We start from the raw sequence: 72,089 nt of genomic DNA, 5'->3' as shown, positions 1-72,089 counted from the left end.
CCAGCTACAAATTCAAAAGATATAGCCATTCGTTCAAAAAGTGCTTATCTCACCGAGTTGAAGCGTTTTTTATTAGGATAGGAAATAACTTATGAATTTCATCAAGCTGGTTTCTGCTGTTGAAATGTGTTTTTTAGGACATGATTCTCGCCAATATATGTCAAATTCAGTGTAATCCCATCACAATTTATAAAGATATAGCCATTCGTTCAAAAAGTGCTTAATTCACCGAGTTGAAGCGTTTTTGATTAGGAGTGGAAATAACCAATGAATTTCATCAAGCTGGTTTCTGCTGTTGCAATATGTTGTTTAGTACATGATTCTGCACAATATATGTCAAATTAAGTGCAAGCCAGCTACTAGTTCAAAAGATATAGCCATTCGTTCAAAAAGTGCTTATCTCACCGAGTTGAAGCGTTTTTGATTAGGAGTGGAAATAACTAATGAATTTCATGAAACTGGTTTCTGCTGTTGAAATATGTTGTTTAGGACATGATTCTGCACAATATATGTCAAATTCAGTGTAATCCCATCACAGTTTATAAAGATATAGCTATTCGTTAAAAAAATTGCTTATCTCATGAAGTTGAAGCGTTTTTGATTAGGAGTGGAAATAACTCATGAATTGCATCAAGCTGGTTTCTGCTGTTGCAATATGTTATATAGGACATGATTCTGCACAATAAATGTCAAATTCAGTGTAATCCCATCACAGAGTATAAAGATATAGTCCATTCGTTCAAAAAGTGCTTATCTCACCGAGTTTAAGCGTTTTTGATTAGGAGTGGAAATAACTAATGAATTTCATCAAGCTGGTTTCTGCTGTTGAAATATGTTGTTTAGGACATGATTCTGCACAATATATGTCAAATTCAGTGTAATCCCATCACAGTATATAAAGATATAGCCATTCGTTCAAAAAGTGCTTAACTCACCGAGTTGAAGCGTTTTTGATTAGGAGTGGAAATAACTCATGAATTTCAAGAAGCTGGTTTCTGCTGTTGCAATATGTTGTTTAGGACATTATTCTGCACAATTTATTTCAAATTCAGTTTAAACCAGCTACAAGGTCAAAAGATATAGCCATTCGTTCAAAAAGTGCTTATCTCACCGAGTTGAAGCGTTTTTGATTAGGAGTGGAAATAACTGATGAATTTCATCCGGCTGGTTACTGCATTATGTTGTTTAGGACATGATTTTGCACAATATATGTCAAATTCAGTGTAATCCAGCTACAAGTTAAAAAGATATAGCCATTCGTTAAAAAAGTGCTTATCTCACCGAGTTGAAGCGTTTTTGATTAGGAGTGGAAATAACTGATGACTTTCATCAAGCTGATTTCTGCTGTTCAATATGTTGTTTTGGGATATTATTCTGCACAATATATGTAAATTCAGTGTAATCCCATCACAGATTATAAAGATATAGCCATTCGTTCAAAAAGTGCTTATCTCACCGAGTTGAAGCGTTTTTGATTAGGAGTGGAAATAAATGATGAATTTAATTAGGCTGGTTTCTGCAATATATTATTTAGGACATGATTTTGCACAATATATGTCAAATTCAGTGTAATCCAGCTACGAGTTCAAAAGATATAGCCATTCGTTCAAAAAGTGCTCATCTCACCGAGTTGAAGCGTTTTTGATTAGGAGTGGAAATAACTCATGAATTTCATCAAGCTGGTTTCTACTGTTGCAATATGTTGTTTAGGACATGATTTTGCACAATATATGTCAAATTCAGTGTAATCCCATTACAGTTTATAAAGATATAGCCATTCGTTCAAAAAGTGCTTATCTCTCCGAGTTGAAGCGTTTTTGTTTAGGTGTGGAAATAACTCATGAATTTCATCACGCTGGTTTCTGCTATTGCAATATGTTGTTTAGGACATGATTCTGCATAATATATGTCAAATTCGGTGTAATCCAGCTACAAATTCAAAAGATATAGCCATTCGTTCAAAAAGTGCTTATCTCACCGAGTTGAAGCGTTTTTTATTAGGATAGGAAATAACTCATGAATTTCATCAAGCTGGTTTCTGCTGTTGAAATGTGTTTTTTAGGACATGATTCTCGCCAATATATGTCAAATTCAGTGTAATCCCATCACAATTTATAAAGATATAGCCATTCGTTCAAAAAGTGCTTAACTCACCGAGTTGAAGCGTTTTTGATTAGGAGTGGAAATAACCAATGAATTTCATCAAGCTGGTTTCTGCTGTTGCAATATGTTGTTTGGTACATGATTCTGCACAATATATGTCAAATTAAGTGTAAGCCAGCTACTAGTTCAAAAGATATAGCCATTCGTTCAAAAAGTGCTTATCTCACCGAGTTGAAGCGTTTTTGAATAGGAGTGGAAATAACTGATGAATTTCATCAGGCTGGTTTCTGCAATATGTTATTTAGGACATGATTTTGCACAATATATGTCAAATTCAGTGTAATCCCATCACAGTTTATAAAGATATAGCCATTCGTTCAAAAAGGGCTTATCTCAACAAGTTGAAGCATTTTTGATTAGGAGTGGAAATAAATAATGAATTTCATCAAGCTGGTATCTGCTGTTGCAATACGTGGTTTGGGATATGATTCTGCACAATATATTTCAAATTCAGTGTAATCCCATCACAGTTTATGAAGATATAGTCCATTCGTTCAAAAAGTGCTTATCTCAACAAGTTGAAGCGTTTTTGATTAGGAGTGGAAATAAATAATGAATTTCATCAAGCTGGTTTCTGCTGTTGCAATATGTTTCTTTGGGATATTATTCTGCACAAAATATGTCAAATTCAGTGTAATCCCATCACAGATAATAAAGATATAGCCATTCGTTCAAAAAGTGCTTATCGCACCGAGTTGAAGCGTTTTTGATTAGGAGTGGAAATAACTGATGAATTTCATCAGGCTGGTTTCTGCATTATGTTATTTAGGACATGATTTTGCACAATATATGTCAAATTCAGTGTAATCCAGCTACAAGTTAAAAAGATATAGTCATTCGTTCAAAAAGTGCTTATCTCACCGAGTTGAAGCGTTTTTGATTAGGAGTGGAAATAACTGATGACTTTCATCAAGCTGATTTCTGCTGTTGCAATATGTTGTTTTGGGATATTATTCTGCACAATATATATCAAATTCAGTGTAATCCCATAAGAGATTATAAAGATATAGCCATTCGTTCAAAAAGTGCTTATCTCACCAAGATGAAGCGTTTTTGATCAGGATTGGAAATAACTCATGAATTTCATCAAGCTGGTTTCTGCTGTTGAAATATGTTTTTTAGGACATGATTCTGCACAATAAATGTCAAATTCAGTGTAATCCCATCACAGTTCATAAAGATATAGCCATTCGTTACAAAAGTGCCTATCTCATCAAGTTGAAGCGTTTTTGATTAGGAGTGGAAATAACTCATGAATTTCATCAAGCTGGTTTCTGCTGTTGCAATATGTTGTTTAGTACATGATTCTGCACAATATATGTCAAATTCAGTGTAATCCAGCTACAAGTTAAAAAGATATAGCCATTCGTTCAAAAAGTGCTTATCTCACCGAGTTGAAGCGTTTTTGATTAGGAGTGGAAATAACTGATGAATTTCATCAAGCTGGTTTCTGCAATATGTTATTTAGGACATGATTTTGCACTATATATGTCAAAGTCAGTGTAATCCCATCACAGTTTATAAAGATATAGCCATTCGTTCAAAAATTCCTTATCTCACCGAGTTGAAGCGTTTTTGATTAGGAGTGGAAATAACTAATGAATTTTATCAAGCTGGTTTCTGCTGTTGATATATGTTGTTTAGTACATGATTCTGCACAATTTATGTCAAATTCAGTGTAATCCAGCTACAAGGTCAAAAGATATAGCCATTCGTTCAAAAAGTGCTTATCTCACCGAGATGAAGCGTTTTTGATTAGGATTGGAAATAACTGGTGAATTTCATCAGGCTGGTTTCTGCATTATGTTATTTAGGACATGATTTTGCAAAATATATGTCAAATTCAGTGTAATCCAGCCACAAGTTAAAAAGATATAGCTTTTCGTTCAAAAAGTGCTTATCTCACCGAGTTGAAGCGTTTTTTATTAGGAGTGGAAATAACTGATGACTATCATCAAGCTTATTTCTGCTGTTGCAATATGTTGTTTTGGGATATTATTCTGCACAATATATGTCAAATTCGGTGTAATCCCATCACAGATTATAAAGATATAGCCATTCTTTCAAAAAGTGCTTATCTCACCGAGTTGAAGCGTTTTTGATTAGGAGTGGAAATAACTAATGAATTTCATCAAGCTGGTTTCTGCTGTTGAAATATGTTGTTTAGTACATGATTCTGCACAATTTATCTCAAATTCAGTGTAATCCAGCTACAAGGTCAAAAGATATAGCCATTCGTTCAAAAAGTGCTTATCTCACCGAGTTGAAGCGTTTTTGATTAGGAGTGGAAATAACTGATGAATTTCATCAGGCTGGTTTCTGCATTATGTTGTTTAGGACATGATTTTGCACAATATATGTCAAATTCAGTGTAATCCAGCTACAAGTTAAAAAGATATATCCATTCGTTCAAAAAGTGCTCATCTCACCGAGTTGAAGCGTTTTTGATTAGGAGTGGAAATCACTGATGAATTTCATCAAGCTGGTTTCTACTGTTGCAATACGTTGTTTAGTACATGATTCTGCACAATATATGTCAAATCCAGTGTAATCCAGCGACAAGTTCAAAAGATGTAGCCTTTCGGTCAAAAAGTGCTTATCTCACAAAATTGAAGCGTTTTTGATCAGGATAGGAAATAACTCATGAATTTCATCATCCTGGTTTCTGCTGTTGAAATATGTTTTTTAGGACATGATTCTGCACAATATATGTCAAATTCAGTGTAATTCCATCACAATTTATAAAGATATAGCCATTCGTTCAAAAAGTGCTTAACTCACCGAGTTGAAGCGTTTTTGATTAGGAGTGGAAATAACTAATGAATTTCATCAAGCTGGTTTCTGCTGTTGCAATATGTTTTTTAGGACATGATTCTGCATAATATATGTCAAATTCAGTGTAATCCAGCTACAAATTCAAAAGATATAGCCATTCCTTCAAAAAGTGCTTATCTCACCGAGTTGAAGCGTTTTTTATTAGGATAGGAAATAACTCATGAATTTCATCAAGCTGGTTTCTGCTGTTGAAATATGTTTTTTAGGACATGATTCTGCACAATATATGTCAAATTCAGTGTAATTCCATCACAATTTATAAAGATATAGCCATTCGTTCAAAAAGTGCTTATCTCACCGAGTTGAAGCGTTTTTGATTAGGAGTGGAAATAACTGATGAATTTCATCCGGCTGGTTACTGCATTATGTTGTTTAGGACATGATTTTGCACAATATATGTCAAATTCAGTGTAATCCAGCTACAAGTTAAAAAGATATAGCCATTCGTTAAAAAAGTGCTTATCTCACCGAGTTGAAGCGTTTTTGATTAGGAGTGGAAATAACTGATGACTTTCATCAAGCTGATTTCTGCTGTTCAATATGTTGTTTTGGGATATTATTCTGCACAATATATGTAAATTCAGTGTAATCCCATCACAGATTATAAAGATATAGCCATTCGTTCAAAAAGTGCTTATCTCACCGAGTTGAAGCGTTTTTGATTAGGAGTGGAAATAAATGATGAATTTAATTAGGCTGGTTTCTGCAATATATTATTTAGGACATGATTTTGCACAATATATGTCAAATTCAGTGTAATACAGCTACAAGTTCAAAAGATATAGCCATTCGTTCAAAAAGTGCTCATCTCACCGAGTTGAAGCGTTTTTGATTAGGAGTGGAAATAACTCATGAATTTCATCAAGCTGGTTTCTACTGTTGCAATATGTTGTTTAGGACATGATTTTGCACAATATATGTCAAATTCAGTGTAATCCCATTACAGTTTATAAAGATATAGCCATTCGTTCAAAAAGTGCTTATCTCTCCGAGTTGAAGCGTTTTTGTTTAGGTGTGGAAATAACTCATGAATTTCATCACGCTGGTTTCTGCTATTGCAATATGTTGTTTAGGACATGATTCTGCATAATATATGTCAAATTCGGTGTAATCCAGCTACAAATTCAAAAGATATAGCCATTCGTTCAAAAAGTGCTTATCTCACCGAGTTGAAGCGTTTTTTATTAGGATAGGAAATAACTCATGAACTTCATCAAGCTGGTTTCTGCTGTTGAAATGTGTTTTTTAGGACATGATTCTCGCCAATATATGTCAAATTCAGTGTAATCCCATCACAATTTATAAAGATATAGCCATTCGTTCAAAAAGTGCTTAACTCACCGAGTTGAAGCGTTTTTGATTAGGAGTGGAAATAACCAATGAATTTCATCAAGCTGGTTTCTGCTGTTGCAATATGTTGTTTGGTACATGATTCTGCACAATATATGTCAAATTAAGTGTAAGCCAGCTACTAGTTCAAAAGATATAGCCATTCGTTCAAAAAGTGCTTATCTCACCGAGTTGAAGCGTTTTTGAATAGGAGTGGAAATAACTGATGAATTTCATCAAGCTGGTTTCTGCTGTTGCAATATGTTGTTTAGGACATGATTCTGCACAGTACATTTCAAATTCAGTGTAATCCAGCTACAAATTCAAAAGATATAGCCATTCGTTCAAAAAGTGCTTATCTCACCAAGTTGAAGCGTTTTAGATTAGGATTGGAAATAACTCGTGATTTTCATCAAGCTGGATTCTGCTGTTTAAATATGTTGTTTAGGACATGATTCTGCACAATTTATTTCAAATTCAGTGTAATCCAGCTACAAGGTCAAAAGATATAGCCATTCGTTCAAAAAGTGCTTATCTCACCGAGTTGAAGCGTTTTTGATTAGGAGTGGAAATAACTGATAAATTTCATCAGGCTGGTTTCTGCATTATGTTATTTAGGACATGATTTTGCACAATATATGTCAAATTCAGTGTAATCCAGCTACAAGTTAAAAAGATATAGCCATTCGTTCAAAAAGTGCTTATCTGACCGAGTTGAAGCGTTTTTTATTAGGATAGGAAATAACTCATGAATTTCATCAAGCTGGTTTCTGCTGTTGAAATATGTTTTTTAGGACATGATTCTCGCCAATATATGTCAAATTCAGTGTAATCCCATCACAATTTATAAAGATATAGCCATTCGTTCAAAAAGTGCTGTACTCACCGAGTTGAAGCGTTTTTGATTAGGAGTGGAAATAACCAATGAATTTCATCAAGCTGGTTTCTGCTGTTGCAATATGTTGTTTAGGACATTATTCTGCACAATACATTTCAAATTCAGTGTAATCCAGCTACAAATTCAAAAGATATAGCCATTCGTTCAAAAAGTCCTTATCTCACCGAGTTGAAGCGTTTTTGATAAGGATTAGATATAACTCGTGATTTTCATCAAGCTGGTTTCTGCTGTTGAAATATGTTGTTTAGTACATAATTCTGCACAATTTATGTCAAATTCAGTTTAATCCAGCTACAAGGTCAAAAGATATAGCCATTCGTTCAAAAAGTGCTTATCTCACCGAGTTGAAGCGTTTTTGATTAGGAGTGGAAATAACTGATGAATTTCATCCGGCTGGTTACTGCATTATGTTGTTTAGGACATGATTTTGCACAATATATGTCAAATTCAGTGTAATCCAGCTACAAGTTAAAAAGATATAGCCATTCGTTCAAAAAGTGCTCATCTCACCGAGTTGAAGCGTTTTTGATTAGGAGTGGAAATAACTGATGACTTTCATCAAGCTGATTTCTGCTGTTGCAATATGTTGTTTTGGGATATTATTCTGCACAATATATGTAAATTCAGTGTAATCCCATCACAGATTATAAAGATATAGCCATTCGTTCAAAAAGTGCTTATCTCACCGAGTTGAATCGTTTTTGATTAGGAGTGGAAATAACTCATGAATTGCATCAAGCTGGTTTCTGCTGTTGAAATATGTTGTTTAGTACATGATTCTGCACAATTCATGTCAAATTCAGTGTAATCCAGCTACAAGGTCAAAAGATATAGCCATTCGTTCAAAAAGTGCTTATCTCACCGAGTTGAATCGTTTTTGATTAGGAGTGGAAATAACTAATGAATTTCATCAAGCTGGTTTCTACTGTTGCAATATGTTGTTTAGGACATGATTCTGCACAATATATGTCAAATTCAGTGTAATCCCATTACAGTTTATAAAGATATAGCCATTCGTTCAAAAAGTGCTTATCTCTCCGAGATGAAGCGTTTTTGTTTAGGTGTGGAAATAACTCATGAATTTCATCACGCTGGTTTCTGCTGTTGCAATTTTTTTTTTAGGACATGATTCTGCATAATATATGTCAAATTCGGTGTAATCCAGCTACAAATTCAAAAGATATAGCCATTCGTTCAAAAAGTGCTTATCTCACCGAGTTGAAGCGTTTTTTATTAGGATAGGAAATAACTTATGAATTTCATCAAGCTGGTTTCTGCTGTTGAAATGTGTTTTTTAGGACATGATTCTCGCCAATATATGTCAAATTCAGTGTAATCCCATCACAATTTATAAAGATATAGCCATTCGTTCAAAAAGTGCTTAATTCACCGAGTTGAAGCGTTTTTGATTAGGAGTGGAAATAACCAATGAATTTCATCAAGCTGGTTTCTGCTGTTGCAATATGTTATTTAGTACATGATTCTGCACAATATATGTCAAATTAAGTGCAAGCCAGCTACTAGTTCAAAAGATATAGCCATTCGTTCAAAAAGTGCTTATCTCACCGAGTTGAAGCGTTTTTGATTAGGAGTGGAAATAACTAATGAATTTCATGAAACTGGTTTCTGCTGTTGAAATATGTTGTTTAGGACATGATTCTGCACAATATATGTCAAATTCAGTGTAATCCCATCACAGTTTATAAAGATATAGCTATTCGTTAAAAAAATTGCTTATCTCATGAAGTTGAAGCGTTTTTGATTAGGAGTGGAAATAACTCATGAATTGCATCAAGCTGGTTTCTGCTGTTGCAATATGTTATATAGGACATGATTCTGCACAATAAATGTCAAATTCAGTGTAATCCCATCACAGAGTATAAAGATATAGTCCATTCGTTCAAAAAGTGCTTATCTCACCGAGTTTAAGCGTTTTTGATTAGGAGTGGAAATAACTAATGAATTTCATCAAGCTGGTTTCTGCTGTTGAAATATGTTGTTTAGGACATGATTCTGCACAATATATGTCAAATTCAGTGTAATCCCATCACAGTATATAAAGATATAGCCATTCGTTCAAAAAGTGCTTAACTCACCGAGTTGAAGCGTTTTTGATTAGGAGTGGAAATAACTCATGAATTTCATCAAGCTGGTTTCTGCTGTTGCAATATGTTGTTTAGGACATTATTCTGCACAATTTATTTCAAATTCAGTTTAAACCAGCTACAAGGTCAAAAGATATAGCCATTCGTTCAAAAAGTGCTTATCTCACCGAGTTGAAGCGTTTTTGATTAGGAGTGGAAATAACTGATGAATTTCATCCGGCTGGTTACTGCATTATGTTGTTTAGGACATGATTTTGCACAATATATGTCAAATTCAGTGTAATCCAGCTACAAGTTAAAAAGATATAGCCATTCGTTAAAAAAGTGCTTATCTCACCGAGTTGAAGCGTTTTTGATTAGGAGTGGAAATAACTGATGACTTTCATCAAGCTGATTTCTGCTGTTCAATATGTTGTTTTGGGATATTATTCTGCACAATATATGTAAATTCAGTGTAATCCCATCACAGATTATAAAGATATAGCCATTCGTTCAAAAAGTGCTTATCTCACCGAGTTGAAGCGTTTTTGATTAGGAGTGGAAATAAATGATGAATTTAATTAGGCTGGTTTCTGCAATATATTATTTAGGACATGATTTTGCACAATATATGTCAAATTCAGTGTAATCCAGCTACGAGTTCAAAAGATATAGCCATTCGTTCAAAAAGTGCTCATCTCACCGAGTTGAAGCGTTTTTGATTAGGAGTGGAAATAACTCATGAATTTCATCAAGCTGGTTTCTACTGTTGCAATATGTTGTTTAGGACATGATTTTGCACAATATATGTCAAATTCAGTGTAATCCCATTACAGTTTATAAAGATATAGCCATTCGTTCAAAAAGTGCTTATCTCTCCGAGTTGAAGCGTTTTTGTTTAGGTGTGGAAATAACTCATGAATTTCATCACGCTGGTTTCTGCTATTGCAATATGTTGTTTAGGACATGATTCTGCATAATATATGTCAAATTCGGTGTAATCCAGCTACAAATTCAAAAGATATAGCCATTCGTTCAAAAAGTGCTTATCTCACCGAGTTGAAGCGTTTTTTATTAGGATAGGAAATAACTCATGAATTTCATCAAGCTGGTTTCTGCTGTTGAAATGTGTTTTTTAGGACATGATTCTCGCCAATATATGTCAAATTCAGTGTAATCCCATCACAATTTATAAAGATATAGCCATTCGTTCAAAAAGTGCTTAACTCACCGAGTTGAAGCGTTTTTGATTAGGAGTGGAAATAACCAATGAATTTCATCAAGCTGGTTTCTGCTGTTGCAATATGTTGTTTGGTACATGATTCTGCACAATATATGTCAAATTAAGTGTAAGCCAGCTACTAGTTCAAAAGATATAGCCATTCGTTCAAAAAGTGCTTATCTCACCGAGTTGAAGCGTTTTTGAATAGGAGTGGAAATAACTGATGAATTTCATCAGGCTGGTTTCTGCAATATGTTATTTAGGACATGATTTTGCACAATATATGTCAAATTCAGTGTAATCCCATCACAGTTTATAAAGATATAGCCATTCGTTCAAAAAGGGCTTATCTCAACAAGTTGAAGCATTTTTGATTAGGAGTGGAAATAAATAATGAATTTCATCAAGCTGGTATCTGCTGTTGCAATACGTGGTTTGGGATATGATTCTGCACAATATATTTCAAATTCAGTGTAATCCCATCACAGTTTATGAAGATATAGTCCATTCGTTCAAAAAGTGCTTATCTCAACAAGTTGAAGCGTTTTTGATTAGGAGTGGAAATAAATAATGAATTTCATCAAGCTGGTTTCTGCTGTTGCAATATGTTTCTTTGGGATATTATTCTGCACAAAATATGTCAAATTCAGTGTAATCCCATCACAGATAATAAAGATATAGCCATTCGTTCAAAAAGTGCTTATCGCACCGAGTTGAAGCGTTTTTGATTAGGAGTGGAAATAACTGATGAATTTCATCAGGCTGGTTTCTGCATTATGTTATTTAGGACATGATTTTGCACAATATATGTCAAATTCAGTGTAATCCAGCTACAAGTTAAAAAGATATAGTCATTCGTTCAAAAAGTGCTTATCTCACCGAGTTGAAGCGTTTTTGATTAGGAGTGGAAATAACTGATGACTTTCATCAAGCTGATTTCTGCTGTTGCAATATGTTGTTTTGGGATATTATTCTGCACAATATATATCAAATTCAGTGTAATCCCATAAGAGATTATAAAGATATAGCCATTCGTTCAAAAAGTGCTTATCTCACCAAGATGAAGCGTTTTTGATCAGGATTGGAAATAACTCATGAATTTCATCAAGCTGGTTTCTGCTGTTGAAATATGTTTTTTAGGACATGATTCTGCACAATAAATGTCAAATTCAGTGTAATCCCATCACAGTTCATAAAGATATAGCCATTCGTTACAAAAGTGCCTATCTCATCAAGTTGAAGCGTTTTTGATTAGGAGTGGAAATAACTCATGAATTTCATCAAGCTGGTTTCTGCTGTTGCAATATGTTGTTTAGTACATGATTCTGCACAATATATGTCAAATTCAGTGTAATCCAGCTACAAGTTAAAAAGATATAGCCATTCGTTCAAAAAGTGCTTATCTCACCGAGTTGAAGCGTTTTTGATTAGGAGTGGAAATAACTGATGAATTTCATCAAGCTGGTTTCTGCAATATGTTATTTAGGACATGATTTTGCACTATATATGTCAAAGTCAGTGTAATCCCATCACAGTTTATAAAGATATAGCCATTCGTTCAAAAATTCCTTATCTCACCGAGTTGAAGCGTTTTTGATTAGGAGTGGAAATAACTAATGAATTTTATCAAGCTGGTTTCTGCTGTTGATATATGTTGTTTAGTACATGATTCTGCACAATTTATGTCAAATTCAGTGTAATCCAGCTACAAGGTCAAAAGATATAGCCATTCGTTCAAAAAGTGCTTATCTCACCGAGATGAAGCGTTTTTGATTAGGATTGGAAATAACTGGTGAATTTCATCAGGCTGGTTTCTGCATTATGTTATTTAGGACATGATTTTGCAAAATATATGTCAAATTCAGTGTAATCCAGCCACAAGTTAAAAAGATATAGCTTTTCGTTCAAAAAGTGCTTATCTCACCGAGTTGAAGCGTTTTTTATTAGGAGTGGAAATAACTGATGACTATCATCAAGCTTATTTCTGCTGTTGCAATATGTTGTTTTGGGATATTATTCTGCACAATATATGTCAAATTCGGTGTAATCCCATCACAGATTATAAAGATATAGCCATTCTTTCAAAAAGTGCTTATCTCACCGAGTTGAAGCGTTTTTGATTAGGAGTGGAAATAACTAATGAATTTCATCAAGCTGGTTTCTGCTGTTGAAATATGTTGTTTAGTACATGATTCTGCACAATTTATCTCAAATTCAGTGTAATCCAGCTACAAGGTCAAAAGATATAGCCATTCGTTCAAAAAGTGCTTATCTCACCGAGTTGAAGCGTTTTTGATTAGGAGTGGAAATAACTGATGAATTTCATCAGGCTGGTTTCTGCATTATGTTGTTTAGGACATGATTTTGCACAATATATGTCAAATTCAGTGTAATCCAGCTACAAGTTAAAAAGATATATCCATTCGTTCAAAAAGTGCTCATCTCACCGAGTTGAAGCGTTTTTGATTAGGAGTGGAAATCACTGATGAATTTCATCAAGCTGGTTTCTACTGTTGCAATACGTTGTTTAGTACATGATTCTGCACAATATATGTCAAATCCAGTGTAATCCAGCGACAAGTTCAAAAGATGTAGCCTTTCGGTCAAAAAGTGCTTATCTCACAAAATTGAAGCGTTTTTGATCAGGATAGGAAATAACTCATGAATTTCATCATCCTGGTTTCTGCTGTTGAAATATGTTTTTTAGGACATGATTCTGCACAATATATGTCAAATTCAGTGTAATTCCATCACAATTTATAAAGATATAGCCATTCGTTCAAAAAGTGCTTAACTCACCGAGTTGAAGCGTTTTTGATTAGGAGTGGAAATAACTAATGAATTTCATCAAGCTGGTTTCTGCTGTTGCAATATGTTTTTTAGGACATGATTCTGCATAATATATGTCAAATTCAGTGTAATCCAGCTACAAATTCAAAAGATATAGCCATTCCTTCAAAAAGTGCTTATCTCACCGAGTTGAAGCGTTTTTTATTAGGATAGGAAATAACTCATGAATTTCATCAAGCTGGTTTCTGCTGTTGAAATATGTTTTTTAGGACATGATTCTGCACAATATATGTCAAATTCAGTGTAATTCCATCACAATTTATAAAGATATAGCCATTCGTTCAAAAAGTGCTTATCTCACCGAGTTGAAGCGTTTTTGATTAGGAGTGGAAATAACTGATGAATTTCATCCGGCTGGTTACTGCATTATGTTGTTTAGGACATGATTTTGCACAATATATGTCAAATTCAGTGTAATCCAGCTACAAGTTAAAAAGATATAGCCATTCGTTAAAAAAGTGCTTATCTCACCGAGTTGAAGCGTTTTTGATTAGGAGTGGAAATAACTGATGACTTTCATCAAGCTGATTTCTGCTGTTCAATATGTTGTTTTGGGATATTATTCTGCACAATATATGTAAATTCAGTGTAATCCCATCACAGATTATAAAGATATAGCCATTCGTTCAAAAAGTGCTTATCTCACCGAGTTGAAGCGTTTTTGATTAGGAGTGGAAATAAATGATGAATTTAATTAGGCTGGTTTCTGCAATATATTATTTAGGACATGATTTTGCACAATATATGTCAAATTCAGTGTAATACAGCTACAAGTTCAAAAGATATAGCCATTCGTTCAAAAAGTGCTCATCTCACCGAGTTGAAGCGTTTTTGATTAGGAGTGGAAATAACTCATGAATTTCATCAAGCTGGTTTCTACTGTTGCAATATGTTGTTTAGGACATGATTTTGCACAATATATGTCAAATTCAGTGTAATCCCATTACAGTTTATAAAGATATAGCCATTCGTTCAAAAAGTGCTTATCTCTCCGAGTTGAAGCGTTTTTGTTTAGGTGTGGAAATAACTCATGAATTTCATCACGCTGGTTTCTGCTATTGCAATATGTTGTTTAGGACATGATTCTGCATAATATATGTCAAATTCAGTGTAATCCAGCTACAAATTCAAAAGATATAGCCATTCGTTCAAAAAGTGCTTATCTCACCGAGTTGAAGCGTTTTTTATTAGGATAGGAAATAACTCATGAATTTCATCAAGCTGGTTTCTGCTGTTGAAATGTGTTTTTTAGGACATGATTCTCGCCAATATATGTCAAATTCAGTGTAATCCCATCACAATTTATAAAGATATAGCCATTCTTTCAAAAAGTGCTTAACTAACCGAGTTGAAGCGTTTTTGATTAGGAGTGGAAATAACCAATGAATTTCATCAAGCTGGTTTCTGCTGTTGCAATATGTTGTTTGGTACATGATTCTGCACAATATATGTCAAATTAAGTGTAAGCCAGCTACTAGTTCAAAAGATATAGCCATTCGTTCAAAAAGTGCTTATCTCACCGAGTTGAAGCGTTTTTGAATAGGAGTGGAAATAACTGATGAATTTCATCAAGCTGGTTTCTGCTGTTGCAATATGTTGTTTAGGACATGATTCTGCACAGTACATTTCAAATTCAGTGTAATCCAGCTACAAATTCAAAAGATATAGCCATTCGTTCAAAAAGTGCTTATCTCACCAAGTTGAAGCGTTTTAGATTAGGATTGGAAATAACTCGTGATTTTCATCAAACTGGATTCTGCTGTTTAAATATGTTGTTTAGGACATGATTCTGCACAATTTATTTCAAATTCAGTGTAATCCAGCTACAAGGTCAAAAGATATAGCCATTCGTTCAAAAAGTGCTTATCTCACCGAGTTGAAGCGTTTTTGATTAGGAGTGGAAATAACTGATAAATTTCATCAGGCTGGTTTCTGCATTATGTTATTTAGGACATGATTTTGCACAATATATGTCAAATTCAGTGTAATCCAGCTACAAGTTAAAAAGATATAGCCATTCGTTCAAAAAGTGCTTATCTGACCGAGTTGAAGCGTTTTTTATTAGGATAGGAAATAACTCATGAATTTCATCAAGCTGGTTTCTGCTGTTGAAATATGTTTTTTAGGACATGATTCTCGCCAATATATGTCAAATTCAGTGTAATCCCATCACAATTTATAAAGATATAGCCATTCGTTCAAAAAGTGCTGTACTCACCGAGTTGAAGCGTTTTTGATTAGGAGTGGAAATAACCAATGAATTTCATCAAGCTGGTTTCTGCTGTTGCAATATGTTGTTTAGGACATTATTCTGCACAATACATTTCAAATTCAGTGTAATCCAGCTACAAATTCAAAAGATATAGCATTTCGTTCAAAAAGTCCTTATCTCACCGAGTTGAAGCGTTTTTGATAAGGATTAGATATAACTCGTGATTTTCATCAAGCTGGTTTCTGCTGTTGAAATATGTTGTTTAGTACATAATTCTGCACAATTTATGTCAAATTCAGTTTAATCCAGCTACAAGGTCAAAAGATATAGCCATTCGTTCAAAAAGTGCTTATCTCACCGAGTTGAAGCGTTTTTGATTAGGAGTGGAAATAACTGATGAATTTCATCCGGCTGGTTACTGCATTATGTTGTTTAGGACATGATTTTGCACAATATATGTCAAATTCAGTGTAATCCAGCTACAAGTTAAAAAGATATAGCCATTCGTTCAAAAAGTGCTCATCTCACCGAGTTGAAGCGTTTTTGATTAGGAGTGGAAATAACTGATGACTTTCATCAAGCTGATTTCTGCTGTTGCAATATGTTGTTTTGGGATATTATTCTGCACAATATATGTAAATTCAGTGTAATCCCATCACAGATTATAAAGATATAGCCATTCGTTCAAAAAGTGCTTATCTCACCGAGTTGAATCGTTTTTGATTAGGAGTGGAAATAACTCATGAATTGCATCAAGCTGGTTTCTGCTGTTGAAATATGTTGTTTAGTACATGATTCTGCACAATTCATGTCAAATTCAGTGTAATCCAGCTACAAGGTCAAAAGATATAGCCATTCGTTCAAAAAGTGCTTATCTCACCGAGTTGAATCGTTTTTGATTAGGAGTGGAAATAACTCATGAATTTCATCAAGCTGGTTTCTACTGTTGCAATATGTTGTTTAGGACATGATTCTGCACAATATATGTCAAATTCAGTGTAATCCCATTACAGTTTATAAAGATATAGCCATTCGTTCAAAAAGTGCTTATCTCTCCGAGATGAAGCGTTTTTGTTTAGGTGTGGAAATAACTTATGAATTTCATCAAGCTGGTTTCTGCTGTTGAAATGTGTTTTTTAGGACATGATTCTCGCCAATATATGTCAAATTCAGTGTAATCCCATCACAATTTATAAAGATATAGCCATTCGTTCAAAAAGTGCTTAATTCACCGAGTTGAAGCGTTTTTGATTAGGAGTGGAAATAACCAATGAATTTCATCAAGCTGGTTTCTGCTGTTGCAATATGTTGTTTAGTACATGATTCTGCACAATATATGTCAAATTAAGTGCAAGCCAGCTACTAGTTCAAAAGATATAGCCATTCGTTCAAAAAGTGCTTATCTCACCGAGTTGAAGCGTTTTTGATTAGGAGTGGAAATAACTAATGAATTTCATGAAACTGGTTCCTGCTGTTGAAATATGTTGTTTAGGACATGATTCTGCACAATATATGTCAAATTCAGTGTAATCCCATCACAGTTTATAAAGATATAGCTATTCGTTAAAAAAATTGCTTATCTCATGAAGTTGAAGCGTTTTTGATTAGGAGTGGAAATAACTCATGAATTGCATCAAGCTGGTTTCTGCTGTTGCAATATGTTATATAGGACATGATTCTGCACAATAAATGTCAAATTCAGTGTAATCCCATCACAGTGTATAAAGATATAGTCCATTCGTTCAAAAAGTGCTTATCTCACCGAGTTGAAGCGTTTTTGATTAGGAGTGGAAATAACTAATGAATTTCATCAAGCTGGTTTCTGCTGTTGAAATATGTTGTTTAGGACATGATTCTGCACAATATATGTCAAATTCAGTGTAATCCCATCACAGTATATAAAGATATAGCCATTCGTTCAAAAAGTGCTTAACTCACCGAGTTGAAGCGTTTTTGATTAGGAGTGGAAATAACTCATGAATTTCATCAAGCTGGTTTCTGCTGTTGCAATATGTTGTTTAGGACATTATTCTGCACAATTTATTTCAAATTCAGTTTAAACCAGCTACAAGGTCAAAAGATATAGCCATTCGTTCAAAAAGTGCTTATCTCACCGAGTTGAAGCGTTTTTGATTAGGAGTGGAAATAACTGATGAATTTCATCCGGCTGGTTACTGCATTATGTTGTTTAGGACATGATTTTGCACAATATATGTCAAATTCAGTGTAATCCAGCTACAAGTTAAAAAGATATAGCCATTCGTTAAAAAAGTGCTTATCTCACCGAGTTGAAGCGTTTTTGATTAGGAGTGGAAATAACTGATGACTTTCATCAAGCTGATTTCTGCTGTTCAATATGTTGTTTTGGGATATTATTCTGCACAATATATGTAAATTCAGTGTAATCCCATCACAGATTATAAAGATATAGCCATTCGTTCAAAAAGTGCTTATCTCACCGAGTTGAAGCGTTTTTGATTAGGAGTGGAAATAAATGATGAATTTAATTAGGCTGGTTTCTGCAATATATTATTTAGGACATGATTTTGCACAATATATGTCAAATTCAGTGTAATACAGCTACAAGTTCAAAAGATATAGCCATTCGTTCAAAAAGTGCTCATCTCACCGAGTTGAAGCGTTTTTGATTAGGAGTTGAAATAACTCATGAATTTCATCAAGCTGGTTCCTACTGTTGCAATATGTTGTTTAGGACATGATTTTGCACAATATATGTCAAATTCAGTGTAATCCCATTACAGTTTATAAAGATATAGCCATTCGTTCAAAAAGTGCTTATCTCTCCGAGTTGAAGCGTTTTTGTTTAGGTGTGGAAATAACTCATGAATTTCATCACGCTGGTTTCTGCTATTGCAATATGTTGTTTAGGACATGATTCTGCATTATATATGTCAAATTCGGTGTAATCCAGCTACAAATTCAAAAGATATAGCCATTCGTTCAAAAAGTGCTTATCTCACCGAGTTGAAGCGTTTTTTATTAGGATAGGAAATAACTCATGAATTTCATCAAGCTGGTTTCTGCTGTTGAAATGTGTTTTTTAGGACATGATTCTCGCCAATATATGTCAAATTCAGTGTAATCCCATCACAATTTATAAAGATATAGCCATTCGTTCAAAAAGTGCTTAACTCACCGAGTTGAAGCGTTTTTGATTAGGAGTGGAAATAACCAATGAATTTCATCAAGCTGGTTTCTGCTGTTGCAATATGTTGTTTGGTACATGATTCTGCACAATATATGTCAAATTAAGTGTAAGCCAGCTACTAGTTCAAAAGATATAGCCATTCGTTCAAAAAGTGCTTATCTCACCGAGTTGAAGCGTTTTTGAATAGGAGTGGAAATAACTGATGAATTTCATCAGGCTGGTTTCTGCAATATGTTATTTAGGACATGATTTTGCACAATATATGTCAAATTCAGTGTAATCCCATCACAGTTTATAAAGATATAGCCATTCGTTCAAAAAGGGCTTATCTCAACAAGTTGAAGCATTTTTGATTAGGAGTGGAAATAAATAATGAATTTCATCAAGCTGGTATCTGCTGTTGCAATACGTGGTTTGGGATATGATTCTGCACAATATATTTCCAATTCAGTGTAATCCCATCACAGTTTATGAAGATATAGCCATTCGTTCAAAAAGTGCTTATCTCAACAAGTTGAAGCGTTTTTGATTAGGAGTGGAAATAAATAATGAATTTCATCAAGCTGGTTTCTGCTGTTGCAATATGTTTCTTTGGGATATTATTCTGCACAAAATATGTCAAATTCAGTGTAATCCCATCACAGATAATAAAGATATAGCCATTCGTTCAAAAAGTGCTTATCGCACCGAGTTGAAGCGTTTTTGATTAGGAGTGGAAATAACTGATGAATTTCATTAGGCTGGTTTCTGCATTATGTTATTTAGGACATGATTTTGCACAATATATGTCAAATTCAGTGTAATCCAGCTACAAGTTAAAAAGATATAGTCATTCGTTCAAAAAGTGCTTATCTCACCGAGTTGAAGCGTTTTTGATTAGGAGTGGAAATAACTGATGACTTTCATCAAGCTGATTTCTGCTGTTGCAATATGTTGTTTTGGGATATTATTCTGCACAATATATATCAAATTCAGTGTAATCCCATAAGAGATTATAAAGATATAGCCATTCGTTCAAAAAGTGCTTATCTCACCAAGATGAAGCGTTTTTGATCAGGATTGGAAATAACTCATGAATTTCATCAAGCTGGTTTCTGCTGTTGAAATATGTTTTTTAGGACATGATTCTGCACAATAAATGTCAAATTCAGTGTAATCCCATCACAGTTCATAAAGATATAGCCATTCGTTACAAAAGTGCCTATCTCATCAAGTTGAAGCGTTTTTGATTAGGAGTGGAAATAACTCATGAATTTCATCAAGCTGGTTTCTGCTGTTGCAATATGTTGTTTAGTACATGATTCTGCACAATATATGTCAAATTCAGTGTAATCCAGCTACAAGTTAAAAAGTTATAGCCATTCGTTCAAAAAGTGCTTATCTCACCGAGTTGAAGCGTTTTTGATTAGGAGTGGAAATAACTGATGAATTTCATCAAGCTGGTTTCTGCAATATGTTATTTAGGACATGATTTTGCACTATATATGTCAAAGTCAGTGTAATCCCATCACAGTTTATAAAGATATAGCCATTCGTTCAAAAATTCCTTATCTCACCGAGTTGAAGCGTTTTTGATTAGGAGTGGAAATAACTAATGAATTTTATCAAGCTGCTTTCTGTTGTTGATATATGTTGTTTAGTACATGATTCTGCACAATTTATGTCAAATTCAGTGTAATCCAGCTACAAGGTCAAAAGATATAGCCATTCGTTCAAAAAGTGCTTATCTCACCGAGATGAAGCGTTTTTGATTAGGAGTGGAAATAACTGGTGAATTTCATCAGGCTGGTTTCTGCATTATGTTATTTAGGACATGATTTTGCACAATATATGTCAAATTCAGTGTAATCCAGCCACAAGTTAAAAAGATATACCTTTTCGTTCAAAAAGTGCTTATCTCACCGAGTTGAAGCGTTTTTTATTAGGAGTGGAAATAACTGATGACTATCATCAAGCTTATTTCTGCTGTTGCAATATGTTGTTTTGGGATATTATTCTGCACAATATATGTCAAATTCGGTGTAATCCCATCACAGATTATAAAGATATAGCCATTCTTTCAAAAAGTGCTTATCTCACCGAGTTGAAGCGTTTTTGATTAGGAGTGGAAATAACTAATGAATTTCATCAAGCTGGTTTCTGCTGTTGAAATATGTTGTTTAGTACATGATTCTGCACAATTTTTCTCAAATTCAGTGTAATCCAGCTACAAGGTCAAAAGATATAGCCATTCGTTCAAAAAGTGCTTATCTCACCGAGTTGAAGCGCTTTTGATTAGGAGTGGAAATAACTGATGAATTTCATCAGGCTGGTTTCTGCATTATGTTGTTTAGGACATGATTTTGCACAATATATGTCAAATTCAGTGTAATCCAGCTACAAGTTAAAAAGATATATCCATTCGTTCAAAAAGTGCTCATCTCACCGAGTTGAAGCGTTTTTGATTAGGAGTGGAAATCACTGATGAATTTCATCAAGCTGGTTTCTACTGTTGCAATACGTTGTTTAGTACATGATTCTGCACAATATATGTCAAATCCAGTGTAATCCAGCGACAAGTTCAAAAGATATAGCCTTTCGGTCAAAAAGTGCTTATCTCACAAAATTGAAGCGTTTTTGATCAGGATAGGAAATAACTCATGAATTTCATCATCCTGGTTTCTGCTGTTGAAATATGTTTTTTAGGACATGATTCTGCACAATATATGTCAAATTCAGTGTAATTCCATCACAATTTATAAAGATATAGCCATTCGTTCAAAAAGTGCTTAACTCACCGAGTTGAAGCGTTTTTGATTAGGAGTGGAAATAACTAATGAATTTCATCAAGCTGGTTTCTGCTGTTGCAATATGTTTTTTAAGGACATGATTCTGCATAATATATGTCAAATTCAGTGTAATCCAGCTACAAATTCAAAAGATATAGCCATTCCTTCAAAAAGTGCTTATCTCACCAAGTTGAAGCGTTTTAGATTAGGATTGGAAATAACTCGTGATTTTCATCAAGCTGGATTCTGCTGTTTAAATATGTTGTTTAGGACATGATTCTGCACAATTTATTTCAAATTCAGTGTAATCCAGCTACAAGGTCAAAAGATATAGCCATTCGTTCAAAAAGTGCTTATCTCACCGAGTTGAAGCGTTTTTGATTAGGAGTGGAAATAACTGATAAATTTCATCAGGCTGGTTTCTGCATTATGTTATTTAGGACATGATTTTGCACAATATATGTCAAATTCAGTGTAATCCAGCTACAAGTTAAAAAGATATAGCCATTCGTTCAAAAAGTGCTTATCTGACCGAGTTGAAGCGTTTTTTATTAGGATAGGAAATAACTCATGAATTTCATCAAGCTGGTTTCTGCTGTTGAAATATGTTTTTTAAGACATGATTCTCGCCAATATATGTCAAATTCAGTGTAATCCCATCACAATTTATAAAGATATAGCCATTCGTTCAAAAAGTGCTGAACTCACCGAGTTGAAGCGTTTTTGATTAGGAGTGGAAATAACCAATGAATTTCATCAAGCTGGTTTCTGCTGTTGCAATATGTTGTTTAGGACATGATTCTGCACAATACATTTCAAATTCAGTGTAATCCAGCAAAAAATTCAAAAGATATAGCCATTCGTTCAAAAAGTGCTTATCTCACCAAGTTGAAGCGTTTTAGATTAGGATTGGAAATAACTCGTGAGTTTCATCAAGCTGGATTCTGCTGTTGCAATATGTTGTTTTGGGATATTATTTTGCACAATATATGTCAAATTCAGTGTAATCCCATCACAGATTATAAAGATATAGCCATTCGTTCAAAAAGTGCTTATCTCACCGAGTTGAAGCGTTTTTGATTAGGAGTGGAAATAACTAATGAATTTCATCAAGCTGGTTTCTGCTGTTGAAATATGTTGTTTAGGACATGATTCTGCATAATATATGTCAAATTCAGTGTAATCCCATCACAGTATATAAAGATATAGCCATTCGTTAAAAAAGTGCTTAACTCACCGAGTTGAAGCGTTTTTGATTAGGAGTGGAAATAACTAGTGAATTTCATCAAGCTGGTTTCTGCTGTTGCAATATGTTGTTTAGGACATTATTCTGCACAATACATTTCAAATTCAGTGTAATCCAGCTACAAATTCAAAAGATATAGCCATTCGTTCAAAAAGTCCTTATCTCACCGAGTTGAAGCGTTTTTGATTAGGATTGGAAATAACTCGTGATTTTCATCAAGCTGGTTTCTGCTGTTGCAATATGTTGTTTAGTACATGATTCTGCACAATTTATGTCAAATTCAGTGTAATCCAGCTACAAGGTCAAAAGATATAGCCATTCGTTCAAAAAGTGCTTATCTCACCGAGTTGAAGCGTTTTTGATTAGGAGTGGAAATAACTGATGAATTTCATCAGGCTGGTTTCTGCATTATGTTGTTTAGGACATGATTTTGCACAATATATGTCAAATTCAGTGTAATCCCATCACAGTTTATAAAGATATAGCCATTCGTTCAAAAAGTGCTTATCTCAACAAGTTGAAGCGTTTTTGATTAGGAGTGGAAATAAATAATGGATTTCATCAAGCTGGTTTCTGCTGTTGCAATATGTTTTTTTGGGATATTATTCTGCACAAAATATGTCAAATTCAGTGTAATCCCATCACAGATTATAAAGATATAGCCATTTGTTTAAAAAGTGCTTATCTCACCGAGTTGAAGCGTTTTTGATTAGGAGTGGAAATAACTCATGAATGTCATCAAGCTGGTTTTTGCTGTTGCAATATGTTGTTTAGGACATGATTCTGCACAATACATTTCAAATTCAGTGTAATCCAGCTACAAGGTCAAAAGATATAGCCATTCGTTCAAAAAGTGCTTATCTCACCGAGTTGAATCGTTTTTGATTAGGAGTGGAAATAACTGATGAATTTCATCAGGCTGGTTTCTGCATTATACTATTTAGGACATGATTTTGCACAATATATGTCAAATTCAGTGTAATCCAGCTACAAGTTAAAAAGATATAGCCATTCGTTCAAAAAGTGCTTATCTCACCGAGTTGAAGCGTTTTTGATCAGGATTGGATATAACTCATGAATTTCATCAAGCTGGTTTCTGCTGTTGAAATATGTTTTTTAGGACATGATTCTGCACAATTTATGTCAAATTCAGTGTAATCCCATCACAGTTTATAAAGATATAGCCATTCGTTACAAAATTGCTTATCTCATCAAGTTGAAGCGTTTTTGATTAGGAGTGGAAATAACTCATGAATTGCATCAAGCTGGTTTCTGCTGTTGCAATATGTTATATAGGACTTGATTCTGCACAATATATTTCAAATTCAGTGTAATCCCATCACAGTATATAAAGATATAGCCATTCGTTCAAAAAGTGCTTAACTCACCGAGTTGAAGCGTTTTTGATTAGGATTGGAAATAACTCGTGATTTTCATCAAGCTGGTTTCTGCTGTTGAAATATGTTGTTTAGGACATGATTCTGCACACTATATGTCAAATTCAGTGTAATCAAGCTACTAGTTCAAAAGATATAGTCCATTCGTTCAAAAAGTGCTTATCTCACCAAGTTGAAGCGTTTTAGATTAGGATTGGAAATAACTCGTGATTTTCATCTCGCTGGATTCTGCTGTTGAAATATGTTGTTTAGTACATGATTCTGCACAATTTTATTTCAAATTCAGTGTAATCCAGCTACAAGGTCAAAAGGAATAGCCATTCGTTCAAAAAGTGCTTATCTCACCGAGTTGAAGCGTTTTTGATTAGGAGTGGAAATAACTGATGACTTTCATCAAGCTGGTTTCTGCATTATGTTATTTAGGACATGATTTTGCACAATATATGTCAAATTCAGTGTAATCCAGCTACAAGTTAAAAAGATATAGCCATTCGTTCAAAAAGTGCTTATCTCACCGAGTTGAAGCGTTTTTGATTAGGAGTGGAAATAACTGATGAATTTCATCAAGCTGCTTTCTGCTGTTGCAATATGTTGTTTTGGGATATTATTCTGCACAATATATGTCAAATTCATGGTAATCCCATCACAGATTAAAAGAGATATAGCCATTCGTTCAAAAAGTGCTTATCTCACCGAGTTGAATCGTTTTTGATTAGGAGTGGAAATAACTAATGAATTTCATCAAGCTGGTTTCTGCTGTTGAAATAAGTTGTTTAGTACATGATTCTGCACAATTTATGTCAAAATCAGTGTAATCCAGCTACAAGGTCAAAAGATATAGCCATTCGTTCAAAAAGTGCTTATCTCACCGAGTTGAAGGGTTTTTGATTAGGAGTGGAAATAAATGATGAATTTAATTAGGCTGGTTTTTGAAATATATTATTTAGGACATGATTTTGCACAATATATGTCAAATGCAGTGTAATCCAGCTACAAGTTCAAAAGATATAGCCATTCGTTCAAAAAGTGCTCATGTCACCGAGTTGAAGCGTTTTTGATTAGGAGTGGAAATAACTCATGAATTTCATCAGGCTGGTTTCTACTGTTGCAATATGTTGTTTAGGACATGATTCTGCACAATATATGTCAAATTCAGTGTAATCCCATTACAGTTTATAAAGATATAGCCATTCGTTCAAAAAGTGCTTTTCTCTCCGAGTTGAAGCGTTTTTGTTTAGGTGTGGAAATAACTCATGAACTTCATCACGCTGGTTTCTGCTGTTGCAATATGTTGTTTAGGACATGATTCTGCATAATATATGTCAAATTCAGTGTAATCCAGCTACAAGTTCAAAAGATATAGCCGTTCGTTCAAAAAGTGCTCATCTCACCGAGTTGAAGCGTTTTTGAATAGGAGTGGAAATAACTCATGAATTTCATCAGGCTGGTTTCTAATGTTGCAATATGTTGTTTAGGACATGATTCTGCACAATATATTTCAAATTCAGTGTAATCCGATCAGAGTTTATTAAGAAATAGCCATTCGTTCAAAAAGTGCTTATCTCACCGAGTTGAAGCGTTTTTGTTTAGGAGTGGAAATACCTCGTGATTTTCATCAAGCTGGTTTCTGCTATTGAAATATGTTGTTTAGTACATGATTCTGCACAATATATGTCAAATTCAGTGTAATCCAGCAACAAGTTCAAAAGATATAGCCATTCGTTCAAAAAGTGCTTATCTCACCGAGTTGAAGCGTTTTTGATTAGGAGTGGAAATAACTGATGAATTTCATCAAGCCTGATTCTGCTGTTGCAATACGTTGTTTAGGACATGATTCTGCACAATATATGTCAAATTCAGTGTAATCCCATCACAATATATAAAGATATAGCCATTCGTTCAAAAAGTGCTTATCTCACCGAGTTGAAGCGTTTTTAATTAGGAGTGGAAATAAATCATGAATTTCATCAAGCTGGTTTCTGCTGTTGAAATATGTTGTTTAGGACATGATTCTGCACATTATATGTCAAATTCAGCGTAATCCAGCTACAAGTTCAAAAGATATAGCCATTCGTTAAAGAAATTGCTTATCTCACCAAGTTGAAGCGTTTTTGATTAGGAGTGGAAATAAATCATGAATTGCATCAAGCTGGTTTCTGCTGTTGCAATATGTTATACGGGACATGATTCTGCACAATATATTTCAAATTCAGTGTAATCCCATCACAGTATATAAAGATATAGTCCATTCGTTCAAAAAGTGCTTGTCTCACCGAGTTGAAGCGTTTTTGATTAGGAGTGGAAATAACTAATGATATTCATTAAGCTGGTTTCTGCTGTTGAAATATGTTGTTTGGGACATGATTCTGCACAATACATGTCAAATTCAGTGTAATCCAGCTAAAAATTCAAAAGATATAGCCATTCGTTCAAAAAGTGCTTATCTCACCGACTTGAAGTGTTTTTGATAAGAGGGGAAATAATTAATGAATTTCATCAAGCTTGTTTCTGCTGTTGCAATTTGTTGTTTAGGACATGATTCTCGCCAATATATGTCAAATTCAGTGTAATCCCATCACAATATATAAAGATATAGCCATTCGTTCAAAAAGTGCTTAACTAACCGAGTTGAGGCGTTTTTGATTAGGAGTGGAAATAACTCATGAATTTCATCAAGCTGGTTTCTGCTGTTGCAATATGTTATTTAGGACATGATTCTGCACAATGTATGTAAAAATTCAGTGTAATCCAGCAACGAGTTAAAAAGATATAGCCATTCGTTCAAAAAGTGCTTATCTGACCGAGTTGAAGCATTTTTGATTAGGAGTGGAAATAACTAATGAATTTCATCAAGCTGGTTTCTGCTGTTGAAATATGTTGTTTAGGACATGATTCTGCACAATATATGTCAAATTCAGTGTAATCCAGCTACAAGGTCAAAAGATATAGCCATTCGTTCAAAAAGTGCTTATCTCACCGAGTTGAAGCGTTTTTGATTAGGAGTGGAAATAACAGATGAATTTCATCAGGCTGGTTTCTGCTGTTGCAATATGTTATTTAGGACATGATTCTGCACAATACATGTCAAATTCAGCGTAATCCAGCTACAACTTCAAAAGATATAGCCATTCTGTCAAAAAGTGCTTATCTCACCGAGTTGAAGCGTTTTAGATTAGGAGTGAATATAACTCATGAATTTCATCAAGCTGGTTTCTGCTGTTGCAATATGTTTTTTTAGGACATGATTCTGCACAATATATGTCATATTCAGTGTAATCCCATCACAGTTTATAAAGATATAGCCGTTCGTTCAAAAAGTGCTTAACTCACCGAGTTGTAGGGTTTTTGATTAGGAGTGGAAATAACTCATGAATTTCATCAAACTGGTTTCTGCTGTTGCAATATGTTATTTAGGACATGATTCTGCACAATGTATGTCAAATTCAGTGTAATCCAAAAACGAGTTAAAAAGATATAGCCATTCGTTCAAAAAGTGCTTATCTGACCGAGTTGAAGCATTTTTGATTAGGAGTGGAAATAACTAATGAATTTCATCAAGCTGGTTTATGCTGTTGCAATATGTTGTTTAGGACATGATTCTGCACAATATATTTCAAATTCAGTGTAATCCAGCTACAAGGTCAAAAGATATAGCCATTCGTTCAAAAAGTGCTTATCTCACCGAGTTGAATCGTTTTTGATTAGGAGTGGAAATAACTGATGAATTTCATCAGGCTGGTTTCTGCATTATGTTATTTAGGACATGATTTTGCACAATATATGTCAAATTCAGTGTAATCCAGTTACAAGTTAAAAAGATATAGCCATTCGTTCAAAAAGTGCTTATCTCACCGAGTTGAAGCGTTTTTGATTAGGAGTGGAAATAACTGATGACTTTCATCAAGCTGATTTCTGCTGTTGCAATATGTTGTTTTGGGATATTATTCTGCACAATATATGTCAAATTCAGTGTAATCCCATCTCAGATCATAAAGATATAGCCATTCGTTCAAAAAGTGCTTATCTCAACCAAGATGAAGCGTTTTTGATCAGGATTGGAAATAACTCATGAATTTCATCAAGCTGGTTTCTGCTGTTGAAATATGTTTTTTAGGACATGATTCTGCACAATAAATGTCAAATTCAGTGTAATCCCATCACAGTTTATAAAGATATAGCCATTCGTTACAAAATTGCTTATCTCATCAAGTTGAAGCGTTTTTGATTAGGAGTGCAAATAACTCATGAATTGCATCAAGCTGGTTTCTGCTGTTGCAATATGTTATATAGGACATGATTCTGCACAATATATTTCAAATTCAGTGTAATCCCATCACAGTTTATAAAGATATAGTCCATCCGTTCAAAAAGTGCTCATCTCACCGAGTTGAAGCGTTTTTGATTAGGAGTGGAAATAACTAATGAATTTCATCAAGCTGGTTTCTGCTGTTGAAATATGTTGTTTAGGACATGATTCTGCACAATATATGTCAAATTCAGTGTAATCCCATCACAGTATATAAAGATATAGCCATTCGTTCAAAAAGTGCTTAACTCGCCGAGTTGAAGCGTTTTTGATTAGGATTGGAAATAACTCGTGATTTTCATCAAGCTGGTTTCTGCTGTTGAAATTTGTTGTTTAGTATATGATTCTGCACAATATATGTCAAATTCAGTGTAATCCAGCCACTAGTTCAAAAGATATAGTCCATTCGTTCAAAAAGTGCTCATCTCACCAAGTTGAAGCGTTTTTGATTAGGAGTGGAAATAACTAATGAATTTTATTAAGCTGGTTTCTGCTGTTGAAATATGTTGTTTAGGACATGATTCTGCACAATATATGTCAAATTCAGCGTAATCCAGCTACAAGTTCAAAACATAAAGCCATTCGGTCAAAAAGTGCTTATCTCTCCGAGTTGAAGCGTTTTTGTTTAGGTGTGGAAATAACTAATGAATCTTATTAAGCTGGTTTCTGCTGTTGCAATATGTTTTTTAGGACATGATTCTGCATAATATATGTCAAAATCAGTGTAATCCAGCTACATATTCAAAAGATATAGCCATTCGTTCAAAAAGTGCTTATCTCACCGAGTTGAAGCGTTTTTTATTAGGATAGGAAATAACTCACGAATTTCATCAAGCTGGTTTCTGTTGTTGAAATATGTTTTTTAGGACATGATTCTCGCCATTATATGTCAAATTCAGTGTAATCCCAATCACAATTTATAAAGATATAGCCATTCGTTCAAAAAGTGCTTAACTCACCGAGTTGAAACTTTTTTGATTAGGAGTGGAAATAACCAATGAATATCATCAAGCTGGTTTCTGCTGTTGCAATATGTTGTTTAGGACATGATTCTGCACGATACATTTCAAATTCAGTGTAATCCAGCTAAAAATTCAAAAGATATAGCCATTCGTTCAAAAAGTGCTTATCTCACCAAGTTGAAGCGTTTTAGATTAGGATTGGAAATAACTCGTGATTTTCATCAAGCTGGATTCTGCTGTTGAAATATGTTGTTTAGTACATGATTCTGCACAATTTATTTCAAATTCTGTGTAATCCAGCTACAAGGTCAAAAGATATAGCCATTCGTTCAAAAAGTGCTTATCTCACCGAGTTGAAGCGTTTTTTATTAGGATAGGAAATAACTCATGAATTTCATCAGGCTGGTTTCTGCATTATGTTATTTAGGACATGATTTGCACAATATATGTCAAATTCAGTGTAATCCAGCTACAAGTTAAAAAGATATAGCCATTCGTTCAAAAAGTGCTTATCTCACTGAGTTGAAGCGTTTTTGATTAGGAGTGGAAATAACTGATGAATTTCATCAAGCTGCTTTCTGCTGTTGCAATATGTTGTTTTGGGATATTATTCTGCACAATATATGTCAAATTCAGTATAATCCCATCACAGATTATAAAGATATAGCCATTCGTTCAAAAAGTGCTTATCTCACCGAGTTGAAGCATTTTTAATTAGGAGTGGAAATAACTAGTGAATTTCATCAAGCTGGTTTCTGCTGTTGAAATATGTTGTTTAGGACATGATTTTGCACAATATATGTCAAATTCAGTGTAATCCAGCTACAAGTTTAAAACATATAGCCATTTGTTTGAAAAGTGCTTATCTCACCGAGTTGAAGCGTTTTTGATTACGAGTGGAAATAACTGAAGACTTTCATCAAGCTGATTTCTGCTGATGCAATATGTTGTTTTGGGATATTATTCTGTACAATATATGTAAATTCAGTGTAATCCCATCACAGATTATAAAGATATAGCCATTCGTTCAAAAAGTGCTTATCTCACCGAGTTGAATCGTTTTTGATTAGGAGTGGAAATAACTAATGAATTTCATCAAGCTGGTTTCTGCTGTTGAAATATTTTGTTTAGGACATTATTCTGCACAATTTATGTCAAATTCAGTGTAATCCAGCTACAAGGTCAAAAGATATAGCCATTCGTTCAAAAAGTGCTTATCTCACCGAGTTGAAGGGTTTTTGATTAGGAGTGGAAATAAATGATGAATTTAATTAGGCTGGTTTTTGCAATATATTATTTAGGACATGATTTTGCACAATATATGTCAAATTCAGTGTAATCCAGCTACAAGTTCAAAAGATATAGCCATTCGTTCAAAAAGTGCTCATCTCACCGAGTTGAAGCGTTTTTGATTAGGAGTGGAAATAACTCATGAATTTCATCACGCTGGTTTCTGCTGTTGCAATATGTTGTTTTGGGATATTATTCTGCACAATATATGTCAAATTCAGTGTAATCCCATCACAGATTATAAAGATATAGCCATTTGTTCAAAAAGTGCTTATCTCACCGAGTTGAAGCGTTTTTGATTAGGAGTGGAAATAATTAGTGAATTTCATCAAGCTGGTTTCTGCTGTTGAAAAATGTTGTTTAGGACATGATTCTGCACAATAAATGTCAAATTCAGTGTAATCCTATCACAGTTTATAAAGATATAGCCATTCGTTAAAAAAATTGCTTATCTCATGAAGTTGAAGCGTTTTTGATTAGGAGTGGAAATAACTCATGAATTGCATCAAGCTGGTTTCTGCTGTTGAAATATGTTGTTTAGGACATGATTCTGCACAATATATGTCAAATAAAGTGTAATCCCATCACAGTATATAAAGATATAGCCATTCGTTCAAAAAGTGCTTAACTCACCGAGTTGAAGCGTTTTTGATTAGGAGTGGAAATAACTGATGAATTTCATCAAGCTTGTTTCTGCTGTTGCAATATGTTGTTTAGTACATAATTCTGCACAATTTATGTCAAATTCAGTTTAATCCAGCTACAAGGTCAAAAGATATAGCCATTCGTTCAAAAAGTCCTTATCTCACCGAGTTGAAGCGTTTTTGATAAGGATTAGAAATAACTCGTGATTTTCATCAAGCTGGTTTCTGCTGTTGAAATATATTGTTTAGTACATAATTCTGCACAATTTATGTCAAATTCAGTTTAATCCAGCTACAAGGTCAAAAGATATAGCCATTCGTTCAAAAAGTGCTTATCTCACCGAGTTGAAGCGTTTTTGATTAGGAGTGGAAATAACTGATGAATTTCATCCGGCTGGTTTCTGCATGATGTTGTTTAGGACATGATTTTGCACAATATATGTCAAATTCAGTGTAATCGAGCTACAAGTTAAAAAGATATAGCCATTCGTTAAAAAAGTGCTTATCTCACCGAGTTGAAGCGTTTTTGATTAGGAGTGGAAATAATTGATGACTTTCATCAAGCTGATTTCTGCTGTTGCAATATGTTGTTTTGGGATATTATTTTGCACAATATATGTCAAATTCAGTGTAATCCCATCACAGATTATAAAGATATAGCCATTCGTTCAAAAAGTGCTTATCTCACCGAGTTGAATCGTTTTTGATTAGGAGTGGAAATAACTAATGAATTTCATCAAGCTGGTTTCTGCTGTTGAAATATGTTGTTTAGGACATGATTCTGCACAATATGTCAAATTCAGTGTAATCCCATCACAGTATATAAAGATATAGCCATTCGTTCAAAAATTGCTTAACTCACCGAGTTGAAGCGTTTTTGATTAGGAGTGGAAATAACTCATGAATTTCATCAAGCTGGATTCTGCTGTTGCAATATGTTGTTTAGGACATTATTCTGCACAATATATTTAAATTCATTGTAATCCAGCTACAAATTCAAAAGATATAGCCATTCGTTCAAAAAGTGCTTATCTCACCGAGTTGAAGCGTTTTTGATTAGGAGTGGAAATAATTGATGACTTTCATCAAGCTGATTTCTGCTGTTGCAATATGTTGTTTTGGGATATTATTTTGCACAATATATGTCAAATTCAGTGTAATCCCATCACAGATTATAAAGATATAGCCATTCGTTCAAAAAGTGCTTATCTCACCGAGTTGAATCGTTTTTGATTAGGAGTGGAAATAACTAATGAATTTCATCAAGCTGGTTTCTGCTGTTGAAATATGTTGTTTAGGACATGATTCTGCACAATATGTCAAATTCAGTGTAATCCCATCACAGTATATAAAGATATAGCCATTCGTTCAAAAATTGCTTAACTCACCGAGTTGAAGCGTTTTTGATTAGGAGTGGAAATAACTCATGAATTTCATCAAGCTGGATTCTGCTGTTGCAATATGTTGTTTAGGACATTATTCTGCACAATATATTTAAATTCATTGTAATCCAGCTACAAATTCAAAAGATATAGCCATTCATTCAAAAAGTGCTTATCTCACCGAGTTGAAGCGTTTTTGATTAGGAGTGGAAATAACTGATGACTTTCATCAAGCTGGTTTCTGCTGTTGAAAAATGTTGTTTAGGACATGATTCTGCACAATAAATGTCAAATTCAGTGTAATCCTATCACAGTTTATAAAGATATAGCCATTCGTTAAAAAATTGCTTATCTCATGAAGTTGAAGCGTTTTTGATTAGGAGTGGAAATAACTCATGAATTGCATCAAGCTGGTTTCTGCTGTTGCAATATGTTATATAGGATATGATTCTGCACAATATATGTCAAATTCAGTGTAATCCCATCACAGTTTATAAAGATATAGTCCATTCGTTCAAAAAGTGCTCATCTCACTGAGTTGAAGCGTTTTTGATTAGGAGTGGAAATAACTAATGAATTTCATCAAGCTGGTTTCTGCTGTTGAAATATGTTGTTTAGGACATGATTCTGCACAATATATGTCAAATTCAGTGTAATCCCATCACAGTATATAAAGATATAGCCATTCGTTCAAAAAGTGCTTATCTCACCGAGTTGAAGCGTTTTTGATTAGGAGTGGAAATAAATGATGAATTTAATCAAGCTGGTTTCTGCAATATATTATTTAGGACATGATTTTGCACAATATATGTCAAATTCAGTGTAATCCAGCTACAAGTTCAAAAGATATAGCCATTCGTTCAAAAAGTGCTCATCTCACCGAGTTGAAGCGTTTTTGATTAGGAGTGGAAATAACTCATGAAATTCATCAAGCTGGTTTCTACTGTTGCAATATGTTGTTTAGGATATGATTCTGCACAATATATGTCAAATTCAGTGTAATCCCATTACAGTTTATAAAGATATAGCCATTCGTTCAAAAAGTGCTTATCTCTCCGAGTTGAAGCGTTTTTGTTTAGGTGTGGAAATAACTCATGAATTTCATCACGCTGGTTTCTGCTGTTGCAATATGTTGTTTAGGACATGATTCTGCATAATATATGTCAAATTCAGTGTAATCCAGCTACAAATTCAAAAGATATAGCCATTTGTTCAAAAAGTGCTTATCTCACCGAGTTGAAGCGTTTTTGATTAGGAGTGGAAATAACTGATGAATTTCATCAAGCTGGTTTCTGCATTATGTTATTTAGGACATGATTTTGAACAGTATATGTCAAATTCAGTGTAATCCAGCTAAAAATTCAAAAGATATAGCCATTTGTTCAAAAAGTGCTTATCTCACCGAATTGAAGCGTTTTTTATTAGGATAGGAAATAACTCATGAATTTCATCAAGCTGGTTTCTGCTGTTGAAATATGTTTTTTAGGACATGATTCTCGCCAATATATGTCAAATTCAGTGTAATCCCATCACAATTTATAAAGATATAGCCATTCGTTCAAAAATTGCTTAACTCACCGAGTTGAAGCGTTTTTGATTAGAAGTGGAAATAACCAATGAATTTCATCAAGCTGGTTTCTGCTGTTGCAATATGTTGTTTAGGACATGATTCTGCACAATACATTTCAAATTCAGTGTATTCCAGCTACAAATTCAAAAGATATAGCCATTCGTTCAAAAAGTCCTTATCTCACCGAGTTGAAGCGTTTTTGATAAGGATTAGAAATAACTCGTGATTTTCATCAAGCTGGTTTCTGCTGTTGAAATATGTTGTTTAGTACATAATTCTGCACAATTTATGTCAAATTCAGTTTAATCCAGCTACAAGGTCAAAAGATATAGCCATTCGTTCAAAAAGTGCTTATCTCACCGAGTTGAAGCGTTTTTGATTAGGAGTGGAAATAACTGATGAATTTCATCAGGCTGGTTTCTGCCATATGTTATTTAGGACATGATTTTGCACAATATATGTCAAATTCAGTGTAATCCAGCCACAAGTTAAAAAGATATAGCCATTCGTTCAAAAAGTGCTTATCTCACCGAGTTGAAGCGTTTTTGATTAGGAGTGGAAATAACTGATGACTTTCATCAAGCTGATTTCTGCTGTTGCAATATGTTGTTTTGGGATATAATTCTGCACAATATATGTAAATTCAGTGTAATCCCATCACAGATTATAAAGATATAGCCATTCGTTCAAAAAGTGCTTATGTCACCGAGTTGAATCGTTTTTGATTAGGAGTGGAAATAACTAATGAATTTCATCTAGCTGGTTTCTGCTGTTGAAATATGTTGTTTAGGACATTATTCTGCACAATACATTTCAAATTCAGTGTAATCCAGCTACAAGGTCGAAAGATATAGCCATTCGTTCAAAAAGTGCTTATCTCCCCGAGTTGAAGCGTTTTTGATTAGGAGTGGAAATAAATGATGAATTTAATCAAGCTGGTTTCTGCAATATATTATTTAGGACATGATTTTGCACAATATATGTCAAATTCAGTGTAATCCAGCTACAAGTTCAAAAGATATAGCCATTCGTTCAAAAAGTGCTCACCTCACCGAGTTGAAGCGTTTTTGATTAGGAGTGGAAATAACTCATGAAATTCATCAAGCTGGTTTCTACTGTTGCAATATGTTGTTTAGACATGATTCTGCACAATATATGTCAAATTCAGTGTAATCCCATTACAGTTTATAAAGATATAGCCATTCGTTCAAAAAGTGCTTATCTCTCCGAGTTGAAGCGTTTTTGTTTAGGTGTGGAAATAACTCATGAATTTCATCACGCTGGTTTCTGCTGTTGCAATATGTTGTTTAGGACATGATTCTGCATAATATATGTCAAATTCAGTGTAATCCAGCTACAAATTCAAAAGATATAGCCATTTGTTCAAAAAGTGCTTATCTCACCGAATTGAAGCGTTTTTGATTAGGAGTGGAAATAACTGATGACTTTCATCAAGCTGGTTTCTGCTGTTGAAAAATGTTGTTTAGGACATGATTCTGCACAATAAATGTCAAATTCAGTGTAATCCTATCACAGTTTATAAAGATATAGCCATTCGTTAAAAAATTGCTTATCTCATGAAGTTGAAGCGTTTTTGATTAGGAGTGGAAATAACTCATGAATTGCATCAAGCTGGTTTCTGCTGTTGCAATATGTTATATAGGACATGATTCTGCACAATATATGTCAAATTCAGTGTAATCCCATCACAGTTTATAAAGATATAGTCCATTCGTTCAAAAAGTGCTCATCTCACTGAGTTGAAGCGTTTTTGATTAGGAGTGGAAATAACTAATGAATTTCATCAAGCTGGTTTTTGCTGTTGAAATATGTTGTTTAGGACATGATTCTGCACAATATATGTCAAATTCAGTGTAATCCCATCACAGTATATAAAGATATAGCCATTCGTTCAAAAAGTGCTTATCTCACCGAGTTGAAGCGTTTTTGATTAGGAGTGGAAATAAATGATGAATGTAATCAAGCTGGTTTCTGCAATATATTATTTAGGACATGATTTTGCACAATATATGTCAAATTCAGTGTAATCCAGCTACAAGTTCAAAAGATATAGCCATTCGTTCAAAAAGTGCTCATCTCACCGAGTTGAAGCTTTTTTGATTAGGAGTGGAAATAACTCATGAATTTCATCACGCTGGTTTCTGCTGTTGCAATATGTTGTTTAGGACATGATTCTGCATAATATATGTCAAATTCAGTGTAATCCAGCAACAAATTCAAAAGATATAGCCATTCATTCAAAAAGTGCTTATCTCACCAAGTTGAAGCGTTTTTGATTAGGAGTGGAAATAACTGATGAATTTCATCCGGCTGGTTTCTGCATGATGTTGTTTAGGACATGATTTTGCACAATATATGTCAAATTCAGTGTAATCGAGCTACAAGTTAAAAAGATATAGCCATTCGTTAAAAAAGTGCTTATCTCACCGAGTTGAAGCGTTTTTGATTAGGAGTGGAAATAATTGATGACTTTCATCAAGCTGATTTCTGCTGTTGCAATATGTTGTTTTGGGATATTATTTTGCACAATATATGTCAAATTCAGTGTAATCCCATCACAGATTATAAAGATATAGCCATTCGTTCAAAAAGTGCTTATCTCACCGAGTTGAATCGTTTTTGATTAGGAGTGGAAATAACTAATGAATTTCATCAAGCTGGTTTCTGCTGTTGAAATATGTTGTTTAGGACATGATTCTGCACAATACATTTCAAATTCAGTGTAATCCAGCTACAAATTCAAAAGATATAGCCATTCGTTCAAAAAGTCCTTATCTCACCGAGTTGAAGCGTTTTTGATAAGGATTAGAAATAACTCGTGATTTTCATCAAGCTGGTTTCTGCTGTTGAAATATGTTGTTTAGTACATAATTCTGCACAATTTATGTCAAATTCAGTTTAATCCAGCTACAAGGTCAAAAGATATAGCCATTCGTTCAAAAAGTGCTTATCTCACCGAGTTGAAGCGTTTTTGATTAGGAGTGGAAATAACTGATGAATTTCATCAGGCTGGTTTCTGCCATATGTTATTTAGGACATGATTTTGCACAATATATGTCAAATTCAGTGTAATCCAGCCACAAGTTAAAAAGATATAGCCATTCGTTCAAAAAGTGCTTATCTCACCGAGTTGAAGCGTTTTTGATTAGGAGTGGAAATAACTGATGACTTTCATCAAGCTGATTTCTGCTGTTGCAATATGTTGTTTTGGGATATAATTCTGCACAATATATGTAAATTCAGTGTAATCCCATCACAGATTATAAAGATATAGCCATTCGTTCAAAAAGTGCTTATGTCACTGAGTTGAATCGTTTTTGATTAGGAGTGGAAATAACTAATGAATTTCATCTAGCTGGTTTCTGCTGTTGAAATATGTTGTTTAGGACATTATTCTGCACAATACATTTCAAATTCAGTGTAATCCAGCTACAAGGTCGAAAGATATAGCCATTCGTTCAAAAAGTGCTTATCTCCCCGAGTTGAAGCGTTTTTGATTAGGAGTGGAAATAAATGATGAATTTAATCAAGCTGGTTTCTGCAATATATTATTTAGGACATGATTTTGCACAATATATGTCAAATTCAGTGTAATCCAGCTACAAGTTAAAAAGATATAGCCATTCGTTCAAAAAGTGCTTATCTCACCGAGTTGAAGCGTTTTTGATTAGGAGTGGAAATAACTGATGACTTTCATCAAGCTGATTTCTGCTGTTGCAATATGTTGTTTTGGGATATAATTCTGCACAATATATGTAAATTCAGTGTAATCCCATCACAGATTATAAAGATATAGCCATTCGTTCAAAAAGTGCTTATGTCACTGAGTTGAATCGTTTTTGATTAGGAGTGGAAATAACTAATGAATTTCATCTAGCTGGTTTCTGCTGTTGAAATATGTTGTTTAGGACATTATTCTGCACAATACATTTCAAATTCAGTGTAATCCAGCTACAAGGTCGAAAGATATAGCCATTCGTTCAAAAAGTGCTTATCTCCCCGAGTTGAAGCGTTTTTGATTAGGAGTGGAAATAAATGATGAATTTAATCAAGCTGGTTTCTGCAATATATTATTTAGGACATGATTTTGCACAATATATGTCAAATTCAGTGTAATCCAGCTACAAGTTCAAAAGATATAGCCATTCGTTCAAAAAGTGCTCACCTCACCGAGTTGAAGCGTTTTTGATTAGGAGTGGAAATAACTCATGAAATTCATCAAGCTGGTTTCTACTGTTGCAATATGTTGTTTAGACATGATTCTGCACAATATATGTCAAATTCAGTGTAATCCCATTACAGTTTATAAAGATATAGCCATTCGTTCAAAAAGTGCTTATCTCTCCGAGTTGAAGCGTTTTTGTTTAGGTGTGGAAATAACTCATGAATTTCATCACGCTGGTTTCTGCTGTTGCAATATGTTGTTTAGGACATGATTCTGCATAATATATGTCAAATTCAGTGTAATCCAGCTACAAATTCAAAAGATATAGCCATTTGTTCAAAAAGTGCTTATCTCACCGAATTGAAGCGTTTTTGATTAGGAGTGGAAATAACTGATGACTTTCATCAAGCTGGTTTCTGCTGTTGAAAAATGTTGTTTAGGACATGATTCTGCACAATAAATGTCAAATTCAGTGTAATCCTATCACAGTTTATAAAGATATAGCCATTCGTTAAAAAATTGCTTATCTCATGAAGTTGAAGCGTTTTTGATTAGGAGTGGAAATAACTCATGAATTGCATCAAGCTGGTTTCTGCTGTTGCAATATGTTATATAGGACATGATTCTGCACAATATATGTCAAATTCAGTGTAATCCCATCACTGTTTATAAAGATATAGTCCATTCGTTCAAAAAGTGCTCATCTCACTGAGTTGAAGCGTTTTTGATTAGGAGTGGAAATAACTAATGAATTTCATCAAGCTGGTTTTTGCTGTTGAAATATGTTGTTTAGGACATGATTCTGCACAATATATGTCAAATTCAGTGTAATCCCATCACAGTATATAAAGATATAGCCATTCGTTCAAAAAGTGCTTATCTCACCGAGTTGAAGCGTTTTTGATTAGGAGTGGAAATAAATGATGAATTTAATCAAGCTGGTTTCTGCAATATATTATTTAGGACATGATTTTGCACAATATATGTCAAATTCAGTGTAATCCAGCTACAAGTTCAAAAGATATAGCCATTCGTTCAAAAAGTGCTCATCTCACCGAGTTGAAGCGTTTTTGATTAGGAGTGGAAATAACTCATGAATTTCATCACGCTGGTTTCTGCTGTTGCAATATGTTGTTTAGGACATGATTCTGCATAATATATGTCAAATTCAGTGTAATCCAGCTACAAATTCAAAAGATATAGCCATTCATTCAAAAAGTGCTTATCTCACCAAGTTGAAGCGTTTTTGATTAGGAGTGGAAATAACTGATGAATTTCATCCGGCTGGTTTCTGCATGATGTTGTTTAGGACATGATTTTGCACAATATATGTCAAATTCAGTGTAATCGAGCTACAAGTTAAAAAGATATAGCCATTCGTTAAAAAAGTGCTTATCTCACCGAGTTGAAGCGTTTTTGATTAGGAGTGGAAATAATTGATGACTTTCATCAAGCTGATTTCTGCTGTTGCAATATGTTGTTTTGGGATATTATTTTGCACAATATATGTCAAATTCAGTGTAATCCCATCACAGATTATAAAGATATAGCCATTCGTTCAAAAAGTGCTTATCTCACCGAGTTGAATCGTTTTTGATTAGGAGTGGAAATAACTAATGAATTTCATCAAGCTGGTTTCTGCTGTTGAAATATGTTGTTTAGGACATGATTCTGCACAATATGTCAAATTCAGTGTAATCCCATCACAGTATATAAAGATATAGCCATTCCTTCAAAAAGTGCTTAACTCACCGAGTTGAAGCGTTTTTGATTAGGAGTGGAAATAACTGATGACTTTCATCAAGCTGGTTTCTGCTGTTGAAAAATGTTGTTTAGGACATTATTCTGCACAATATATTTAAATTCATTGTAATCCAGCTACAAATTCAAAAGATATAGCCATTCATTCAAAAAGTGCTTATCTCACCGAGTTGAAGCGTTTTTGATTAGGAGTGGAAATAACTGATGACTTTCATCAAGCTGGTTTCTGCTGTTGAAAAATGTTGTTTAGGACATGATTCTGCACAATAAATGTCAAATTCAGTGTAATCCTATCACAGTTTATAAAGATATAGCCATTCGTTAAAAAATTGCTTATCTCATGAAGTTGAAGCGTTTTTGATTAGGAGTGGAAATAACTCATGAATTGCATCAAGCTGGTTTCTGCTGTTGCAATATGTTATATAGGACATGATTCTGCACAATATATGTCAAATTCAGTGTAATCCCATCACAGTTTATAAAGATATAGTCCATTCGTTCAAAAAGTGCTCATCTCACTGAGTTGAAGCGTTTTTGATTAGGAGTGGAAATAACTAATGAATTTCATCAAGCTGGTTTCTGCTGTTGAAATATGTTGTTTAGGACATGATTCTGCACAATATATGTCAAATTCAGTGTAATCCCATCACAGTATATAAAGATATAGCCATTCGTTCAAAAAGTGCTTATCTCACCGAGTTGAAGCGTTTTTGATTAGGAGTGGAAATAAATGATGAATTTAATCAAGCTGGGTTCTGCAATATATTATTTAGGACATGATTTTGCACAATATATGTCAAATTCAGTGTAATCCAGCTACAAGTTCAAAAGATATAGCCATTCGTTCAAAAAGTGCTCATCTCACCGAGTTGAAGCGTTTTTGATTAGGAGTGGAAATAACTCATGAAATTCATCAAGCTGGTTTCTACTGTTGCAATATGTTGTTTAGGATATGATTCTGCACAATATATGTCAAATTCAGTGTAATCCCATTACAGTTTATAAAGATATAGCCATTCGTTCAAAAAGTGCTTATCTCTCCGAGTTGAAGCGTTTTTGTTTAGGTGTGGAAATAACTCATGAATTTCATCACGCTGGTTTCTGCTGTTGCAATATGTTGTGTAGGACATGATTCTGCATAATATATGTCAAATTCAGTGTAATCCAGCTACAAATTCAAAAGATATAGCCATTTGTTCAAAAAGTGCTTATCTCACCGAGTTGAAGCGTTTTTGATTAGGAGTGGAAATAACTGATGAATTTCATCAAGCTGGTTTCTGCATTATGTTATTTAGGACATGATTTTGCACAGTATATGTCAAATTCAGTGTAATCCAGCTACAAATTCAAAAGATATAGCCATTTGTTCAAAAAGTGCTTATCTCACCGAGTTGAAGCGTTTTTTATTAGGATAGGAAATAACTCATGAATTTCATCAAGCTGGTTTCTGCTGTTGAAATATGTTTTTTAGGACATGATTCTCGCCAATATATGTCAAATTCAGTGTAATCCCATCACAATTTATAAAGATATAGCCATTCGTTCAAAAATTGCTTAACTCACCGAGTTGAAGCGTTTTTGATTAGAAGTGGAAATAACCAATGAATTTCATCAAGCTGGTTTCTGCTGTTGCAATATGTTGTTTAGGACATGATTCTGCACAATACATTTCAAATTCAGTGTAATCCAGCTACAAATTCAAAAGATATAGCCATTCGTTCAAAAAGTCCTTATCTCACCGAGTTGAAGCGTTTTTGATAAGGATTAGAAATAACTTGTGATTTTCATCAAGCTGGTTTCTGCTGTTGAAATATGTTGTTAAGTACATAATTCTGCACAATTTATGTCAAATTCAGTTTAATCCAGCTACAAGGTCAAAAGATATAGCCATTCGTTCAAAAAGTGCTTATCTCACCGAGTTGAAGCGTTTTTGATTAGGAGTGGAAATAACTGATGAATTTCATCAGGCTGGTTTCTGCCATATGTTATTTAGGACATGATTTTGCACAATATATGTCAAATTCAGTGTAATCCAGCCACAAGTTAAAAAGATATAGCCATTCGTTCAAAAAGTGCTTATCTCACCGAGTTGAAGCGTTTTTGATTAGGAGTGGAAATAACTGATGACTTTCATCAAGCTGATTTCTGCTGTTGCAATATGTTGTTTTGGGATATAATTCTGCACAATATATGTAAATTCAGTGTAATCCCATCACAGATTATAAAGATATAGCCATTCGTTCAAAAAGTGCTTATCTCACCGAGTTGAATCGTTTTTGATTAGGAGTGGAAATAACTAATGAATTTCATCTAGCTGGTTTCTGCTGTTTAAATATGTTGTTTAGGACATTATTCTGCACAATACATTTCAAATTCAGTGTAATCCAGCTACAAGGTCGAAAGATATAGCCATTCGTTCAAAAAGTGCTTATCTCCCCGAGTTGAAGCGTTTTTGATTAGGAGTGGAAATAAATGATGAATTTAATCAAGCTGGTTTCTGCAATATATTATTTAGGACATGATTTTGCACAATATATGTCAAATTCAGTGTAATCCAGCTACAAGTTCAAAAGATATAGCCATTCGTTCAAAAAGTGCTCACCTCACCGAGTTGAAGCGTTTTTGATTAGGAGTGGAAATAACTCATGAAATTCATCAAGCTGGTTTCTACTGTTGCAATATGTTGTTTAGACATGATTCTGCACAATATATGTCAAATTCAGTGTAATCCCATTACAGTTTATAAAGATATAGCCATTCGTTCAAAAAGTGCTTATCTCTCCGAGTTGAAGCGTTTTTGTTTAGGTGTGGAAATAACTCATGAATTTCATCACGCTGGTTTCTGCTGTTGCAATATGTTGTTTAGGACATGATTCTGCATAATATATGTCAAATTCAGTGTAATCCAGCTACAAATTCAAAAGATATAGCCATTTGTTCAAAAAGTGCTTATCTCACCGAGTTGAAGCGTTTTTTATTAGGATAGGAAATAACTCACGAATTTCATCAAGCTGGTTTCTGCTGTTGAAATATGTTTTTTAGGACATGATTCTCGCCAATATATGTCAAATTCAGTGTAATCCCATCACAATTTATAAAGATATAGCCATTCGTTCAAAAAGTGCTTAACTCACCGAGTTGAAACTTTTTTGATTAGGAGTGGAAATAACCAATGAATATCATCAAGCTGGTTTCTGCTGTTGCAATATGTTGTTTAGGACATGATTCTGCACGATACATTTCAAATTCAGTGTAATCCAGCTAAAAATTCAAAAGATATAGCCATTCGTTCAAAAAGTGCTTATCTCACCAAGTTGAAGCGTTTTAGATTAGGATTGGAAATAACTCGTGATTTTCATCAAGCTGGATTCTGCTGTTGAAATATGTTGTTTAGTACATGATTCTGCACAATTTATTTCAAATTCTGTGTAATCCAGCTACAAGGTCAAAAGATATAGCCATTCGTTCAAAAAGTGCTTATCTCACCGAGTTGAAGCGTTTTTTATTAGGATAGGAAATAACTCATGAATTTCATCAGGCTGGTTTCTGCATTATGTTATTTAGGACATGATTTTGCACAATATATGTCAAATTCAGTGTAATCCAGCTACAAGTTAAAAAGATATAGCCATTCGTTCAAAAAGTGCTTATCTCACTGAGTTGAAGCGTTTTTGATTAGGAGTGGAAATAACTGATGAATTTCATCAAGCTGCTTTCTGCTGTTGCAATATGTTGTTTTGGGATATTATTCTGCACAATATATGTCAAATTCAGTATAATCCCATCACAGATTATAAAGATATAGCCATTCGTTCAAAAAGTGCTTATCTCACCGAGTTGAAGCATTTTTGATTAGGAGTGGAAATAACTAGTGAATTTCATCAAGCTGGTTTCTGCTGTTGAAATATGTTGTTTAGGACATGATTTTGCACAATATATGTCAAATTCAGTGTAATCCAGCTACAAGTTTAAAACATATAGCCATTTGTTTGAAAAGTGCTTATCTTACCGAGTTGAAGCGTTTTTGATTACGAGTGGAAATAACTGAAGACTTTCATCAAGCTGATTTCTGCTGATGCAATATGTTGTTTTGGGATATTATTCTGTACAATATATGTAAATTCAGTGTAATCCCATCACAGATTATAAAGATATAGCCATTCGTTCAAAAAGTGCTTATCTCTCCGAGTTGAAGCGTTTTTGTTTAGGTGTGGAAATAACTCATGAATTTCATCACGCTGGTTTCTGCTGTTGCAATATGTTGTTTAGGACATGATTCTGCATAATATATGTCAAATTCAGTGTAATCCAGCTACAAATTCAAAAGATATAGCCATTTGTTCAAAAAGTGCTTATCTCACCGAATTGAAGCGTTTTTGATTAGGAGTGGAAATAACTGATGACTTTCATCAAGCTGGTTTCTGCTGTTGAAAAATGTTGTTTAGGACATGATTCTGCACAATAAATGTCAAATTCAGTGTAATCCTATCACAGTTTATAAAGATATAGCCATTCGTTAAAAAATTGCTTATCTCATGAAGTTGAAGCGTTTTTGATTAGGAGTGGAAATAACTCATGAATTGCATCAAGCTGGTTTCTGCTGTTGCAATATGTTATATAGGACATGATTCTGCACAATATATGTCAAATTCAGTGTAATCCCATCACAGTTTATAAAGATATAGTCCATTCGTTCAAAAAGTGCTCATCTCACTGAGTTGAAGCGTTTTTGATTAGGAGTGGAAATAACTAATGAATTTCATCAAGCTGGTTTTTGCTGTTGAAATATGTTGTTTAGGACATGATTCTGCACAATATATGTCAAATTCAGTGTAATCCCATCACAGTATATAAAGATATAGCCATTCGTTCAAAAAGTGCTTATCTCACCGAGTTGAAGCGTTTTTGATTAGGAGTGGAAATAAATGATGAATTTAATCAAGCTGGTTTCTGCAATATATTATTTAGGACATGATTTTGCACAATATATGTCAAATTCAGTGTAATCCAGCTACAAGTTCAAAAGATATAGCCATTCGTTCAAAAAGTGCTCATCTCACCGAGTTGAAGCGTTTTTGATTAGGAGTGGAAATAACTCATGAATTTCATCACGCTGGTTTCTGCTGTTGCAATATGTTGTTTAGGACATGATTCTGCATAATATATGTCAAATTCAGTGTAATCCAGCTACAAATTCAAAAGATATAGCCATTCATTCAAAAAGTGCTTATCTCACCAAGTTGAAGCGTTTTTGATTAGGAGTGGAAATAACTGATGAATTTCATCCGGCTGGTTTCTGCATGATGTTGTTTAGGACATGATTTTGCACAATATATGTCAAATTCAGTGTAATCGAGCTACAAGTTAAAAAGATATAGCCATTCGTTAAAAAAGTGCTTATCTCACCGAGTTGAAGCGTTTTTGATTAGGAGTGGAAATAATTGATGACTTTCATCAAGCTGATTTCTGCTGTTGCAATATGTTGTTTTGGGATATTATTTTGCACAATATATGTCAAATTCAGTGTAATCCCATCACAGATTATAAAGATATAGCCATTCGTTCAAAAAGTGCTTATCTCACCGAGTTGAATCGTTTTTGATTAGGAGTGGAAATAACTAATGAATTTCATCAAGCTGGTTTCTGCTGTTGAAATATGTTGTTTAGGACATGATTCTGCACAATATGTCAAATTCAGTGTAATCCCATCACAGTATATAAAGATATAGCCATTCCTTCAAAAAGTGCTTAACTCACCGAGTTGAAGCGTTTTTGATTAGGAGTGGAAATAACTGATGACTTTCATCAAGCTGGTTTCTGCTGTTGAAAAATGTTGTTTAGGACATTATTCTGCACAATATATTTAAATTCATTGTAATCCAGCTACAAATTCAAAAGATATAGCCATTCATTCAAAAAGTGCTTATCTCACCGAGTTGAAGCGTTTTTGATTAGGAGTGGAAATAACTGATGACTTTCATCAAGCTGGTTTCTGCTGTTGAAAAATGTTGTTTAGGACATGATTCTGCACAATAAATGTCAAATTCAGTGTAATCCTATCACAGTTTATAAAGATATAGCCATTCGTTAAAAAATTGCTTATCTCATGAAGTTGAAGCGTTTTTGATTAGGAGTGGAAATAACTCATGAATTGCATCAAGCTGGTTTCTGCTGTTGCAATATGTTATATAGGACATGATTCTGCACAATATATGTCAAATTCAGTGTAATCCAGCCACAAGTTAAAAAGATATAGCCATTCGTTCAAAAAGTGCTTATCTCACCGAGTTGAAGCGTTTTTGATTAGGAGTGGAAATAACTGATGACTTTCATCAAGCTGATTTCTGCTGTTGCAATATGTTGTTTTGGGATATAATTCTGCACAATATATGTAAATTCAGTGTAATCCCATCACAGATTATAAAGATATAGCCATTCGTTCAAAAAGTGCTTATCTCACCGAGTTGAATCGTTTTTGATTAGGAGTGGAAATAACTAATGAATTTCATCTAGCTGGTTTCTGCAGTTTAAATATGTTGTTTAGGACATTATTCTGCACAATACATTTCAAATTCAGTGTAATCCAGCTACAAGGTCGAAAGATATAGCCATTCGTTCAAAAAGTGCTTATCTCCCCGAGTTGAAGCGTTTTTGATTAGGAGTGGAAATAAATGATGAATTTAATCAAGCTGGTTTCTGCAATATATTATTTAGGACATGATTTTGCACAATATATGTCAAATTCAGTGTAATCCAGCTACAAGTTCAAAAGATATAGCCATTCGTTCAAAAAGTGCTCACCTCACCGAGTTGAAGCGTTTTTGATTAGGAGTGGAAATAACTCATGAAATTCATCAAGCTGGTTTCTACTGTTGCAATATGTTGTTTAGACATGATTCTGCACAATATATGTCAAATTCAGTGTAATCCCATTACAGTTTATAAAGATATAGCCATTCGTTCAAAAAGTGCTTATCTCTCCGAGTTGAAGCGTTTTTGTTTAGGTGTGGAAATAACTCATGAATTTCATCACGCTGGTTTCTGCTGTTGCAATATGTTGTTTAGGACATGATTCTGCATAATATATGTCAAATTCAGTGTAATCCAGCTACAAATTCAAAAGATATAGCCATTTGTTCAAAAAGTGCTTATCTCACCGAGTTGAAGCGTTTTTTATTAGGATAGGAAATAACTCACGAATTTCATCAAGCTGGTTTCTGCTGTTGAAATATGTTTTTTAGGACATGATTCTCGCCAATATATGTCAAATTCAGTGTAATCCCATCACAATTTATAAAGATATAGCCATTCGTTCAAAAAGTGCTTAACTCACCGAGTTGAAACTTTTTTGATTAGGAGTGGAAATAACCAATGAATATCATCAAGCTGGTTTCTGCTGTTGCAATATGTTGTTTAGGACATGATTCTGCACGATACATTTCAAATTCAGTGTAATCCAGCTAAAAATTCAAAAGATATAGCCATTCGTTCAAAAAGTGCTTATCTCACCAAGTTGAAGCGTTTTAGATTAGGATTGGAAATAACTCGTGATTTTCATCAAGCTGGATTCTGCTGTTGAAATATGTTGTTTAGTACATGATTCTGCACAATTTATTTCAAATTCTGTGTAATCCAGCTACAAGGTCAAAAGATATAGCCATTCGTTCAAAAAGTGCTTATCTCACCGAGTTGAAGCGTTTTTTATTAGGATAGGAAATAACTCATGAATTTCATCAGGCTGGTTTCTGCATTATGTTATTTAGGACATGATTTTGCACAATATATGTCAAATTCAGTGTAATCCAGCTACAAGTTAAAAAGATATAGCCATTCGTTCAAAAAGTGCTTATCTCACTGAGTTGAAGCGTTTTTGATTAGGAGTGGAAATAACTGATGAATTTCATCAAGCTGCTTTCTGCTGTTGCAATATGTTGTTTTGGGATATTATTCTGCACAATATATGTCAAATTCAGTATAATCCCATCACAGATTATAAAGATATAGCCATTCGTTCAAAAAGTGCTTATCTCACCGAGTTGAAGCATTTTTGATTAGGAGTGGAAATAACTAGTGAATTTCATCAAGCTGGTTTCTGCTGTTGAAATATGTTGTTTAGGACATGATTTTGCACAATATATGTCAAATTCAGTGTAATCCAGCTACAAGTTTAAAACATATAGCCATTTGTTTGAAAAGTGCTTATCTCACCGAGTTGAAGCGTTTTTGATTACGAGTGGAAATAACTGAAGACTTTCATCAAGCTGATTTCTGCTGATGCAATATGTTGTTTTGGGATATTATTCTGTACAATATATGTAAATTCAGTGTAATCCCATCACAGATTATAAAGATATAGCCATTCGTTCAAAAAGTGCTTATCTCTCCGAGTTGAAGCGTTTTTGTTTAGGTGTGGAAATAACTCATGAATTTCATCACGCTGGTTTCTGCTGTTGCAATATGTTGTTTAGGACATGATTCTGCATAATATATGTCAAATTCAGTGTAATCCAGCTACAAATTCAAAAGATATAGCCATTTGTTCAAAAAGTGCTTATCTCACCGAATTGAAGCGTTTTTGATTAGGAGTGGAAATAACTGATGACTTTCATCAAGCTGGTTTCTGCTGTTGAAAAATGTTGTTTAGGACATGATTCTGCACAATAAATGTCAAATTCAGTGTAATCCTATCACAGTTTATAAAGATATAGCCATTCGTTAAAAAATTGCTTATCTCATGAAGTTGAAGCGTTTTTGATTAGGAGTGGAAATAACTCATGAATTGCATCAAGCTGGTTTCTGCTGTTGCAATATGTTATATAGGACATGATTCTGCACAATATATGTCAAATTCAGTGTAATCCCATCACAGTTTATAAAGATATAGTCCATTCGTTCAAAAAGTGCTCATCTCACTGAGTTGAAGCGTTTTTGATTAGGAGTGGAAATAACTAATGAATTTCATCAAGCTGGTTTTTGCTGTTGAAATATGTTGTTTAGGACATGATTCTGCACAATATATGTCAAATTCAGTGTAATCCCATCACAGTATATAAAGATATAGCCATTCGTTCAAAAAGTGCTTATCTCACCGAGTTGAAGCGTTTTTGATTAGGAGTGGAAATAAATGATGAATTTAATCAAGCTGGTTTCTGCAATATATTATTTAGGACATGATTTTGCACAATATATGTCAAATTCAGTGTAATCCAGCTACAAGTTCAAAAGATATAGCCATTCGTTCAAAAAGTGCTCATCTCACCGAGTTGAAGCGTTTTTGATTAGGAGTGGAAATAACTCATGAATTTCATCACGCTGGTTTCTGCTGTTGCAATATGTTGTTTAGGACATGATTCTGCATAATATATGTCAAATTCAGTGTAATCCAGCTACAAATTCAAAAGATATAGCCATTCATTCAAAAAGTGCTTATCTCACCAAGTTGAAGCGTTTTTGATTAGGAGTGGAAATAACTGATGAATTTCATCCGGCTGGTTTCTGCATGATGTTGTTTAGGACATGATTTTGCACAATATATGTCAAATTCAGTGTAATCGAGCTACAAGTTAAAAAGATATAGCCATTCGTTAAAAAAGTGCTTATCTCACCGAGTTGAAGCGTTTTTGATTAGGAGTGGAAATAATTGATGACTTTCATCAAGCTGATTTCTGCTGTTGCAATATGTTGTTTTGGGATATTATTTTGCACAATATATGTCAAATTCAGTGTAATCCCATCACAGATTATAAAGATATAGCCATTCGTTCAAAAAGTGCTTATCTCACCGAGTTGAATCGTTTTTGATTAGGAGTGGAAATAACTAATGAATTTCATCAAGCTGGTTTCTGCTGTTGAAATATGTTGTTTAGGACATGATTCTGCACAATATGTCAAATTCAGTGTAATCCCATCACAGTATATAAAGATATAGCCATTCCTTCAAAAAGTGCTTAACTCACCGAGTTGAAGCGTTTTTGATTAGGAGTGGAAATAACTGATGACTTTCATCAAGCTGGTTTCTGCTGTTGAAAAATGTTGTTTAGGACATTATTCTGCACAATATATTTAAATTCATTGTAATCCAGCTACAAATTCAAAAGATATAGCCATTCATTCAAAAAGTGCTTATCTCACCGAGTTGAAGCGTTTTTGATTAGGAGTGGAAATAACTGATGACTTTCATCAAGCTGGTTTCTGCTGTTGAAAAATGTTGTTTAGGACATGATTCTGCACAATAAATGTCAAATTCAGTGTAATCCTATCACAGTTTATAAAGATATAGCCATTCGTTAAAAAATTGCTTATCTCATGAAGTTGAAGCGTTTTTGATTAGGAGTGGAAATAACTCATGAATTGCATCAAGCTGGTTTCTGCTGTTGCAATATGTTATATAGGACATGATTCTGCACAATATATGTCAAATTCAGTGTAATCCCATCACAGTTTATAAAGATATAGTCCATTCGTTCAAAAAGTGCTCATCTCACTGAGTTGAAGCGTTTTTGATTAGGATTGGAAATAACTAATGAATTTCATCAAGCTGGTTTCTGCTGTTGAAATATGTTGTTTAGGACATGATTCTGCACAATATATGTCAAATTCAGTGTAATCCCATCACAGTATATAAAGATATAGCCATTCGTTCAAAAAGTGCTTATCTCACCGAGTTGAAGCGTTTTTGATTAGGAGTGGAAATAAATGATGAATTTAATCAAGCTGGTTTCTGCAATATATTATTTAGGACATGATTTTGCACAATATATGTCAAATTCAGTGTAATCCAGCTACAAGTTCAAAAGATATAGCCATTCGTTCAAAAAGTGCTCATCTCACCGAGTTGAAGCGTTTTTGATTAGGAGTGGAAATAACTCATGAAATTCATCAAGCTGGTTTCTACTGTTGCAATATGTTGTTTAGGATATGATTCTGCACAATATATGTCAAATTCAGTGTAATCCCATTACAGTTTATAAAGATATAGCCATTCGTTCAAAAAGTGCTTATCTCTCCGAGTTGAAGCGTTTTTGTTTAGGTGTGGAAATAACTCATGAATTTCATCACGCTGGTTTCTGCTGTTGCAATATGTTGTGTAGGACATGATTCTGCATAATATATGTCAAATTCAGTGTAATCCAGCTACAAATTCAAAAGATATAGCCATTTGTTCAAAAAGTGCTTATCTCACCGAGTTGAAGCGTTTTTTATTAGGATAGGAAATAACTCATGAATTTCATCAAGCTGGTTTCTGCTGTTGAAATATGTTTTTTAGGACATGATTCTCGCCAATATATGTCAAATTCAGTGTAATCCCATCACAATTTATAAAGATATAGCCATTCGTTCAAAAATTGCTTAACTCACCGAGTTGAAGCGTTTTTGATTAGAAGTGGAAATAACCAATGAATTTCATCAAGCTGGTTTCTGCTGTTGCAATATGTTGTTTAGGACATGATTCTGCACAATACATTTCAAATTCAGTGTAATCCAGCTACAAATTCAAAAGATATAGCCATTTGTTCAAAAAGTGCTTATCTCACCGAGTTGAAGCGTTTTTTATTAGGATAGGAAATAACTCACGAATTTCATCAAGCTGGTTTCTGCTGTTGAAATATGTTTTTTAGGACATGATTCTCGCCAATATATGTCAAATTCAGTGTAATCCCATCACAATTTATAAAGATATAGCCATTCGTTCAAAAAGTGCTTAACTCACCGAGTTGAAACTTTTTTGATTAGGAGTGGAAATAACCAATGAATATCATCAAGCTGGTTTCTGCTGTTGCAATATGTTGTTTAGGACATGATTCTGCACGATACATTTCAAATTCAGTGTAATCCAGCTAAAAATTCAAAAGATATAGCCATTCGTTCAAAAAGTGCTTATCTCACCAAGTTGAAGCGTTTTAGATTAGGATTGGAAATAACTCGTGATTTTCATCAAGCTGGATTCTGCTGTTGAAATATGTTGTTTAGTACATGATTCTGCACAATTTATTTCAAATTCTGTGTAATCCAGCTACAAGGTCAAAAGATATAGCCATTCGTTCAAAAAGTGCTTATCTCACCGAGTTGAAGCGTTTTTTATTAGGATAGGAAATAACTCATGAATTTCATCAGGCTGGTTTCTGCATTATGTTATTTAGGACATGATTTTGCACAATATATGTCAAATTCAGTGTAATCCAGCTACAAGTTAAAAAGATATAGCCATTCGTTCAAAAAGTGCTTATCTCACTGAGTTGAAGCGTTTTTGATTAGGAGTGGAAATAACTGATGAATTTCATCAAGCTGCTTTCTGCTGTTGCAATATGTTGTTTTGGGATATTATTCTGCACAATATATGTCAAATTCAGTATAATCCCATCACAGATTATAAAGATATAGCCATTCGTTCAAAAAGTGCTTATCTCACCGAGTTGAAGCATTTTTGATTAGGAGTGGAAATAACTAGTGAATTTCATCAAGCTGGTTTCTGCTGTTGAAATATGTTGTTTAGGACATGATTTTGCACAATATATGTCAAATTCAGTGTAATCCAGCTACAAGTTTAAAACATATAGCCATTTGTTTGAAAAGTGCTTATCTCACCGAGTTGAAGCGTTTTTGATTACGAGTGGAAATAACTGAAGACTTTCATCAAGCTGATTTCTGCTGATGCAATATGTTGTTTTGGGATATTATTCTGTACAATATATGTAAATTCAGTGTAATCCCATCACAGATTATAAAGATATAGCCATTCGTTCAAAAAGTGCTTATCTCACCGAGTTGAATCGTTTTTGATTAGGAGTGGAAATAACTAATGAATTTCATCAAGCTGGTTTCTGCTGTTGAAATATTTTGTTTAGGACATTATTCTGCACAATTTATGTCAAATTCAGTGTAATCCAGCTACAAGGTCAAAAGATATAGCCATTCGTTCAAAAAGTGCTTATCTCACCGAGTTGAAGGGTTTTTGATTAGGAGTGGAAATAAATGATGAATTTAATTAGGCTGGTTTTTGCAATATATTATTTAGGACATGATTTTGCACAATATATGTCAAATTCAGTGTAATCCAGCTACAAGTTCAAAAGATATAGCCATTCGTTCAAAAAGTGCTCATCTCACCGAGTTGAAGCGTTTTTGATTAGGAGTGGAAATAACTCATGAATTTCATCAGGCTGGTTTCTACTGTTGCAATATGTTGTTTAGGACATGATTCTGCACAATATATGTCAAATTCAGTGTAATCCCATTACAGTTTATAAAGATATAGCCATTCGTTCAAAAAGTGCTTTTCTCTCCGAGTTGAAGCGTTTTTGTTTAGGTTGTAGAAATAACTCATGAATTTCATCACGCTGGTTTCTGCTGTTGAAATATGTTGTTTAGGACATGATTCTGCACAATTAATGTCAAATTCAGTGTAGTCCCATCACAGTTTATAAAGATATAGCCATTCATTAAAAAAATTGCTTATCTCACCAAGTTGAAGCGTTTTTGATTAGGAGTGGAAATAACTCATGAATTGCATCAGGCTGGTTTCTACTGTTGCAATATGTTGTTTAGGACATGATTCTGCACAATATATCTCAAATTCAGTGTAATCCCATTACAGTTTATAAAGATATAGCCATTCGTTCAAAAAGTGCTTATCTCTCCGAGTTGAAGCGTTTCTGTTTAGGTGTGGAAATAACTCATGAATTTCATCACGCTGGTTTCTGCTGTTGCAATATGTTGTTTTGGGATATTATTCTGCACAATATATGTCAAATTCAGTGTAATCCCATCACAGATTATAAAGATATAGCCATTCGTTCAAAAAGTGCTTATCTCACCGAGTTGAAGCGTTTTTGATTAGGAGTGGAAATAATTAGTGAATTTCATCAAGCTGGTTTCTGCTGTTGAAAAATGTTGTTTAGGACATGATTCTGCACAATAAATGTCAAATTCAGTGTAATCCTATCACAGTTTATAAAGATATAGCCATTCGTTAAAAAAATTGCTTATCTCATGAAGTTGAAGCGTTTTTGATTAGGAGTGGAAATAACAGCAGAAATCAGCTTGATGAAAGTCATCAATTATTTCCACTCCTAATCAAAAACGCTTCAACTCGGTGAGATAAGCACTTTTTTAACGAATGGCTATATCTTTTGAATTTGTAGCTGGATTACAATGAATTTAAATATATTGTGCAGAATAATGTCCTAAACAACATATTGCAACAGCAGAATCCAGCTTGATGAAATTCATGAGTTATTTCCACTCCTAATCAAAAACGCTTCAACTCGGTGAGTTAAGCAATTTTTGAACGAATGGCTATATCTTTATATACTGTGATGGGATTACACTGAATTTGACATATTGTGCAGAATCATGTCCTAAACAACATATTTCAACAGCAGAAACCAGCTTGATGAAATTCATTAGTTATTTCCACTCCTAATCAAAAACGATTCAACTCGGTGAGATAAGCACTTTTTGAACGAATGGCTATATCTTTATAATCTGTGATGGGATTACACTGAATTTGACATATATTGTGCAAAATAATATCCCAAAACAACATATTGCAACAGCAGAAATCAGCTTGATGAAAGTCATCAATTATTTCCACTCCTAATCAAAAACGCTTCAACTCGGTGAGATAAGCACTTTTTTAACGAATGGCTATATCTTTTTAACTTGTAGCTCGATTACACTGAATTTGACATATATTGTGCAAAATCATGTCCTAAACAACATCATGCAGAAACCAGCCGGATGAAATTCATCAGTTATTTCCACTCCTAATCAAAAACGCTTCAACTCGGTGAGATAAGCACTTTTTGAACGAATGGCTATATCTTTTGACCTTGTAGCTGGATTAAACTGAATTTGACATAAATTGTGCAGAATTATGTACTAAACAATATATTTCAACAGCAGAAACCAGCTTGATGAAAATCACGAGTTATTTCTAATCCTTATCAAAAACGCTTCAACTCGGTGAGATAAGGACTTTTTGAACGAATGGCTATATCTTTTGACCTTGTAGCTGGATTAAACTGAATTTGACATAAATTGTGCAGAATTATGTACTAAACAACATATTGCAACAGCAGAAACAAGCTTGATGAAATTCATCAGTTATTTCCACTCCTAATCAAAAACGCTTCAACTCGGTGAGTTAAGCACTTTTTGAACGAATGGCTATATCTTTATATACTGTGATGGGATTACACTTTATTTGACATATATTGTGCAGAATCATGTCCTAAACAACATATTTCAACAGCAGAAACCAGCTTGATGAAATTCATGAGTTATTTCCTATCCTAATAAAAAACGCTTCAATTCGGTGAGATAAGCACTTTTTGAACAAATGGCTATATCTTTTGAATTTTTAGCTGGATTACACTGAATTTGACATATACTGTTCAAAATCATGTCCTAAATAACATAATGCAGAAACCAGCTTGATGAAATTCATCAGTTATTTCCACTCCTAATCAAAAACGCTTCAACTCGGTGAGATAAGCACTTTTTGAACAAATGGCTATATCTTTTGAATTTGTAGCTGGATTACACTGAATTTGACATATATTATGCAGAATCATGTCCTAAACAACATATTGCAACAGCAGAAACCAGCGTGATGAAATTCATGAGTTATTTCCACACCTAAACAAAAACGCTTCAACTCGGAGAGATAAGCACTTTTTGAACGAATGGCTATATCTTTATAAACTGTAATGGGATTACACTGAATTTGACATATATTGTGCAGAATCATATCCTAAACAACATATTGCAACAGTAGAAACCAGCTTGATGAATTTCATGAGTTATTTCCACTCCTAATCAAAAACGCTTCAACTCGGTGAGATGAGCACTTTTTGAACGAATGGCTATATCTTTTGAACTTGTAGCTGGATTACACTGAATTTGACATATATTGTGCAAAATCATGTCCTAAATAATATATTGCAGAAACCAGCTTGATTAAATTCATCATTTATTTCCACTCCTAATCAAAAACGCTTCAACTCGGTGAGATAAGCACTTTTTGAACGAATGGCTATATCTTTATATACTGTGATGGGATTACACTGAATTTGACATATATTGTGCAGAATCATGTCCTAAACAACATATTTCAACAGCAGAAACCAGCTTGATGAAATTCATTAGTTATTTCCACTCCTAATCAAAAACGCTTCAACTCAGTGAGATGAGCACTTTTTGAACGAATGGACTATATCTTTATAAACTGTGATGGGATTACACTGAATTTGACATATATTGTGCAGAATCATATCCTATATAACATATTGCAACAGCAGAAACCAGCTTGATGCAATTCATGAGTTATTTCCACTCCTAATCAAAAACGCTTCAACTTCATGAGATAAGCAATTTTTTAACGAATGGCTATATCTTTATAAACTGTGATAGGATTACACTGAATTTGACATTTATTGTGCAGAATCATGTCCTAAACAACATTTTTCAACAGCAGAAACCAGCTTGATGAAAGTCATCAGTTATTTCCACTCCTAATCAAAAACGCTTCAACTCGGTGAGATAAGCACTTTTTGAATGAATGGCTATATCTTTTGAATTTGTAGCTGGATTACAATGAATTTAAATATATTGTGCAGAATAATGTCCTAAACAACATATTGCAACAGCAGAATCCAGCTTGATGAAATTCATGAGTTATTTCCACTCCTAATCAAAAACGCTTCAACTCGGTGAGTTAAGCAATTTTTGAACGAATGGCTATATCTTTATATACTGTGATGGGATTACACTGAATTTGACATATTGTGCAGAATCATGTCCTAAACAACATATTGCAACAGCAGAAATCAGCTTGATGAAAGTCATCAGTTATTTCCACTCCTAATCAAAAACGCTTCAACTCGGTGAGATAAGCACTTTTTGAACGAATGGCTATATCTTTTTAACTTGTGGCTGGATTACACTGAATTTGACATATATTGTGCAAAATCATGTCCTAAATAACATATGGCAGAAACCAGCCTGATGAAATTCATCAGTTATTTCCACTCCTAATCAAAAACGCTTCAACTCGGTGAGATAAGCACTTTTTGAACGAATGGCTATATCTTTTGACCTTGTAGCTGGATTAAACTGAATTTGACATAAATTGTGCAGAATTATGTACTAAACAACATATTTCAACAGCAGAAACCAGCTTGATGAAAATCACGAGTTATTTCTAATCCTTATCAAAAACGCTTCAACTCGGTGAGATAAGGACTTTTTGAACGAATGGCTATATCTTTTGAATTTGTAGCTGGAATACACTGAATTTGAAATGTATTGTGCAGAATCATGTCCTAAACAACATATTGCAACAGCAGAAACCAGCTTGATGAAATTCATTGGTTATTTCCACTTCTAATCAAAAACGCTTCAACTCGGTGAGTTAAGCAATTTTTGAACGAATGGCTATATCTTTATAAATTGTGATGGGATTACACTGAATTTGACATATATTGGCGAGAATCATGTCCTAAAAAACATATTTCAACAGCAGAAACCAGCTTGATGAAATTCATGAGTTATTTCCTATCCTAATAAAAAACGCTTCAATTCGGTGAGACAAGCACTTTTTGAACAAATGGCTATATCTTTTGAATTTTTAGCTGGATTACACTGAATTTGACATATACTGTTCAAAATCATGTCCTAAATAACATAATGCAGAAACCAGCTTGATGAAATTCATCAGTTATTTCCACTCCTAATCAAAAACGCTTCAACTCGGTGAGATAAGCACTTTTTGAACAAATGGCTATATCTTTTGAATTTGTAGCTGGATTACACTGAATTTGACATATATTATGCAGAATCATGTCCTAAACAACATATTGCAACAGCAGAAACCAGCGTGATGAAATTCATGAGTTATTTCCACACCTAAACAAAAACGCTTCAACTCGGAGAGATAAGCACTTTTTGAACGAATGGCTATATCTTTATAAACTGTAATGGGATTACACTGAATTTGACATATATTGTGCAGAATCATATCCTAAACAACATATTGCAACAGTAGAAACCAGCTTGATGAATTTCATGAGTTATTTCCACTCCTAATCAAAAACGCTTCAACTCGGTGAGATGAGCACTTTTTGAACGAATGGCTATATCTTTTGAACTTGTAGCTGGATTACACTGAATTTGACATATATTGTGCAAAATCATGTCCTAAATAATATATTGCAGAAACCAGCTTGATTAAATTCATCATTTATTTCCACTCCTAATCAAAAACGCTTCAACTCGGTGAGATAAGCACTTTTTGAACGAATGGCTATATCTTTATATACTGTGATGGGATTACACTGAATTTGACATATATTGTGCAGAATCATGTCCTAAACAACATATTTCAACAGCAGAAACCAGCTTGATGAAATTCATTAGTTATTTCCACTCCTAATCAAAAACGCTTCAACTCAGTGAGATGAGCACTTTTTGAACGAATGGACTATATCTTTATAAACTGTGATGGGATTACACTGAATTTGACATATATTGTGCAGAATCATATCCTATATAACATATTGCAACAGCAGAAACCAGTTTGATGCAATTCATGAGTTATTTCCACTCCTAATCAAAAACGCTTCAACTTCATGAGATAAGCAATTTTTTAACGAATGGCTATATCTTTATAAACTGTGATAGGATTACACTGAATTTGACATTTATTGTGCAGAATCATGTCCTAAACAACATTTTTCAACAGCAGAAACCAGCTTGATGAAAGTCATCAGTTATTTCCACTCCTAATCAAAAACGCTTCAACTCGGTGAGATAAGCACTTTTTGAATGAATGGCTATATCTTTTGAATTTGTAGCTGGATTACAATGAATTTAAATATATTGTGCAGAATAATGTCCTAAACAACATATTGCAACAGCAGAATCCAGCTTGATGAAATTCATGAGTTATTTCCACTCCTAATCAAAAACGCTTCAACTCGGTGAGTTAAGCAATTTTTGAACGAATGGCTATATCTTTATATACTGTGATGGGATTACACTGAATTTGACATATTGTGCAGAATCATGTCCTAAACAACATATTTCAACAGCAGAAACCAGCTTGATGAAATTCATTAGTTATTTCCACTCCTAATCAAAAACGATTCAACTCGGTGAGATAAGCACTTTTTGAACGAATGGCTATATCTTTATAATCTGTGATGGGATTACACTGAATTTGACATATATTGTGCAAAATAATATCCCAAAACAACATATTGCAACAGCAGAAATCAGCTTGATGAAAGTCATCAATTATTTCCACTCCTAATCAAAATTCAGTGTAATCCCATCACAGATTATAAAGATATAGCCATTCGTTCAAAAAGTGCTCATCTCACTGAGTTGAAGCGTTTTTGATTAGGAGTGGAAATAACTAATGAATTTCATCAAGCTGGTTTTTGCTGTTGAAATATGTTGTTTAGGACATGATTCTGCACAATATATGTCAAATTCAGTGTAATCCCATCACAGTATATAAAGATATAGCCATTCGTTCAAAAAGTGCTTATCTCACCGAGTTGAAGCGTTTTTGATTAGGAGTGGAAATAAATGATGAATTTAATCAAGCTGGTTTCTGCAATATATTATTTAGGACATGATTTTGCACAATATATGTCAAATTCAGTGTAATCCAGCTACAAGTTCAAAAGATATAGCCATTCGTTCAAAAAGTGCTCATCTCACCGAGTTGAAGCTTTTTTGATTAGGAGTGGAAATAACTCATGAATTTCATCACGCTGGTTTCTGCTGTTGCAATATGTTGTTTAGGACATGATTCTGCATAATATATGTCAAATTCAGTGTAATCCAGCAACAAATTCAAAAGATATAGCCATTCATTCAAAAAGTGCTTATCTCACCAAGTTGAAGCGTTTTTGATTAGGAGTGGAAATAACTGATGAATTTCATCCGGCTGGTTTCTGCATGATGTTGTTTAGGACATGATTTTGCACAATATATGTCAAATTCAGTGTAATCGAGCTACAAGTTAAAAAGATATAGCCATTCGTTAAAAAAGTGCTTATCTCACCGAGTTGAAGCGTTTTTGATTAGGAGTGGAAATAATTGATGACTTTCATCAAGCTGATTTCTGCTGTTGCAATATGTTGTTTTGGGATATTATTTTGCACAATATATGTCAAATTCAGTGTAATCCCATCACAGATTATAAAGATATAGCCATTCGTTCAAAAAGTGCTTATCTCACCGAGTTGAATCGTTTTTGATTAGGAGTGGAAATAACTAATGAATTTCATCAAGCTGGTTTCTGCTGTTGAAATATGTTGTTTAGGACATGATTCTGCACAATACATTTCAAATTCAGTGTAATCCAGCTACAAATTCAAAAGATATAGCCATTCGTTCAAAAAGTCCTTATCTCACCGAGTTGAAGCGTTTTTGATAAGGATTAGAAATAACTCGTGATTTTCATCAAGCTGGTTTCTGCTGTTGAAATATGTTGTTTAGTACATAATTCTGCACAATTTATGTCAAATTCAGTTTAATCCAGCTACAAGGTCAAAAGATATAGCCATTCGTTCAAAAAGTGCTTATCTCACCGAGTTGAAGCGTTTTTGATTAGGAGTGGAAATAACTGATGAATTTCATCAGGCTGGTTTCTGCCATATGTTATTTAGGACATGATTTTGCACAATATATGTCAAATTCAGTGTAATCCAGCCACAAGTTAAAAAGATATAGCCATTCGTTCAAAAAGTGCTTATCTCACCGAGTTGAAGCGTTTTTGATTAGGAGTGGAAATAACTGATGACTTTCATCAAGCTGATTTCTGCTGTTGCAATATGTTGTTTTGGGATATAATTCTGCACAATATATGTAAATTCAGTGTAATCCCATCACAGATTATAAAGATATAGCCATTCGTTCAAAAAGTGCTTATGTCACCGAGTTGAATCGTTTTTGATTAGGAGTGGAAATAACTAATGAATTTCATCAAGCTGGTTTCTGCTGTTGAAATATGTTGTTTAGGACATTATTCTGCACAATACATTTCAAATTCAGTGTAATCCAGCTACAAGGTCGAAAGATATAGCCATTCGTTCAAAAAGTGCTTATCTCCCCGAGTTGAAGCGTTTTTGATTAGGAGTGGAAATAAATGATGAATTTAATCAAGCTGGTTTCTGCAATATATTATTTAGGACATGATTTTGCACAATATATGTCAAATTCAGTGTAATCCAGCTACAAGTTCAAAAGATATAGCCATTCGTTCAAAAAGTGCTCACCTCACCGAGTTGAAGCGTTTTTGATTAGGAGTGGAAATAACTCATGAAATTCATCAAGCTGGTTTCTACTGTTGCAATATGTTGTTTAGACATGATTCTGCACAATATATGTCAAATTCAGTGTAATCCCATTACAGTTTATAAAGATATAGCCATTCGTTCAAAAAGTGCTTATCTCTCCGAGTTGAAGCGTTTTTGTTTAGGTGTGGAAATAACTCATGAATTTCATCACGCTGGTTTCTGCTGTTGCAATATGTTGTTTAGGACATGATTCTGCATAATATATGTCAAATTCAGTGTAATCCAGCTACAAATTCAAAAGATATAGCCATTTGTTCAAAAAGTGCTTATCTCACCGAATTGAAGCGTTTTTGATTAGGAGTGGAAATAACTGATGACTTTCATCAAGCTGGTTTCTGCTGTTGAAAAATGTTGTTTAGGACATGATTCTGCACAATAAATGTCAAATTCAGTGTAATCCTATCACAGTTTATAAAGATATAGCCATTCGTTAAAAAATTGCTTATCTCATGAAGTTGAAGCGTTTTTGATTAGGAGTGGAAATAACTCATGAATTGCATCAAGCTGGTTTCTGCTGTTGCAATATGTTATATAGGACATGATTCTGCACAATATATGTCAAATTCAGTGTAATCCCATCACAGTTTATAAAGATATAGTCCATTCGTTCAAAAAGTGCTCATCTCACTGAGTTGAAGCGTTTTTGATTAGGAGTGGAAATAACTAATGAATTTCATCAAGCTGGTTTTTGCTGTTGAAATATGTTGTTTAGGACATGATTCTGCACAATATATGTCAAATTCAGTGTAATCCCATCACAGTATATAAAGATATAGCCATTCGTTCAAAAAGTGCTTATCTCACCGAGTTGAAGCGTTTTTGATTAGGAGTGGAAATAAATGATGAATTTAATCAAGCTGGTTTCTGCAATATATTATTTAGGACATGATTTTGCACAATATATGTCAAATTCAGTGTAATCCAGCTACAAGTTCAAAAGATATAGCCATTCGTTCAAAAAGTGCTCATCTCACCGTGTTGAAGCGTTTTTGATTAGGAGTGGAAATAACTCATGAATTTCATCACGCTGGTTTCTGCTGTTGCAATATGTTGTTTAGGACATGATTCTGCATAATATATGTCAAATTCAGTGTAATCCAGCTACAAATTCAAAAGATATAGCCATTCATTCAAAAAGTGCTTATCTCACCAAGTTGAAGCGTTTTTGATTAGGAGTGGAAATAACTGATGAATTTCATCCGGCTGGTTTCTGCATGATGTTGTTTAGGACATGATTTTGCACAATATATGTCAAATTCAGTGTAATCGAGCTACAAGTTAAAAAGATATAGCCATTCGTTAAAAAAGTGCTTATCTCACCGAGTTGAAGCGTTTTTGATTAGGAGTGGAAATAATTGATGACTTTCATCAAGCTGATTTCTGCTGTTGCAATATGTTGTTTTGGGATATTATTTTGCACAATATATGTCAAATTCAGTGTAATCCCATCACAGATTATAAAGATATAGCCATTCGTTCAAAAAGTGCTTATCTCACCGAGTTGAATCGTTTTTGATTAGGAGTGGAAATAACTAATGAATTTCATCAAGCTGGTTTCTGCTGTTGAAATATGTTGTTTAGGACATGATTCTGCACAATATGTCAAATTCAGTGTAATCCCATCACAGTATATAAAGATATAGCCATTCCTTCAAAAAGTGCTTAACTCACCGAGTTGAAGCGTTTTTGATTAGGAGTGGAAATAACTGATGACTTTCATCAAGCTGGTTTCTGCTGTTGAAAAATGTTGTTTAGGACATTATTCTGCACAATATATTTAAATTCATTGTAATCCAGCTACAAATTCAAAAGATATAGCCATTCATTCAAAAAGTGCTTATCTCACCGAGTTGAAGCGTTTTTGATTAGGAGTGGAAATAACTGATGACTTTCATCAAGCTGGTTTCTGCTGTTGAAAAATGTTGTTTAGGACATGATTCTGCACAATAAATGTCAAATTCAGTGTAATCCTATCACAGTTTATAAAGATATAGCCATTCGTTAAAAAATTGCTTATCTCATGAAGTTGAAGCGTTTTTGATTAGGAGTGGAAATAACTCATGAATTGCATCAAGCTGGTTTCTGCTGTTGCAATATGTTATATAGGACATGATTCTGCACAATATATGTCAAATTCAGTGTAATCCCATCACAGTTTATAAAGATATAGTCCATTCGTTTAAAAAGTGCTCATCTCACTGAGTTGAAGCGTTTTTGATTAGGAGTGGAAATAACTAATGAATTTCATCAAGCTGGTTTCTGCTGTTGAAATATGTTGTTTAGGACATGATTCTGCAAAATATATGTCAAATTCAGTGTAATCCCATCACAGTATATAAAGATATAGCCATTCGTTCAAAAAGTGCTTATCTCACCGAGTTGAAGCGTTTTTGATTAGGAGTGGAAATAAATGATGAATTTAATCAAGCTGGTTTCTGCAATATATTATTTAGGACATGATTTTGCACAATATATGTCAAATTCAGTGTAATCCAGCTACAAGTTCAAAAGATATAGCCATTCGTTCAAAAAGTGCTCATCTCACCGAGTTGAAGCGTTTTTGATTAGGAGTGGAAATAACTCATGAAATTCATCAAGCTGGTTTCTACTGTTGCAATATGTTGTTTAGGACATGATTCTGCACAATATATGTCAAATTCAGTGTAATCCCATTACAGTTTATAAAGATATAGCCATTCGTTCAAAAAGTGCTTATCTCTCCGAGTTGAAGCGTTTTTGTTTAGGTGTGGAAATAACTCATGAATTTCATCACGCTGGTTTCTGCTGTTGCAATATGTTGTGTAGGACATGATTCTGCATAATATATGTCAAATTCAGTGTAATCCAGCTACAAATTCAAAAGATATAGCCATTTGTTCAAAAAGTGCTTATCTCACCGAGTTGAAGCGTTTTTGATTAGGAGTGGAAATAACTGATGAATTTCATCAAGCTGGTTTCTGCATTATGTTATTTAGGACATGATTTTGCACAGTATATGTCAAATTCAGTGTAATCCAGCTACAAATTCAAAAGATATAGCCATTTGTTCAAAAAGTGCTTATCTCACCGAGTTGAAGCGTTTTTTATTAGGATAGGAAATAACTCATGAATTTCATCAAGCTGGTTTCTGCTGTTGAAATATGTTTTTTAGGACATGATTCTCGCCAATATATGTCAAATTCAGTGTAATCCCATCACAATTTATAAAGATATAGCCATTCGTTCAAAAATTGCTTAACTCACCGAGTTGAAGCGTTTTTGATTAGAAGTGGAAATAACCAATGAATTTCATCAAGCTGGTTTCTGCTGTTGCAATATGTTGTTTAGGATATGATTCTGCACAATACATTTCAAATTCAGTGTAATCCAGCTACAAATTCAAAAGATATAGCCATTCGTTCAAAAAGTCCTTATCTCACCGAGTTGAAGCGTTTTTGATAAGGATTAGAAATAACTTGTGATTTTCATCAAGCTGGTTTCTGCTGTTGAAATATGTTGTTAAGTACATAATTCTGCACAATTTATGTCAAATTCAGTTTAATCCAGCTACAAGGTCAAAAGATATAGCCATTCGTTCAAAAAGTGCTTATCTCACCGAGTTGAAGCGTTTTTGATTAGGAGTGGAAATAACTGATGAATTTCATCAGGCTGGTTTCTGCCATATGTTATTTAGGACATGATTTTGCACAATATATGTCAAATTCAGTGTAATCCAGCCACAAGTTAAAAAGATATAGCCATTCGTTCAAAAAGTGCTTATCTCACCGAGTTGAAGCGTTTTTGATTAGGAGTGGAAATAACTGATGACTTTCATCAAGCTGATTTCTGCTGTTGCAATATGTTGTTTTGGGATATAATTCTGCACAATATATGTAAATTCAGTGTAATCCCATCACAGATTATAAAGATATAGCCATTCGTTCAAAAAGTGCTTATCTCACCGAGTTGAATCGTTTTTGATTAGGAGTGGAAATAACTAATGAATTTCATCTAGCTGGTTTCTGCTGTTTAAATATGTTGTTTAGGACATTATTCTGCACAATACATTTCAAATTCAGTGTAATCCAGCTACAAGGTCGAAAGATATAGCCATTCGTTCAAAAAGTGCTTATCTCCCCGAGTTGAAGCGTTTTTGATTAGGAGTGGAAATAAATGATGAATTTAATCAAGCTGGTTTCTGCAATATATTATTTAGGACATGATTTTGCACAATATATGTCAAATTCAATGTAATCCAGCTACAAGTTCAAAAGATATAGCCATTCGTTCAAAAAGTGCTCACCTCACCGAGTTGAAGCGTTTTTGATTAGGAGTGGAAATAACTCATGAAATTCATCAAGCTGGTTTCTACTGTTGCAATATGTTGTTTAGACATGATTCTGCACAATATATGTCAAATTCAGTGTAATCCCATTACAGTTTATAAAGATATAGCCATTCGTTCAAAAAGTGCTTATCTCTCCGAGTTGAAGCGTTTTTGTTTAGGTGTGGAAATAACTCATGAATTTCATCACGCTGGTTTCTGCTGTTGCAATATGTTGTTTAGGACATGATTCTGCATAATATATGTCAAATTCAGTGTAATCCAGCTACAAATTCAAAAGATATAGCCATTTGTTCAAAAAGTGCTTATCTCACCGAATTGAAGCGTTTTTGATTAGGAGTGGAAATAACTGATGACTTTCATCAAGCTGGTTTCTGCTGTTGAAAAATGTTGTTTAGGACATGATTCTGCACAATAAATGTCAAATTCAGTGTAATCCTATCACAGTTTATAAAGATATAGCCATTCGTTAAAAAATTGCTTATCTCATGAAGTTGAAGCGTTTTTGATTAGGAGTGGAAATAACTCATGAATTGCATCAAGCTGGTTTCTGCTGTTGCAATATGTTATATAGGACATGATTCTGCACAATATATGTCAAATTCAGTGTAATCCCATCACAGTTTATAAAGATATAGTCCAATCGTTCAAAAAGTGCTCATCTCACTGAGTTGAAGCGTTTTTGATTAGGAGTGGAAATAACTAATGAATTTCATCAAGCTGGTTTTTGCTGTTGAAATATGTTGTTTAGGACATGATTCTGCACAATATATGTCAAATTCAGTGTAATCCCATCACAGTATATAAAGATATAGCCATTCGTTCAAAAAGTGCTTATCTCACCGAGTTGAAGCGTTTTTGATTAGGAGTGGAAATAAATGATGAATTTAATCAAGCTGGTTTCTGCAATATATTATTTAGGACATGATTTTGCACAATATATGTCAAATTCAGTGTAATCCAGCTACAAGTTCAAAAGATATAGCCATTCGTTCAAAAAGTGCTCATCTCACCGAGTTGAAGCGTTTTTGATTAGGAGTGGAAATAACTCATGAAATTCATCAAGCTGGTTTCTACTGTTGCAATATGTTGTTTAGGATATGATTCTGCACAATATATGTCAAATTCAGTGTAATCCCATTACAGTTTATAAAGATATAGCCATTCGTTCAAAAAGTGCTTATCTCTCCGAGTTGAAGCGTTTTTGTTTAGGTGTGGAAATAACTCATGAATTTCATCACGCTGGTTTCTGCTGTTGCAATATGTTGTTTAGGACATGATTCTGCATAATATATGTCAAATTCAGTGTAATCCAGCTACAAATTCAAAAGATATAGCCATTTGTTCAAAAAGTGCTTATCTCACCAAGTTGAAGCGTTTTTGATTAGGAGTGGAAATAACTGATGAATTTCATCAAGCTGGTTTCTGCATTATGTTATTTAGGACATGATTTTGCACAGTATATGTCAAATTCAGTGTAATCCAGCTAAAAATTCAAAAGATATAGCCATTTGTTCAAAAAGTGCTTATCTCACCGAATTGAAGCGTTTTTTATTAGGATAGGAAATAACTCATGAATTTCATCAAGCTGGTTTCTGCTGTTGAAATATGTTTTTTAGGACATGATTCTCGCCAATATATGTCAAATTCAGTGTAATCCCATCACAATTTATAAAGATATAGCCATTCGTTCAAAAATTGCTTAACTCACCGAGTTGAAGCGTTTTTGATTAGAAGTGGAAATAACCAATGAATTTCATCAAGCTGGTTTCTGCTGTTGCAATATGTTGTTTAGGACATGATTCTGCACAATACATTTCAAATTCAGTGTAATCCAGCTACAAATTCAAAAGATATAGCCATTCGTTCAAAAAGTCCTTATCTCACCGAGTTGAAGCGTTTTTGATAAGGATTAGAAATAACTCGTGATTTTCATCAAGCTGGTTTCTGCTGTTGAATTATGTTGTTTAGTACATAATTCTGCACAATTTATGTCAAATTCAGTTTAATCCAGCTACAAGGTCAAAAGATATAGCCATTCGTTCAAAAAGTGCTTATCTCACCGAGTTGAAGCGTTTTTGATTAGGAGTGGAAATAACTGATGAATTTCATCAGGCTGGTTTCTGCCATATGTTATTTAGGACATGATTTTGCACAATATATGTCAAATTCAGTGTAATCCAGCCACAAGTTAAAAAGATATAGCCATTCGTTCAAAAAGTGCTTATCTCACCGAGTTGAAGCGTTTTTGATTAGGAGTGGAAATAACTGATGACTTTCATCAAGCTGATTTCTGCTGTTGCAATATGTTGTTTTGGGATATTATTCTGCACAATATATGTAAATTCAGTGTAATCCCATCACAGATTATAAAGATATAGCCATTCGTTCAAAAAGTGCTTATCTCACCGAGTTGAATCGTTTTTGATTAGGAGTGGAAATAACTAATGAATTTCATCTAGCTGGTTTCTGCTGTTGAAATATGTTGTTTAGGACATTATTCTGCACAATACATTTCAAATTCAGTGTAATCCAGCTACAAGGTCGAAAGATATAGCCATTCGTTCAAAAAGTGCTTATCTCCCCGAGTTGAAGCGTTTTTGATTAGGAGTGGAAATAAATGATGAATTTAATCAAGCTGGTTTCTGCAATATATTATTTAGGACATGATTTTGCACAATATATGTCAAATTCAGTGTAATCCAGCTACAAGTTCAAAAGATATAGCCATTCGTTCAAAAAGTGCTCATCTCACCGAGTTGAAGCGTTTTTGATTAGGAGTGGAAATAACTCATGAAATTCATCAAGCTGGTTTCTACTGTTGCAATATGTTGTTTAGACATGATTCTGCACAATATATGTCAAATTCAGTGTAATCCCATTACAGTTTATAAAGATATAGCCATTCGTTCAAAAAGTGCTTATCTCTCCGAGTTGAAGCGTTTTTGTTTAGGTGTGGAAATAACTCATGAATTTCATCACGCTGGTTTCTGCTGTTGCAATATGTTGTTTAGGACATGATTCTGCATAATATATGTCAAATTCAGTGTAATCCAACTACAAATTCAAAAGATATAGCCATTTGTTCAAAAAGTGCTTATCTCACCGAATTGAAGCGTTTTTTATTAGGATAGGAAATAACTCATGAATTTCATCACGCTGGTTTCTGCTGTTGAAATATGTTGTTTAGGACATGATTCTGCACAATTAATGTCAAATTCAGTGTAGTCCCATCACAGTTTATAAAGATATAGCCATTCATTAAAAAATTGCTTATCTCACCAAGTTGAAGCGTTTTTGATTAGGAGTGGAAATAACTCATGAATTGCATCAGGCTGGTTTCTACTGTTGCAATATGTTGTTTAGGACATGATTCTGCACAATATATGTCAAATTCAGTGTAATCCCATTACAGTTTATAAAGATATAGCCATTCGTTCAAAAAGTGCTTATCTCTCCGAGTTGAAGCGTTTCTGTTTAGGTGTGGAAATAACTCATGAATTTCATCACGCTGGTTTCTGCTGTTGCAATATGTTGTTTTGGGATATTATTCTGCACAATATATGTCAAATTCAGTGTAATCCCATCACAGATTATAAAGATATAGCCATTCGTTCAAAAAGTGCTTATCTCACCGAGTTGAAGCGTTTTTGATTAGGAGTGGAAATAATTAGTGAATTTCATCAAGCTGGTTTCTGCTGTTGAAAAATGTTGTTTAGGACATGATTCTGCACAATAAATGTCAAATTCAGTGTAATCCTATCACAGTTTATAAAGATATAGCCATTCGTTAAAAAAATTGCTTATCTCATGAAGTTGAAGCGTTTTTGATTAGGAGTGGAAATAACTCATGAATTGCATCAAGCTGGTTTCTGCTGTTGAAATATGTTGTTTAGGACATGATTCTGCACAATATATGTCAAATAAAGTGTAATCCCATCACAGTATATAAAGATATAGCCATTCGTTCAAAAAGTGCTTAACTCACCGAGTTGAAGCGTTTTTGATTAGGAGTGGAAATAACTGATGAATTTCATCAAGCTTGTTTCTGCTGTTGCAATAAGTTGTTTAGGACATTATTCTGCACAATACATTTCAAATTCAGTGTAATCCAGCTACAAATTCAAAAGATATAGCCATTCGTTCAAAAAGTCCTTGTCTAACCGAGTTGAAGCGTTTTTGAAAAGGATTAGAAATAACTCGTGATTTTCATCAAGCTTGTTTCTGCTGTTGAAATATGTTGTTTAGTACATAATTCTGCACAATTTATGTCAAATTCAGTTTAATCCAGCTACAAGGTCAAAAGATATAGCCATTCGTTCAAAAAGTCCTTATCTCACCGAGTTGAAGCGTTTTTGATAAGGATTAGAAATAACTCGTGATTTTCATCAAGCTGGTTTCTGCTGTTGAAATATATTGTTTAGTACATAATTCTGCACAATTTATGTCAAATTCAGTTTAATCCAGCTACAAGGTCAAAAGATATAGCCATTCGTTCAAAAAGTGCTTATCTCACCGAGTTGAAGCGTTTTTGATTAGGAGTGGAAATAACTGATGAATTTCATCCGGCTGGTTTCTGCATGATGTTGTTTAGGACATGATTTTGCACAATATATGTCAAATTCAGTGTAATCGAGCTACAAGTTAAAAAGATATAGCCATTCGTTAAAAAAGTGCTTATCTCACCGAGTTGAAGCGTTTTTGATTAGGAGTGGAAATAATTGATGACTTTCATCAAGCTGATTTCTGCTGTTGCAATATGTTGTTTTGGGATATTATTTTGCACAATATATGTCAAATTCAGTGTAATCCCATCACAGATTATAAAGATATAGCCATTCGTTCAAAAAGTGCTTATCTCACCGAGTTGAATCGTTTTTGATTAGGAGTGGAAATAACTAATGAATTTCATCAAGCTGGTTTCTGCTGTTGAAATATGTTGTTTAGGACATGATTCTGCACAATATGTCAAATTCAGTGTAATCCCATCACAGTATATAAAGATATAGCCATTCGTTCAAAAATTGCTTAACTCACCGAGTTGAAGCGTTTTTGATTAGGAGTGGAAATAACTCATGAATTTCATCAAGCTGGATTCTGCTGTTGCAATATGTTGTTTAGGACATTATTCTGCACAATATATTTAAATTCATTGTAATCCAGCTACAAATTCAAAAGATATAGCCATTCATTCAAAAAGTGCTTATCTCACCGAGTTGAAGCGTTTTTGATTAGGAGTGGAAATAACTGATGACTTTCATCAAGCTGGTTTCTGCTGTTGAAAAATGTTGTTTAGGACATGATTCTGCACAATAAATGTCAAATTCAGTGTAATCCTATCACAGTTTATAAAGATATAGCCATTCGTTAAAAAATTGCTTATCTCATGAAGTTGAAGCGTTTTTGATTAGGAGTGGAAATAACTCATGAATTGCATCAAGCTGGTTTCTGCTGTTGCAATATGTTATATAGGACATGATTCTGCACAATATATGTCAAATTCAGTGTAATCCCATCACAGTTTATAAAGATATAGTCCATTCGTTCAAAAAGTGCTCATCTCACTGAGTTGAAGCGTTTTTGATTAGGAGTGGAAATAACTAATGAATTTCATCAAGCTGGTTTCTGCTGTTGAAATATGTTGTTTAGGACATGATTCTGCACAATATATGTCAAATTCAGTGTAATCCCATCACAGTATATAAAGATATAGCCATTCGTTCAAAAAGTGCTTATCTCACCGAGTTGAAGCGTTTTTGATTAGGAGTGGAAATAAATGATGAATTTAATCAAGCTGGTTTCTGCAATATATTATTTAGGACATGATTTTGCACAATATATGTCAAATTCAGTGTAAACCAGCTACAAGTTCAAAAGATATAGCCATTCGTTCAAAAAGTGCTCATCTCACCGAGTTGAAGCGTTTTTGATTAGGAGTGGAAATAACTCATGAAATTCATCAAGCTGGTTTCTACTGTTGCAATATGTTGTTTAGGATATGATTCTGCACAATATATGTCAAAATCAGTGTAATCCCATTACAGTTTATAAAGATATAGCCATTCGTTCAAAAAGTGCTTATCTCTCCGAGTTGAAGCGTTTTTGTTTAGGTGTGGAAAT

Source organism: Fistularia commersonii, unplaced genomic scaffold, assembly GCF_037954325.1.
Source record: "Fistularia commersonii isolate RoL2024-O1a breed Wild unplaced genomic scaffold, RoL_Fcom_v1.0 HiC_scaffold_37, whole genome shotgun sequence".
In the NCBI taxonomy this organism is placed as follows: Eukaryota; Metazoa; Chordata; class Actinopteri; order Syngnathiformes; family Fistulariidae; genus Fistularia; species Fistularia commersonii.
Note: the sequence above shows the minus strand (reverse complement) of the source record.